This window comes from Bos grunniens, chromosome 29 (genome assembly GCF_055505025.1).
Source record: "Bos grunniens cultivar Pamir isolate PY7600 chromosome 29, Bosgru_T2T1.0, whole genome shotgun sequence".
In the NCBI taxonomy this organism is placed as follows: Eukaryota; Metazoa; Chordata; class Mammalia; order Artiodactyla; family Bovidae; genus Bos; species Bos grunniens.
The window spans coordinates 11,884,240-11,956,328 of record NC_141193.1 but is presented as its reverse complement, the minus strand read 5'-3'; the positions used below and the strand labels follow the sequence as shown (position 1 = coordinate 11,956,328).

General features: G+C 42.6%; 2 protein-coding genes across 2 annotated transcripts; both read right to left on the bottom strand.

Moving 5' to 3' along the window:
* Positions 1-19,429: 19,429 nt before the first annotated feature.
* On the bottom strand, positions 19,430-32,115 carry LOC147342101 (pregnancy-associated glycoprotein 1-like). The gene is made up of 8 exons (XM_086384106.1): positions 32,003-32,115; positions 27,133-27,248; positions 26,912-27,030; positions 25,552-25,745; positions 24,559-24,630; positions 22,722-22,840; positions 22,527-22,624; positions 19,430-19,537 (listed from the first exon to the last, which is right to left on the bottom strand). The coding sequence occupies exons 1-8, from the start codon at positions 32,113-32,115 to the stop codon at positions 19,430-19,432; spliced, it is 939 nt and encodes a 312-aa protein (XP_086240232.1).
* A 16,991-nt stretch (positions 32,116-49,106) lies between these two features.
* LOC147342100 (pregnancy-associated glycoprotein 1-like) lies at positions 49,107-54,235 on the bottom strand. Its single transcript, XM_086384105.1, has 6 exons — positions 54,221-54,235; positions 53,974-54,167; positions 52,935-53,051; positions 51,134-51,275; positions 50,948-51,046; positions 49,107-49,256 (listed from the first exon to the last, which is right to left on the bottom strand). The coding sequence occupies exons 1-6, from the start codon at positions 54,233-54,235 to the stop codon at positions 49,107-49,109; spliced, it is 717 nt and encodes a 238-aa protein (XP_086240231.1).
* Between the last annotated feature and the right edge of the window lie 17,854 nt (positions 54,236-72,089).

The following is a 72,089-nucleotide window of genomic DNA, read 5'->3' as shown; positions in this document are numbered from 1 at the left end:
TTGTAATAAGAAGTTTATAGAAAGTCCATTTTGAAATTTCTGTCTTAGAGAAACTCTGAGGAACCCACGATAGCAGATTCACACAGGTCCCCAATGAATGAGTGGTTGGAGGACAACATGCTCCTTATTCCAACTCATCTCTTGTCATCTTAAAACTGCCCCCCACACCTGACAACCTTACCTCCCCCAACCATCTGCATCTCCATTACCCTGCTAAGCTGAGTCATCTAGCTGGAGATGTTAAGGATTCAGGACAGGGTCTGGAAGCAGAATAAATGTGGACATTTTTAGAAAGAATGAACTGTACAGATCCCTCCTTGGTTTTCCCTTCTTTAGTGCCATCTGCATGTGAGGGATTGGGCCTGGGTAGAGAGGAAGCCACAAGTGGGACTGCATGGATATTTGCAAGAGAAGGGAGGAGGAATTCAGAACCCAGGAACCAGGAGGTGAGCAGCTTGCACAGGACCCAGGAGGGAAGGAAGAAGCATTGAAAAAAGAATAGCACCTACCTGAGGGCCAGACCTACCTGAGTCTTCCAGTTAAATTTGGAGATCACGTTCTTTGTGTTGGAATTCCTGCTCCAGATGTGGAGGGGAGAGAGCTGTACTCACTCCTACTGAGTCACAGGGAGAGGTACAGCCTCCCCCAGAGCCCTTTGATTCCACTCTAACTGTGGGTATTATCCCAAGCCAGAGAGCAAATGGCAGGTCATCCAAAAGATGACCTATTTTAATGGTATTTAAAATACTACAAAATTTGTCTAAGAGTCCTGGCATATCTAGTTCTCTGAGTTTTTTAGCAGAGATGATTCATCAGCCTAATTTGGATTTTGCTTAGGAATCTACAAATTTCTTCATGGGTAACATCTGACTTTTAAGTACCTGATCTCATCCCACAGACCCAAATGATAGTAAGTTCCAGCGGGCGAGGCTTCTAAGGTCCTCGGTGTCCCAACAGCTGTGTGCCAAGTGGTCTACCACTCACAGTTCTGATCCCAGGACCCATGAACATCACCAGACAGTTACAGCCTCCTGCCCACCAGAGCATCCTCAGCAACACCCACCTCTGAGCCACTTGTCCACTGATTGGCACTGAGCTTCAGTCTGGAACAAGTGTTCTGGAGCAAGTCCAGTATCCGTCATCCAAGAGGTGGGAAACTGAACCATGGGGTGTATTACTCACTCTAAAGCTGCAGGTAAGTTAGTGAATACTTGGGACCCAGGAACTCTGGTTCTCAGACTAGGAGACTTCCAGGAAGAGAAAGATGAGAGAAAGCTCAATTGCATCCACTGCTGGGCAGCTCTCAGATATCTGCAGGCACCAGAGTGTAAATTCCTCTCCCATTGCCCCTCAAGTCTGGTTCTGATTTTATCAGCAAACCTGCCTTCTTGTAGCAGCAGGAAAGCAATACTGCAGGCTCTTTCTTTGGGTTCCAGCACAGTGGGAGAGCCCCAGCTGTAGTGACCCCAGGAAGTAGTCCTGTAGGTGGTGACTGACTCACTCCCAACTCAGAATCCAAAGAGGTCCCACTCCTCATTCAGACAACACAGACCTTTGGGTGACTGGATAACATAAACCTGCATTAGGAATGAGAAACATTCTCTTCTCAGCCTTCAGGCAGCTTAGATAAGGGTCTTATGTTTCCTCAGGGAACCCCTGGCTGAGGGAGACTGAGGTCTGAGACTAGCCTGGATGCAGGGGAATGTGTTCCCTCTTTGATGCTCCAAATAGACCTTGGAGATTCAAAAGCCTTGAGAGAATTACAATCACCCTTATATTTTGTAGGGACTTTGGTTTGTGAATCTGGCTGGAGAAAAAGGACAGAACTCAGGACAAGGCTGGACATCTCTGGGTCCCAGCTGATTGTGAGTTGAGTTCCAGACACCAGGCTTCACAGTCAGGTGCTGATGTAATTCACAAGCTACCTTTGAGGAAGCAAAAGAGGAAAGAGTTTTTGGACAGAGAGTAGTGTGCTCAAAGGGCCATGTGATTCACATGGGGCAAGATGAAACAAGAGTCATGACTTGTTTCTTTGCTCTATCAGTTCCTTGGCGTTTCTACTCCTGAGAACAAGTACATGGAGATAGTCAGAGGCAGTGGTGGTGCCCTGGTACCTGATGCTCCTGGTGATAACCAGTTTGTGGACACGTCCCTGAGGCCAAAGCATATTCAGCCTCGTGATAGCCCCAGATTCTCCCTTCTTTGGAAGGCTGAAATGCCTCATTGCCACTAACTCACAACTGAAGCATGGAATGAGATCATGGTGGTTGACCTGTAGGCCAAGTTCCAAGCATGGAAGAAAGGTTGGCAGTGGAAGGGTAGCAATTCATTAAACTTAGTTACCTTGGTCCTTAGCATGGGCTACTTCCCACTTCTAGAATGTTTTTCTCCCAGATTTTTGCATGGCCAGGTCCTTCACAATATTTAGCATTATCTCAAATGAATCTCTCTCAGACTTGCTTTCCCTGGCCACTGCACTCTCACAAAAACAGACCCTGATCCAACAAGTGCCTAGACACCCCCTCCATTAAAACAGTAATTATAGTTACCAATGTGGAAAGGTGGAAGAGGGATAAATTGAGAGTTTGAGATTAATATATGTATACTACTCTATTTAACAGATAATCAACAAAGACATACTGTACAGCACAGGAATTCTGCTCAATAGTCTGTAATATCCTGTATGGGAAAAGAATCTAGGAAAGAATGGACACATGTCTATGTATAAGTGAATTAATTTCTCATACAATTAACATTAATACAATGCTGTAAATCAACTACACTCCTCTATAGATTAGAAGTTGATTGTTTTTAAATGCTTACATGTAGAGACCCATGGAGTTTTTTAGACTCGCAGGATTTCAGATATGATGCTGGATATGGCAGAACGGGTGGAGAAATCTAGACATTTTCTGAGGTTACATTTTCCTGAGCTTTGGTGTCTTTTGCTTTTAGTGTCACCTTAGATTTATCTTTGGAGGATCTAATACGAGGACTTGGAGACACCAGCTGGGTGTTAGTTGAAATATGAGAGGGAGGAGCTAGTGGGAGAGTGAAATCCCAGCTCCCTAGCCTTGGGTTGGGGCACGTTTGAGGCACAGCTTACATCCCAAGTTCCCTGTGAAAACAGGCTGTAGCTTCCCTCTCCATGACTTGCATGATATCAAACTCAGACTGGGTTCATCCTTTTTCATGTCCTGCTTCCCCTGAGACTTCACTGGTTTCTCTGGGATAATTATTTTTTAATATAAATTTATTTATCTTAATTGGAAGAATTTTTTAAAAAATATTTCGCTGCACTAGGTCTTCATTGCTGCTCAGGACTTCTCTATTATCAGCGAGGAGGGGATACTCTGTAATTGCAGTGCACTGGCTTTTCAGTCCTGTGCTTCTCTTGATGGAAATCACAGGCTCTAGGCACTTGGGCTCAGTAGCTGTGGCCCACCAGCTGAGTTGCCCTGGGGCATTTACAATCTTACCAAACCAGGACTCAACGCATATCTTAAGCACTGGATCAAAAGGGAAAACACTCTGGAAGGAATTTGAAATAAATCACTTTTACATGAAACTTGGCACCATGGCCTGTTTATGAGGAGAAACATAGAGGATTGTCCCTACTTCAAGAAACCTCCTGAGATCAGGACTGATTGAGGTTCCTCTCCCAAGGGTTCCTATGGGATCTTGAAACTGTCCTGAAATGTGGCTTTGTTCTTGCATGAGTTTCTGAATCCCACACTAGACCACAGCTTCCAGAGGGCAGGGCTGTCACCTGACTCACTTCTAAGTATACGTTAGTATATATTGTCTCATTCAGACCCTAATGTCAAGAAAATGCTAACACAAAGATCAGCTATTCTGAGTGTTAGGTTACAGGTTCAACAACGATTGTAATCAAACCCTAAATAACATTGTCTTAAATACAACACAATTTCAATTCTCTTTCATATAATCTTAGTGCAGGTCTCTCCACAGAGATGAGGGCCCACTTCTTTCTTGTCACATCTTCCACCTGTGCTACTTAGCTCTGGTCTAACATGGCTGTTCCAGGTTCCTGTCATTACATGTGCATTCCAGCTAGCGGGACAGAAAATAATACTTCCATTTGGAAGTGACATATCACCTGTACTCAAATTCCACTGGCTGAAGAATCTTCCACGGTCATGCAAACCTGGGGGTGGTGGGCACACAGAAGGGCAGGGGAAAGTGATCCTACTGAAGAACATTCATGATGAGTAGCAAGGGCCACCAACCTTCGTTCATGTCCCTGTAATTTATTCTTCTTTTGTTCTCCCTACACAGCTCTCTGTCTGTTTTGGCCTGCAGATATGGATATAGATGAGGTTATAAGAGAGGAGATGGCCCAGGCTGTACAAATATGGAGAAAACAAGAAAGGAAAGAATGTAAGAAAGTACAAAAATGAGATCTAATCTTACTACATTATGGTCAGAAAAGATGCTTGGAATGATTTCAATTTTTTTGAATTTACCAAGGCTAGATTTATGGCCCAGGATGTGATCTATCCTGGAGAAGGTTCCATGTGCACTTGAGAAAAAGGTGAAATTCATTGTTTTGGGGTTAAACATCCTATAGATATCAATTCGGTCTTACTGGTCTATTGTATCATTTAAAGTTTGTGTTTGTTTGTTAATTTTCTGTTTAGTTGATCTATTCATAGGTGTGAGTCAGGTATTAAAGTCTCCCACTATTATTGTGTTATTGTTATTTTCTCCTTTCATACTTGTTAGCGTTTGTCTTACATATTGCGGTGCTCCTATGTTGGGTGCAAATATAATTATAATTGTTATATCTTCTTCTTGGATTGATCCTTTGACCATTATGTAGTGACCTTCTTTGTCTCTTTTCACAGCCTTTGTTTTAAAGTCTATTTTATCTGATATGAGTATTGCTACTCCTGCTTTCTTTTGGTCTCTATTTGCATGGAATATCTTTTTCCAGCCCTTCAGTTTCAGTCTGTATGTGTCCCTTGTTTTGAGGTGGGTCTCTTGTAGACAATATATATAGGGGTCTTGTTTTTGTAGCCATTCAGCCAGCCTTTGTCTTTTGGTTGGGGCATTCAACCCATTTATGTTTAAAGTAATTAATGATAAGTATGATCCCATTGCCGTTTACTTTATTGTTTTGGGTTTGGGTTTATACACCCTTTTTGTGTTTCCTGTCTAGAAAAGATCCTTTAGCATTTGTTGGAGAGCTGGTTTGGTGTTGCTGAATTCTCTCAGCTTTTGCTTGTCTGTAAAGCTTTTGATTTCTCCTTCATATTTGAATGAGATCCTTGCTGGGTACAGTAATCTGGGCTGTAGGTTATTTTCTTTCATCACTTTAAGTATGTCCTGCCATTCCCTCCTGGCCTGAAGAGTTTCCATTGAAAGATAAGCTGTTTTCCTTATGGGAATCAATCCCCTTTTGTGCTGTTTGATGTTTTTCCCTTGCTGCTTTTAATACTTGTTCTTTGTGTTTGATCTTTGTTAATCTGATTAATATGTGTCTTGGGGTGTTTCACCCTGGGTATATCCTGTTTGGGACTCTCTGGGTTTCTTGGACTTGGGTGATTATTTCCTTCCCCATTTTAGGGAAGTTTTCAACTATTATCTCCTCAAGTATTTTCTCATGGTCTTTCTTTTTGTCTTCTTCTTCTGGGACTCTTATGATTCGAATGTTGGGGCATTTCATACTGTCCTGGATGTCTCTGAGATTGTCCTCATTTCTTTTAATTCGTTTTTCTTTTTTCCCCTCTGATTAATTTATTTCTAGCATTCTTTCTTCTACTTCACTAGTCCTATCTTCTGCCTGCCTCCGTTATTCTATTTGTTGCCTCCAGGGTGTTTTTTTAATCTCATTTATTGCATTATTCATTATATATAGACTCTTTTTTATTTCTTCTAGGTCCTTGTTAAACCTTTCTTTCATCTTCTCAATCCTTGTCTCCAGGTTATTTATCTGTGATTCCATTTTGATTTCAAGATTTTGGATCATTTTCACTATCATTATTTGGAATTCTTTATCAGGTAGATTCTCTATATCTTCCTCTTTTGTTTGGTTTGGTGGGCATTTATCCTGTTCCTTTACCTGCTGCATATTCCTCTGGCTCTTCATCAGGTTTATATTGCTGAGTTTAGGGTGCCCACTTTCACCACTACTATTCAAATAGTTCTGGAAGTTTTGGCCACAGCAATCAGAGCAGAAAAAGAAATAAAAGGAATCCAAATTGGAAAAGAAGAAGTAAAACTCTCACTGTTTGCATATGACATGATCCTCTATATAGAAAGCCCTAAAGACCCCACCAGAAAATGACTAGAGCTAATCAATGAATATAGTAAAGTTGCAGGATATAAAATCAACACACATAAATTCCTTGCATTCTTATACACTAATAATGAGAAAGTAGAAAAATAAATCAAGGAAACAATTCCATTCACCATTGCAACGAAAAGAATAAAATACTTAGGAATATATCTACCTAAAGAAAGTAAACACACACACACACACACACACACACACACATATATATATATATATATATATATATATATATAAAACACTGGTGAAAGAAATCAAAGGGGACACTAATAGATGGAGAAACATACCATGTTCATAGATTGGAAGAATCAATATAGTGAAAATGAGTATACTACCCAAAGCAATCTACAGATTCAATACAATCCCTATCAAGCTACCAGTGGTATTTTTCACAGAGCTAGAACAAATAATTTCACAATTTGTATGCAAATACAAAAAACCTCGAATAGCCAAAGCAATCTTGAGGAAGAAGAATGGAACTAGAGGAATCAACCTGCCTGACTTCAGGCTCTACTACAAAGCCACAGTCAACAAGACAATATGGTACTGGCACAAAAATAGAAATATAGATCAATGGAACAAAATAGAAAGCCCAGAGATAAATCCACACACCTATGGACACCTTATCTTCGACAAAGGAGGGAAGAATATACAATGGAGAAAAGATAACATCTTATGCTGGGAAAACTGGTCAACCACTTGTAAAAGAATTAAACTAGAACACTTTCTAACACCATACACAAAAATAAACTCAAAATGGATTAAAGATCTAAATGTAAGACCAGAAACTATAAAACTCCTAGAGGAGAACATAGGCAAAACACTCTCCGACATAAATCACAGCAGGATCCTCTATGACCCACCTCCCAGAATACTGGAAATAAAAGCAAAAATAAACAAATGGGATCTAATTAAAATAAAAATCTTCTGCACAACAAAGGAAACTACAAGCAAGGTGAAAAGACAGCCTTTGGAATGGGAGAAAATAATAGCAAATTAAGCAACTGACAAAGAACTAATCTCAAAAATATACAAGCAACTCCTGCAGCTCAATTCCAGAAAAATAAACGACCCAATCAAAAAATGGGCTAAAGAACTAAATAGACATTTCTCCAAAGAAGCCATACAGATGGCTAACAAACACATGAAAAGATGCTCAACATCACTCATTATCAGAGAAATGCAAATCAAAACCACAATGAGGTACCATTTCACGCCAGTCAGAATGGCTGTGATCCAAAAGTCTACAAGCAATAAATGCTACAGAGGATGTAGAGAAAAAGGAACCCTCTTACACTGTTGGTGGGAATGCAAACTACTACGGTCACTATGGAGAACAGTGTGGAGGTTCCTTAAAAAAAACTGGAAATAGAACTGCCTTATGACCCAGCAATCCCACTGCTGGGCATACACACTGAGGAAACCAGAATTGAAAGAGACACATGTACCCCAATGTTCATCGCAGCACTGTTTATAATAGCCAGGACATGGAAGCAACCTCGATGTCCATCAACAGATGAATGGATAAGAAAGCTGGGGTACATATACACAATGCAGTATTACTCAGCCATTAAAAAGAATACATTTGAATCAGTTCTAATGAGGTGGATGAAACTGGAGCCGATTATACAGAGTGAAGTAAGCCAGAAAGAAAAACAGCAATACAGTATACTAACACATATATATGGAATTTAGAAAGATGGTAATGATAACCCTGTGTACGAGACAGCAAAAGAGACACAGATGTATAGAACAGTCTTTTGGACTCTGTGGGAGAAGGAGATGGTGGGATGATTTCGGAGAATGGCATTGAAACATGTATAATATCATATAAGAAATGAATCGCCAGTCTAGGTTCGATGCAGGATACAGGATACTTGTGGCTGATGCATTGGGATGACCCAGAGAGATGGTATTGGGAGGGAGAGGGGAGGGTGGTTCAAGATTGGGAACACATGTACATCCGTGGAGGATTCATGTTGATGTATGGCAAAACCAATACAGTATTGTAAAGTAAAACAAAAAATAATAATAATAATTAATAAATAAATAATAAAAAAGAAAGTATAAAAATGCAAAATCTAAAGGAAAACATGGTTAAAATAATAATTTTACATTTATACAATTTAGGTATAATGGTTGATGAATCAATTTATAAAATAAAAATTAGAGATATGTAAAATATAAATATATTCCGTAAACCCAACAAAATAATAAGGCTGTATCTTATTAAACACATAGTAGTGTCAGGATTAAGTTTGGATGCACGTTGCGAAAAACTAAAACAACTATATCTTTATCAAGATAAACTTGATTTTTCTCTCCCACTGGAACAAAGCTGTAGGTGGGCCAGCCAGAGCTTGGGTGCTATCTATCTCCAAGGTTACATGATTGTCCAATACAACTGCAGAAGTTCCAGCCATCAAAACTAAAATCCAGACAACAGTTAGGAAGTAGGTGGGGGAGGGAAGAGTCCCATCTCTCATCTAAATCAGCTCCTTGGAAGCAGTTTTCCAAGATATTCCTCTTACTGATCTGCTTGCATCTCTAAGTCACCTCTTATGACTAAGAGAACGGGTGAGCAGGAAATGCAGTCCTGTAGCTACTGGGCTCATGGCTATATAACAAGCTATTTTCAGTTTTGAAAGATAAGCAGAGAATAGATCATTTTGTAGGTAGCCTGCAGCACCTGCCTTAAAGAACAAACCTTTTCTGAATGGATTAGGCTGAACGGCTGGGCACAGTGTCAGAGCCAGGGGGAAGGAACAGCAATGAGAAACAGCTAGATGGACCTGAACTGTGCTCAAGAAAAAGAGGCAGACTGGTCAGTAGAGATCTTCTAAAGATTGAAGTGAGGATTATACACACCACATGACCCAATTTGGTTTGAAAACTGATTTTCCAACCCAGGTCCCAAATCTCTCTCAATTCTTCAGCTTCTAAATACCTTGTCTTTGTTACCTCACATTCTGACCTACCTGTCTCATCTTCCTTATTTCTGTTCATATCACTTCTCCATCTAGTCCACCAACATTGCAAGATCCAGTACTGAGGAGTTAGCAACACTTTCTAGAAGTGGGTAGAAACACAATGACTATTTCTACTTTAGTATTTGTTTGTCTTTTATCAAGGTCTTCTGAAGGACTGAGATGGCTAGAATTATGGAGAGCTCACGTTTGAGGCCTTTTAAAAAACATAACTTGTTACATTTGTCTCTTGGTTGTGATGCAGTCTCATAGTTGCTCTAAGTCTGAGAGAGCATTTTATCTTGTTTTTTACATGTATTTTTCTTGGGTATAGATTTCTGAGTCAATTATATTTCTCTCAGCATTTTAAGATGTGGTGCCAGTGTCCTCTGGCTAACATTGTTTCATATGCCTAATCTGCTATCTTTCCCATTTTTTGTTCTACTGTGTCTCTTTTTCCTTCTGGTTACATTTCCTTGGTTGGTTGTTTTAAACAATGAATTATCATGCACCTTTGAATAGTTGTCATATTTCTTGTCCTTGAATTAATTGAGCTTCTGTGTTAATGCGTTTAAAGCTTTCATCATATCCGATAATTTTTCAGCCAATAATTATGAAGTTCTGTTCTCTAGTCTCTTTCTTTCACTTCCTGTAGGATCCCATTTACATATATTTTAGTATTCTTAACATTGTTTCAAATCTCTGTGATCCACAATTAATTTTTTCCCAGTCTTTCCATTCCTATTTTCCATGTCTGTATTTAACATACTCAGTATTCTTCAGCTTCATGAATATAAGGATTATTGAGGTAGTAAGCATTTTAATGTTCTTCCCTGCTAATGATGTAATGTATATTTTAACTGTATTTTTACTAACTGATTTTTCCTTCATTATGGATATTTTCTTGTTTCTTTATACATCGGAAATGTTTTTCTTTTTAAATTTATGTATGTATCTTAATTAGAGGATAATTTCTTTACAATATTATGATTGACCTAGGACAAATATTTTCGCTATTCATATGGAAATTTTAAATCAGATATTGGATATAGTAAATTTTACCCTTTGGATACTGGATAGTTTTTTAATTTGTATAAATTACTCCTGGCACTGTTTGCAAACACTGTTAATATCTTGGAAACAGTTTTATTTTTTGAAGGCTTGCTGTTCAGTTGTTTTGTTTTGTTTTGTTTTGTTTAGCTGATATGAGACCAGCAATTAGACCAGGTTTACTATCCCCCACTAGTAAGGCAATATTGTCTTCAGGCCCACACTGATGTCATGGGAATTATGAGTAATTTCCATGCTGGTGGGTGGGGAAACCATTAGACTTGGCTAAATTTGAGACTCAAGGATTGTTCTCTATAATGCTGACCAGTACTATCAACTCTCTGCTGAAAATTGAAGGGGTATCACCTGCACACTCCCAGAGTTCTCTGTGTGTAGCTCTCTCCTGTGAACCCTAACTATCTAGAGTCTCAAATCTCTCTTCTTGAGGAGACTGTTTGTCTCTGCCTAGATACCCCTTTCATGTATGTGTTGGAAACTGTTTCTAGAGTTGGGGCAATTGCAGAACTCATCTTGCTTGTTCCCCACCTCAGGAATCCATACTCAGCTGCCTGATTTTTGATGTAAAACTGATCTTTCTTTTATATCTTCTACTTTCAAGTTGTTTGGGACAGGAGGATAAATGTGTCCTTTGCTCCTCTATGGATACCAAAATGGATGTCCCCCTGCAATCAGAATTCACTGAATGCCTTGTGGATTCTAGGCACTGTGCATGGGTGCAAACTTGACCAGGGATATGTGTTGAGGCCTTGGGGAGCCTTGGTTTGCAGGAGAAACATGACAATTACCACTAGCATTTGCTATGGGGTATGTTCAGTTCAGTCGCTCAGTCATGTCCGACTGTTTGCAACCGCATGGACTGCAGCACACCAGGCTTCCCTGTCCTTTACCAACTCCTGGAGCTTGCTCAAACTCATGTTCATCGAGTCGGTGATGCCATCCAGCCTTCTCATCCTCTATCGTCCTCTTCTCCTCCTGCCTTCAATCTTTCTCAGTAATAAGGTCTTTTCTAATGAGTAAGTTCTTCACATCAGTTGGCCAAAGTATTGGAGCTTCAGCTTCAGCATCGGTCTGTCCAATGAATAGTCAAGATTGATTTCCTTTAGCACTGACTTGTTGGATCTCCTTGTAGTCCAAGGGACTCTCAAGAGTCTTGACCAACACCACAGTTCAAAACCATCAGTTCTTCATCGCTCACCATTCTTTATGGTCCAACTCTCACATCAATGCATGACAATTGGAAACATCATAGCTTTGATTACACTGAACTTTTTCTGCAAAGTAGTACCTCTGCTTTTAAAAATGCTGCTAGGTTTGTCATAGCTTTTCTTCAAACAAGCAAGCAAGTTTTAATTTCATGGCTGCAGTCATCATCTGCAGTGATTTTGGAGCCCCCCAAAGTAAAGTCTCTCACTGTTTCCATTGTTCCCCCATCTATTTGCCGTCAAGTGATGGTATGAAATGCCATGATCTTCATTTTCTGAATGTGGAGTTTAAGCCAAATGTTTCACTCTCCTCTTTCACTTTCATCAAGAGGCTCTTTAGTTTCACTTCACGTTCTGCCACGTGTCTTCTGTATATCTGTGGTTATTGATATTTCTCCCAGCAACTGTGATTCCAGCTTGTGCTTCAGCCAGTTGGGCATTTCGCATGACTTACTCAGCATATAATTTAAATAAGCAGAGTGTCAATACACAGCCTTTACCTACTCCTATCCCGATTTGGAACCAATATGCTGTTCCAAGTTCAGTTCTAACTGTTGCTTCTTGACCTGCATACAGATTTCTCAGAAGGCAGGTAAGATGGTCTGGTATTCCCATCTCTGTAAGTTTTCCACAGTTTGGTGTGATCCACACAGTCAAAGGCTTTTGCATGGTCAATAAAGCAGAAGTAGGTATATTTCTGGAATTCCCTTGCTTTTTCAAAGATCCAACAGATGATGGCAATTTGATCTGTGGTTCCTCTGCCTTTTCTAAATCCAGCTTGAGCATATGGAATTTCACAGTTCATGTACTGTTGAAGACTTGCTTGGAGAAATTACTTTGGTACCATGTGAGATGAGTGCAACTGTGCGGTAGTTGAACATTCTTTGAAATTGCCTCTCTTTGGGATTGCAATGAAAATGACCTTTCCATTTTTTTTTTTTTAAAGAAAATGACCTTTCCAGTCCTGTGGCTACTGCTGAGTTTTCCAAATTTGCTAGCATATTGAGTGCAGCACTTTAACAGCTTCATCTTTTAGGATTTGAAATAGCTCAACGGCAATTCCATCACCCCCACTAGATTTGCACGTAGTTATGCTTCTTAAGGCTGTCTGGACTTCACATTTCAGGATGTCTAGCTCTAAGTGTGGAGAAGCCAATGGCACCCCACTCCAGTACTCTTGTCTAGAAAATTCCACTGATGGAGGAGCCTGGAAGGTTGCAGTCCATGGGGTCGCTGAGGGTTGGACATGAGTGAGTGACTTCACTATCACTTTTCATTTTCATGCATTGGAGAAGGAAATGGCAACCCACTCCAGTGTTCTTGCCTGGAGAATCCCAGGGTTCGGGGAGCCTGCTGGGCGGCCGTCTATGGGGTCGCACAGAGTCGGACACGACTGAAGTGACTTAGCAGCAGCAGCAGCTGTAAGTGAAACACCATCATGGTTATCTGGGTCATTAATATCTTTTTTGTATAGTTCTTCTATATATTCTTTCAACCTCTTCTTAATATATTCTGCTTCTTTTAGGTCCACACCATTTCTGTCTTTTATTTGGCCCATCTTTGCATGAAATGATCTTTCTCTACCTCTAATTTTCTTGAGTAGATCTCTGGTCTTTCCCATTCTATTGCTTTCCTCTATTTCTTTGCACTGATCAGGTAGGAAGGCTTTTTAAAAATCTCTTCTTGCTATTCTTTGGAACTCTGCATTCAGATGTGTATGTCTTTCTTTTCTCATTTGCCTTTGCTTCTCTTCTTTTCTAAGTTAGTTCTAAGGTATCCTCAGACAACCATTTTGCATTTTTGCATTTCTTTTTCTTGGGGAAGATCTTGATGAGGTATGTACAGATCAAAAAATGAAGATCACTGCATCCAGTCTCATTATTTCATGACAAGTACATGGAGAAACAATGAAAACAGTGACAGACTTTACTTTCCTGGGCTCCAAAATCACTGCAGATAGTGACGGCAGCTGGGGAAAAAAAGACACTTGCTCCTTGGAAGAAAAGCTATGAAAAATCTTGACAGCATACTAAAAAGCAGACATTACTTTACCAGCAAAAGTCTGTATAGTCAAAGCCATGTTTTTTCCAGAAGTTGTGAGAGGATGTGAGAGTTAGACCATAAAGAAAGCTGAGCACCAAAGAACTGATGCTTTTGAACTGTGGTGATGGACAAGATTCTTGAGAATCCATTGGACTGCAATGGAGATCCAACCAGTCCATCCTAAAGGAAATCAGTCCTGAATATTCATTGGAAGGACCAATGCTGAGGCTGAACCTCCAGTACTTTGGCCATTTGATGGGTAGAACTGACTCATTATAAAAGACCCAGATGCTGGTAAAGATTAAAGGCAGGAGGCAAAGGGGAAGACAGAAGACCAAATTGTTTGATGGCATCACCAACTTGATGAGCATGAGTTTGAGCAAGCTCTGGGAGTTGGTGATGGACAGGGAAGCTTGGCGTGCTGCATCCCATGATATAGCAAAGAGTTGGACATGACTGAGAGACTGGACTGAACTGATGTACAGAGGACAATCAGGGAGCAAGCAGAAGTCTTTAAGAAAGAAGGAAGGAAGGAAGCTGACAATGATGGGTCAGCAAGCGGTTTCAAGCTGGAGAAACTGTAAGGAACCAATTCTATGCCAGATGGAGAGAATGGTAAGAGAAAGGCAGGGCGGCAGTGCTGGGATTTCCCAGAGGACTAGATCCCTGTTCTACTAAACTTTATCAATGCTCAATATTATTAGGTGTTTGGAAACATGAGTTTTGTTTTGGAAGTGGTAGAGCAATATTCAATGGAAGGACTGATGCTGAAGATGAAGCTCCAACATTTAGGCCATCTGATGTGAAGACCCAGCCCACTGGAAAAGACCCTGATGCTGGGAAAGATTGTGGGCAGAAGGAGAGAGATGAGAATATCAGATGGCATCACCGACTCAAAGACATGAGTTTGAGGAAACTCTGCAAAATAGTGAAAGACAGGGAAGCCTGCTTTGTTGCCGAACATGTAATCACAAAGAGTCAGACATGACTTAGCAACTGAAAAATACCAATGAGGACACAGAGCCCACTGAAGGCTCTGGTCCTGGTTGGAGTGGAGAAAGACTTGGGTGGAAGGGGAGGCTTCCCATCCTCTGGTGCAGGTCCTTGAATCCAAGGCAAGGAGCACGAGATTTTGAATGTGTTACCAAACTTGTTTTCTAAAAACACAAAAACTGTTTTATGCAGGAGAGAGAGTTTTGACTGAGCTTGTTCTCTAGATTTTACTGAGGGATTTGAAAGGGATTGGGGGCAGGCTGAGTCTGCAAAAACCAGGAGATCAACTGCTGGAGGGCAAGGCTTGTGGTAGACATTCTGCACTAGGTGGAAAACGAATCCAGAAAAAGTGCCCCTTCTGGTGTGTACATGCCAATGTATCACATTATTTCAGCAGATCACTTCAATGTTGTTTTGGGGCAAGCTAGAAATGGATGACGGGTGGTGTGTTTTGTCAATTCCTGTGGGTAGTTAGATGACTAAATGTCTGGTTACTTCACTGCATGGTTGAAATCATGCTTGGGAAAGAAAACTAGATCAAGTCCACACATATTTGGTCATTAAACAGCAAGCATAGGAAGGTTTCTAAGGCAACTGTAGGTAATTTAAACATGAGGGGCCAAATAGGGACAGTTTCATTTAACAGGCTGAGATTGGACTGTACAGGTTGCCATAGTTGTTGCTATGACAAGAAGCCATCACAGCTACTTGTTGCTATGCTGGAGATGTGGGAAATGGAAAAGAGACCAAAAGCCTTACAACTCTCCTTGCAGTGTGATTTCAGGCTAAAAGTAGTTGACAAGGAAAGGCTGGCTAGTAAGGATGAGGAAGGGAGTAATCTGAGCCAGTAATCATTAGCTCTGTGGGAGCCCAGAAAACAGAAGCATCGTCTTGGTCAGAGTTCTGTGTCATGGTTCAGAGACAGATGTCATTTGGCTTGAATCAATATTTAGCATTGGGAATGACAGCCATAACCTCTAAACAGAAGATTTCCTTCTCCCCAGGTGACAGAATAATTCATATTTGTTCCAGACTCAGGAACCCAGAAAGCCGTCTCAGGGCCACTTGTTCTCACCAGGCACACATGCAATCTAGAAGATGGAACTATCATCATGGTGCCCATTTTCTAGATGAGAAAACTGAGGTTAAGGGTCTTGATCAAAGTCACACAGCTAAGCACATGAAAAGCCAAGCACAAACCCAGGGTAACAGTCCTCAAATTGTGTGTTTTTGCTCCACACCCACTGGGAGTGGTGGGTGGTGATCTGGCACCAAACTTAGGCAAAAGCAAGCAGTATTCAGGCTTAAATTGAAGTAGTGAGGAAAACCACTAGACCAGTAAGCTATGACCTAAAGCAAATCCTTTATGAATTTATAGTGGAGATGAAAAATAGATTCAAGGGATTACGTCTGGTAGCCTGAAGAACTATGGATGAAGGTTTGAAACATTGTACGGGAGGTGATCACAAAACCATTTCCAAGAAAAACAAATGTGAGGAAAAAAAGGGGGTTGCCTGAGGAGGCCTTAAAACAGCTGGAGCCTATTATACAGAATGAAGTAAGCCAGAAAGAAAAACACCAATACAGTATACTAATGCATATATATGGAATTTAGAAAGATGGTAACAATAACCCTGTGTACGAGACAGCAAAAGAGACACTGATGTATAGAACAGTCTTTTGGACTCTGTGGGAGAGGGAGAGGGTGGGATGATTTGGGAGAATGGCATTGAAACATGTATAATATCATATATGAAACGAGTCGCCAGTCCAGGTTCGATGCACGATACTGGATGCTTGGGGCTAGTGCACTGGGACGACCCAGAGGGATGGTATGGGGAGGGAGGAGGGAGGAGGGTTCTGGATGGGGATCACATGTATACCTGTGGCGGATTCATTTTGATATATGGCAAACCCAATACAATATTGTAAAGTTAAAAGATAAAATAAAATTTTAAAAAAAGAAAAAAAATAAATAAAGCTCAACATTCAGGAGAAAAAAAAAAAACAGCTGAGAAAATAATAGAAGTGAAAGGCAAGGGAGAAAAGGAAAGATATACCCAAAGGAATGCAGAGTTCTGGAGAATAGCAAGGAAAGATAAGAAAGTCTTCATAAGTGAATACTGCAAGAATTAGAGGAAAATAATAGAATTGTAAAAAGTATAGGTTGCTTAGGAAAATTGGAGTTACCAGAGGAACAATAAAGGACACAAAAGTCAAAGACCTAACAGAAGCAGATGAGATTAAGAAGAGGTAGCAAGAATGCACAGAAGAACTGTATGAAAACCGTCCTAATAACTGGGATAGTGATGATGCTTGGGTAAAGCACTCATCACTCATGTAAAGCCAGATATACTGGAGTATGAAGTCAAGTGGCCTTAGGAAGCATCGCTACAAACAATGTTAGGAGAGGTGATGGAATTCCAGCTGAGCTGTTTAAAACAACCTAAAGAATGAGGCTGTAAAAGTGTTGCATTCAATATGTCAGCAAATTTGGAATACTCAGCAGTGGCCACAGTGCTGGAAAAGGTCAGTTTTCATTCCAATTCAAAAGAAATGCAATTCCAAAGAATGTTCAAACTATCATGCAATTGCTCTCATCTCACTTGCTAGCAAGGTAATGTTCAAAATCCTTCAATCTAAGCTTCAACAATACATGAACTAAAAACTTCCAGATGTACATACTGGTTTGAGGAACAAGAGATCAAATTGCCAACATCCATTGGATCATAGAGAAAGGGAATCCCAGAAAATATTTCCGTATGCTTCACTGATTACGGTAAAGCCTGTCACTGTGTGGACCACAACAAACTGCGGAAAATTCTTAAGGAAATGGGAGTACCAGATCACCTTTCCTGTCTCCTGAAAAGCCTGTATGTAGCTCAAAAAGCAGCAGTTAGAATAAGAGACAGAACTGAAAGATTTAAAAGTGGGACAGTACCATGACAACATGTACATTCTGACTCTGGCTATTTAACTTCTATATAGAATACATCATTCGATATGCTGGACTGCATAATTCCCAAGATGGAATAAAGATTGCTGGGAGAAATATCAACATCCACAGATATGAAGATGACACTGCCCTAATAGCAGAAAGCAAGAAAGAACTTAAGAGCCTCTTGATGAAGAGAGGAGATGCAAAAACTGGCTTAAAACACAACATTAAAAAACTATTCACAAAAATATACTCAACATTCAGGGCATCCTGTCACACCACTTCATGGCTTACGGATGAGGGAAAAGTGAAAACAGTGGTAGATCTTATTTTCTTGGGCCCCAAAAGCACTATGGACCTTGACTGCAGCCAAAGGCTATGAGAAACCTGCAGAGTGTATTAAAAAACAGACAGTCACTTTGCTACAGAGGTCTGTAGTGTCAAAACTATGGTTTTTCCGGTAACCAGGTAAAGATGTGCAATCTGGACCATAAGAAAGGGGGAATGGCGAAAAATTGAGCTTTTGAACTGTGGTGCTTCAGAAGATTCTTGAGAGTCCCTTATACAACAAGGAGATCAAACCAGTCAATCTGAAAGGATGTCGCCTTCTAACCCCTGCTGTCTTAGCTGAGGCATCTACTGAGGGCCTCAAGGTGGAAAGAACAGATGCTTCCACTGCAAAAGTGCCTAACCATGGCAGCTCCAAGCAAACAGTTTGTAGCTCCACACCTGGAGGAAGCTCAGAAAGGCTTCTGAGAAAGGTCAATGTGTACCCAGGGTCCCCTGATACATGTGTTGCATTCTCCCCAGCATTGGAGGCCAAGGAAGGGGTATTCTGGGCCCTGGAGGTGGGGGATGGCCTAGGGATCCACTGGGGCCACCACTTACCAAGTAGGACTGGAAAGGACAGAGCAGGCATATGTGGCAGAGAGCTGGTGACTGGGGTGTGGGAACAAGAGGGAACCAGCTCTGCATGAAGTACCTCACCCAAAATCCCCTGGAGGAGAAGCCCAGTGATAAGATCATCTGAGATGGGACGAAGAGAGTCTATTTCATTACCCCTTATAATTCCTCTGAATGAGGAGGTGGTGGAGTAGGTGGGTCATCACAAACTCTTCCATGGCCTAGACCATCTGCCAGTCCCAGTCCTTGGGGCTGCCTCTCCTCAGCTTCAGGCATGTAGTTCCAGAGGAAACTGACAATCATGTGTGCTGCTGGGTCAGGGCCAAAAACCATGTAAAGCCTATCATAAGGCCCCATGTCCCTGCCAGGATGGCTGATCTGGAGCTACATGTGATCTGAGGTGGGTCATTCAGGGAACACCCTTGAACTCTGATGTCTGCAATCTTCTTTCCTTACTAGGTGATGCCTTTGGGATTTAAAACCCTAGGACAGGTAGCTTGGACTCCCTCACTAGGTGTAGAAGCCTTAAGGAAGAAAGTTGCCAGGCTAAGACCATCAAAGAAGTGTGAAGGGAAAGAGTGAGAGAGAGAATTGATGACTCCTGATTCCTTGGGTCCAGTCACTGAAATCTTTGTATTTGCTCTGATTCTTGTGTCCTGGATTCCCAGAATCATTTCAGTGAGTCTCCCTTTTCCTTGAAGCTGGCTAGAGTTGGGTTCCTCTCAATTTTGATTCAGACTGGGTTCTCGATCATCACGATCATTGTATACCTCCCGGACACAAACAGATGCACCCATTTGTTTCAGCACTATTATGAGTTAAACCCTTTATTCTTTACTGAGAATAGGGTGTGCAGACCACCAAATACAGTTCACCCGCATCCTGGGAGGAGTGCTCAAAGGGTGAGTGAATGTATGTTAGGAGCGGCCTTACTGATTCCTGAACCACTCTAAGCATTTACACTGCCCGTGCCAGGCCAGTCCTGTAATTTCCTCGATCAAAGACAGAAATACAGCCTCAGGAAGATGTCACCCAGGATCCAGGTCTCTCTAGATGTCCTTATTGTGTTCTCTTTAAAGGTTGTATAGCAGTGGCCTCTAGAATCCTGGGGGAGTCAGAGACACACACCATTGAGCATGAGCCCTTACCGATGCCTCCCCCCAATAGCCAGAACCAGAACAATTTGTTTTATTTCCCTCTTTTGGTAAGTATCAAGGGGTTTTCTCAGCAGCAGGGGATAAGAGAGTTCAACCAAAACCAAAGAGGGCCAAGACATGAGGTTGCCATGAGGAAGGGTGTGGTGAGTGGAGGACTGGGAGTTGGGGAAACAGAGGAATGAAAAACAACAAAGGAAACCAGAAGGGAAAGAGACACGTGTACCCCAATGTTCATCACAGCACTGTTTATAATAGCCAGGACATGGAAGCAACCTAGATGTCCATCAGCAGATGAATGGATAAGAAAGCTATGGTACATATACACAATGGAGTATTACTCAGCCATTAAAAAGAATACATTTGAATCAGTTCTAATGAGGTGGATGAAACTGGAGCCTATTATACAGAGTGAAGTAAGCCAGAAGGAAAAACATCAATACAGTATACTAACGCATATATATGGAATTTAGAAAGATGGTAACAATAACCCGGTGTACAAGACAGCAAAAGAGACACTGATGTATAGAACAGTCTTATGGACTCTGTGGGAGAGGGAGAGGGTGGGAAGATTTGGGAGAATGACATTGAAACATGTAAAATATCATGTAAGAAATGAGTTGCCAGTCCAGTTTCGATGCACGATACTGGATGCTTGGGGCTAGTGCACTGGGACGACCCAGAGGGATGGTATGGGGAGGGAGGAGGGAGGAGGGAGGAGGGTTCAGGATGGGGAACACATGTATACCTGTGGTGTATTCATTTTGATATTTGGCAAAACTAATACAATTATGTAAAGTTTAAAAATAAAATAAAATAAAAAGAAAAACAACAAAGTCCTACTGTAGAGCGTAAGGAACTATATTCAATATTCAGTGATAAACCACATGAAAAAGAATAAGAAAAAATATTTTTATGTGTATAGCATAATTTTAATGTGTATCACATTGCAATGCAGCAAAACTTAATGCAACACTGATGATCACCCACACTTCAATATAATATTTTATTTTTTTAATTTTATTTAATTTGTAAACTTTACAATATTGTATTAGTTTTGCCAAATATCGAAATGAATCCGCCACAAGTATACCTGTGTTCCCCATCCTGAACCCTCCTCCCTCCTCCCTCCCCTACCCTCCCTCTGGGTCATCCCAGTGCACAAGCCCCAAGCATCCAGTATCGTGCATCGAACCTGGACTGGCGACTCGTTTCATACATGATATTATACATGTTTCAATGCCATTCTCCCACATCTCCCCACTCTCTCCCTCTCCCACAGAGTCCATAAGACTGATCTATACATCAGTGTCTCTTTTGCTGTCTCGTACACAGGGTTATTGTTACCATCTTTCTAAATTCCATATATATGCGTTAGTATACTGTATTGATGTTTTTCTTTCTGGCTTACTTCACTCTGTATAATAGGTTCCAGTTTCATCCATCTCATTAGAACTGATTCAAATGTATTCTTTTTAATGGCTGAGTAATACTCCATTGTGTATATGTACCACAGCTTTCTTATCCATTCATCTGCTGATGGGCATCTAGGTTGCTTCCATGTCCTGGCTATTATAAACAGTGCTGTGATGAACATTGGGGTACACGTGTCTCTTTCCTTTCTGGTTTCCTCAGTGTGTATGCCCAGCAGTGAGACTGCAAGAACAAGTGTGTCCATAGTTCTCCTCATTCCCTGTTTCCTTCCTTCTGACTCCTGCTCCTTGTTTTCTCTGTAGAGAATGCTGGTTTTCCTCCTGTATCCCCACAATCCATACTTTATTTTTAAATTTTATTTTGTATTGGAGTATAGCTAATTAACAATATTCTGAGTTTCAGGTGGACCGTAAAGGAACTTAACCATATGTATCCGTGTATCCTGGTCCCAAAGATACCCCTTCCATCCAGGCTGTCATATAAATGAGCAGAGTTCCCTGTGCTACACAGCAAATTGCTGTTGGTTATCCATCTTAAATAGAGCAGTGCGAACAACACGTTCTTGAAGGCTTAACTCACAAACTCTGTGAAACCTCCTTTGGCCCACACTCACCCTCCTTGGCCACTCCAGGCTTGGTTGGGTAACATAATCTGGTTCCCCATCCCCACTGGTCAGTCCCTAGCCCTCATCACCCCTCGTAAGTCCCCAGTGCCCCAGTGCAGATCACCTTGAGATGCCATTTGCATGGAATGCAGTGCAGTTCTGCCTAGAACCAAGCAACCCTCCATATGGCTCAATGAGCTTGTGGTTTTGGAATTCCTGAAATTCCCTCTCTTCCTCAAAGCCTTCTTTGAGCCCATCAGCCTGCTCTGAACTCTCTCAGGGAGCTGACATGAAGCCTCCACCCTGGACCGGGGCAGAGGAGTCACTGTGCACCCTTTATTCACCTTAGTATCCAACCTCCCCACAGAGGGGACATGTACCCCAACTCACAAAGGAGGCACTGGCCAGAGCAAGGGGAAGATGCAGCTGAGTACTAAGCTGACCATGTAATTTATCATCCAAACCAGAAAAAAACTTGAGAAGGGAAGGCAGACTGTTAACTAATGCCGGGACATCACACTGGGAATGCCCCCAACCATTCTCCTTGTAAGATGGCCTATTTCAGGGACCGCTAGAGCTGACTTCCATGTTCATACAGCTAAAGCTTCAGATTGAATTGAAGCTCTTTGAGGACTGAGGACCTTAGTGTTCCCCTCTCCTTGTGACTCCCACCATGCCAGCATGGTGTGGCGTCTCCATATTTATTTCAGGAAGATCAGTGTCCCAGACGGCACTTTAATCTCAAATGGTTGGTTTTCTGGCAGTCATTGACCCAGCCACAGGTCTCATCAGCATCTGCAATGGTGTGAGATGGCCAGTATAGGGCACCCTCCTCCCAACAGCAGCCCATGGGTTGCTGCAAGCCCCAGTTTGAGAACCACCCCTCAGTGTTGTCCCCTCACCTTGAGGATGTAGGCTCGTGCTGGCATCGGGTAGTTGATGCCATTGATGGTGAAGATAATAGAGGGCAGGATATTACCGCAGAACATGAAATGTAGTGCTGTTAGAGAGAGAGGGAGAGAGGTTCATCCTGGAGATCCATGTTGTGTGTGGAGACTGGGCATGACCCTTCACCTTCGAACCCCGTGACGTGGCACCAATGAGCTTCTGTATGTTATTGACCAGTCTTCTTTGGCCTTTGATCAGTGCTGTTCCGGTGTCCACAAAGGCCTCACAGCCTCCAGAACAAGAAATAACCTTTCTTTTCATGGAGATGCTGAGAAATAGTGGAAGAAAGAGGGCATCAAGGTCACTCTGAGTCTCACCAGAGCTGCCCCCTTCCTGACTGTCTCCTAAACAGCCCTTTTTCTCTTGCCTTCTTTTTCTTTGCTCTGGACACAGCACCTTTCTTGACATCCTTGAATGCAGTACTTGAATACACCAGGATCTTTTGCACCTTGACAGAGGCTGGTCTTCCTTCCTAGAAGACTCCACTCCACTTTGACTAGCAAATTTCTTCTCATCTTCCAGATTCCACCTTAATTATATGGTTATTGAGAAGTCTTTTCCCCCGTGTATATCAGTCTCCTGTCTTGGTCACTCTCTGTAGACCCTTCCTCATGTCTGCTACTGCTGCTGCTGCTGCTGCTGCTAACTCACTTCAGTCGTGTCTGACTCTGTGCAACCCCATAGACAGCAGCCCACCAGGCTCTGCCATCCCTGGGATTTTTCGGGCAAGAGTACTGGAGTGGGTTGCCATTGCCTTCTCCTCCTCATGTCTAGCATGTATCAAAGTCACAATTCACTATGTGGGTGAGTCACTTCATGTACATCTGCCTTCCTAGATGTGAGGGCAAGTTTTATTCTTATTGTCTCCCTGGCACAAGTGCCTGGCACACAGTGGATGCCCAATGCTTGTCTGTTCAATGACTGAATGAAGACTGAGAAAACAATAAGAAACTTCCAGAGAGCTGTATCTGGTGGGGAACAAATAACGGATAGCACACAGAGTGAAGAAGGAGATTCACAGGGGCAGCAGATCTCATAGTAGGGGGAGAAAGGGGCTCCTCTGGGAGAGGGTGTCTCCCAGAACTGCTCCTAGAACCAGCTCAGACCCTGAGACCCTGACCAGGAAATATATAACTAGCCCACAGAAACTCCAAAGGACAGGTCAGCTTTTGTCTGACAGTCTCACACAGAAACCTATCAATTGTGCCTCTTGTCCTCAGGTCACTCCTGGATCCCACCTTCCTGATTCTCTTATAGACCCCCCCACTGTGTGCCCAGGTATGTGGGGTGTCTTTTTTATTAGTTGCTTTCACGTCTTAAGACTGCAGCCAACCTCTCTCCACTGCTGGGTAGCTGCTCCCTAAGGAGACCAGTTTTCCCCATTTGCTCAGAACTTTCCCTGTTCTTAAACAGACGTTTATCTGTACTGAGAACTTCCTATGTCTTTGGTAGCCCTGGATTGTTGGTCATCTTATCATAACTCTGTCCAGGCTGCTGAAATTCTCCCTGATCGTCTGTTCACCACACTGTAGAGTCCTCTAACCATGCTCCCCATCTCAAAGGGCAGTGGACGCTGCTCTCTCCCAGCTGCACAGACCTCTCTGGACCCTTTTAGGACCCTGGTCAGAGCCATGCTCAGAAGGCCTGGGGATTATGAACCCATGGGTTTTTTGTGTATCTGTGTGCTTGTGTGTTTGTTTGTATGTGTCTCTGAGTGTGGTTGTGTGTCTCTGACTACCTATGCATGTTTATATGTGCCTCTGTGTATGTTTATATGTCTGCTTGTGTGTTTCCATGTGTCTGTGTGTCTGTCTGTGTCATTGTGGGTGGTGTATATGTCTGTGTGACTATGTGTCTGAGATTGCATTTGTGTGTGTCTGCCTGTGTCCATGTACAGTAGTGGGGGGATCATTTGGACTGACCCTCAGAGGGAGAGGCTTACCGGTCCATGTGTACACTCCAGTCGCCTACTTGAATCAATGGTACCAGTTGAGCTCTGCCTTGTAGTAGTGGTGGTCCACCCAACCAAACATCACCGCATTGCCCTCCCGCTTGTCTCTGTAGAGAGAAGAGAGGGGGGACCCTTGGACGACAGTAAAAACAACACTGTCTGAGAGCTGTGCTTGTCCACCCATCAAGGCCCTAATAAGGTCCCCACGTACAGATGCAGAAATAGAGTCTAGGAGCGATTGAGATCTGGACTGAGGTCTGTTACTGGCTAGTGAGTGGTACAGAGGAGGTTAGAAGCTGAATCACTTGGCTAGGATCCACCCACTAATGTCTTCTGAAGACACTCTGGGCCTCCAGGCACCTGAATGCTCAGACACACTCGGAGGACAGGGTGCTGAAGTGTTTTGCTTTCCCCTTATCCACCTTGTCATTTTTCAGGAAAATCAAGGCCTGGGAGTTCTAAGGGTGTGGGTTCAGGTCACCAAGAGTTGGCTCCACTGGCCTGTGACCTCTACTGTCCAAAGGGCCCCACACTCAGAAGGGACCCCCAACTCTGCTCTCCCTGTCTTGAAATGCATAATATTTCTTGAACAAGAGTTCCAGAGTTTTGTGTCCCACACTCTCGTTTTTCACTGGAACTTACAAATTTGGTAGCTGGTCCTGGGCTCCCAGTGAAATGCTAATGAGGAAGGAAAGATATCCACCATCCTTCTCCTTAGTTCTTTATCAAATACACAAGCAAATCCTAATGCCTTTTATTCAACATGCTTCCTGTTGCCTTCCATTAGCCTTCCTCCTCACACACCCATGGAGAACAATTTACTGATCTTGAGCCCAGGAGTAGGGTGTGTTCCAATAAAATGTTATTTATAAAAGCCAGTGGTGAACCCAGATAGGGCCCTGGGCCATAGTTATCCTGGGTTAGATTCTCTCTCAGGATACTTCTTTATCAAGTGTTCTATAATATTCGTGCAACTGAAAGCATCTTACAGCTAATTTGGATAAAGTGATTGTCCATCTCAGACTTACTTGCTCAAGTAGAAGGCAAAAACAGGCTCAGAAATGGCACCTTCATTCTTCAGGTTGTCAAAGATGGGGATGGCTCCAGAGAAGGACATGTTTGGGTAGTTCAAGCCCAAGATGCCATCAAAAGGTATACCCTCAAACCCAGATTCTGCCAGGCTTATACAGAATGGCTGGTCAGTACTTACAAGGTCCCCAATCTGTGGGAGAGAAGAGTGTTCCCGCTTACAGATACATGAAGTGGGCTAGAACTGGGCTGGGGTGCATTGCCACTAGAACCTCAGAGAAGAATTGAGGCTTGGCTCTGTCTTCAGTGGCCCACAGATGGTTAGACCAAGCTGGGAGGGGAATTTGGGTTCCACTTGAGAGAGGCTGTGAATTTTAAAACATCTGCCCCTCTGAAAAACACCACCTGAGTGAGTCAAATTGGCCTCGTGGCTTCTGTACAGGTGTGGCAACCAAGTCAGGCCAGGACCCATTGGCGCTACCTTATGGGCAAACTGAGTAGAGAAAAACATAGCCTTCTCTTTGGCATCACTGTGACCTGATGACAAGAATGGACTGCATTCTCTGTAATGTACTGTGGATTCTGCATCTGTCCAGGAAGACAGAAGCCGAAAACACAATCTTGCTGGCAGGGTTCTATGAAAATTACTGCCTGGGGAATTCACCTTTGGGGATATGTGTATTTTTCTGTGAGTGTGTATGAGAGAGAAAAAGAGAGGGGAAACTACTCAAGTATTTTGGGGGAGGCAGGCCATAGGTTAATTAGACTCTCAAGGGTCCTCTAGAGTGAGAACTCATTTATCAGGCCCCTTGACTTCTCAGGCCTCCAGTTTCCCACTCTGGATACCTGAAGCCCTTGACTACCCCCTGGGTCCCCAGATCAGTTTTATCCTGTCCCCAAACACCCCACAGCAACTTCAGTCCTGAAAAGCCAGCCTAACTCCACCTTTTACCACATGTGTGCACTCAGTAAGGCCCTTGCTGTCTGCACCTCAGTTTCTTCATATGTCTCATGAGCTAATCAAAGTAACTGCTGTGTGGAGCTGTTGCAGGACTAAACTGAAAGCGCCTGGAACACTCTGTGAATATGTAAGTGGGTGCTTTTTTCCCCCTCTTCTCACTCCAAGCAAAATGACCCTTGAACTGCTCATGGGCAGTGGAGCTGCAAGTCCACACCTCAAGCCACTCTCTGGGTTAGCTAATCTGTTTGCTCATGTGTCACCACGGGCACTGTCTCCCCAGATGCAGGATCCTGTGGGTAAGATGGCCAATATCTATGGGAGTTAGGCTAAGAAGGGTCCTGCATCTCTTTTGCAAGCAGGGATCACTCCCTAGCCAGTCCTGACTCAGCATTTGTTACCCGAACTGTGTCATAAACAAGAAGTCCTTTCATCCTTCCAGTATGGTACTTGATGTTGAAGACCTTTTGGGTATGCTGGAAGGTGGAAGACCAAAGATGTATGAACATAACCTTTGTAGCTGCAGACACAAGAGATGAGTGTCAGTCATCAGGTGCCAAGGGTGGAAACAGGGCAACAGGGCAAGTGAAGGATGGTTCTGGTAGGGGGTGTCTGTACTCACCACAGGCTAGACTTAGGCAAAAGATGGAGGGCACCCACAAATCAGATGAGCCTATGTCAAAGACAACATGGAATTCCTGAAGGGGTTCCAATGGTGATGTTACCCACATAGAGCATCTACAGTGAAAAGGAGGGAGTAGGTTAGTACAGAAGTGGCTACCCTCTATTCCCACACTGATGCCTCCCTCTGGGTGTCACATATCTCTTGAGATCACTTTCTAACCACCGTGCAGCTCACAGACTTTGGTCACAGAGATGTCTGCATTTGATATATTTTTCCTGTGTTATGTTGTATGCAGTATATTGATTCTATGACCAGGCATTGAAGTGGTACCTCCTGCATTGGAAGCGCAGAGGCATAATCACTGGGTCTCCAGGACCACTAGACACCCAGGGAAGTCCTGGTGACTTCATTTGAGAAGGTCTGTAGTCTCTTCAATCCCAGCCTCAGCGCCCCCTTCTCCAGGAGGTCCTTCTGGATCAACCCCAGCCACTCCCTCTATCAGACCACATCCAATCAACTCCACACAGGTGACCCTTTCACTTGACATGTATATACCCTTTGCCTATCTCTCAGGCTGGCATGGGCATTCTTGAAGACAATTAAGCCCTTTGTCTAATCTAAAAACAGTAACCACAGTGTTAGATTCTTATGGCCTTACATGGAATATGGGCTCAGTAACTTACTGCTGTGGTTCTTGCATCTGTGGAAACTGAATTCCTTTGCCAGGGGAGTCACAGTTGCTTTGCAGTTGGTTCTACCTTTTAATCATTGATGGCTCACTCTTCATCTGTAACTGAGTGGTTCACATAGCTTGTAAGGAACAATCACCCTCAAACTAATGACACATCTTTGACACAGAAATGGATGTTTACCTGCCACCTGATAATTGCTGGGCTCAGTCACCAAGACCAACAGTTGAGGATGAGAGTGCCTTCTCCTCTGGGTGGGGTCCCAGTTTTCCAGTGTCTCTGCCTCCTGCATGAACCCCAACCCCAGCATCCCACCAGGCACCTCCAGATGCGCCTCAGTGCTAAGCTAGAGTACCAGGGGGCGCTGTGGAGCACCATCCTCCCAAAATACTCACATCCATGATGTTTCTCAGTGGGTGAATAGTTAGATTTGAGCCACAAGAAGAAATCTGGAACAGCCGGTAAGCATGTACCTTCACAAAATTGTTCAGCGTGTTTTTTCCACTGCGGGTTTTTCTTATGGTCTTCACTCGCCTTAGAGGTATTCTTTCACGGAGCATTTGACAAAGAAAACAAAGAAGATGCTAGAATTAGCTGTCAGTGTTAAGGTATAACTGTCATTGTAATGGCCCTGTGTATTTTCTAATCATTTTTATGAGGCACATTATTATCAGAATTTAATTCATATGCCATGGCAAAGACATCCCTTTGAATACAGGTTCTGTTCTGCAACCTTGGGTAAGCCATATGACCATGTGGTGTCTCAGTATCCCCTTCAGTAAAATGGTGGAATGTAACAATATAAACCCTCCAAATAGAATATCTTGGGGATAACTGAAGTGATGGATATAAGGTACCCGATAAATAGGAAGTCTCAACATGACAGCCATTAGCATTGCTGTTGCCATCCCACACTATCCTTCTCATAGAACCTCAGGGAAGGAGGTAGAAGGGGGACTCTTATCCTCTTTTACAAGGGAGCAATTTGAAATGCAAGAAGTTTCTGAGTTGGCTGTGGTCACACTGCTTGTCAGATATAAAACAGTGTATATAAAACAGTGTATCTTTCTCCAAGTTGAAAGGCTTAGTTTCATTTCCCTTTCATTTCCCTTTCACATCTATACATGGCCACTGGAAAAACCATAACCTTGACTACATGGATATTTGTTGACATAGTAACGTCTCTGCTTTTCAATATGCTTTCTAGGTTGGTTACAACTTTCCTTCCAAGGTGTAAGTGTGCTTTAATTTCATGGCTGCAATCAACATCTGCAGTGATATTTGAGCCCAGAAAAATGAAGTCAACCACTGTCTCCACTGTTTTCCCATCTATTGGCCATAAAGTGATGGGATTGGATGCCATGATCTTAGTTTTCTAAATGTTGAGCTTTAAGCCAACTTTTTCACTCTCCTCTTTCACCTTTATCAAAAGGTTCTTTAGTTCTTCTTCACTTTCTGACATAAGGATGGTGTCATCTGCATATTTGAGGCTATTGAAATTTCTCCCGGCAATCTTGATTCCAGCCTGTGCTTCCTAAAGCACAGTGTTTTCATGATGTTCTCTGCATATAAGTTAAATAAGCAGGGTGACAATATACAGCCATGACATACTCCTTTCCTATTTGGAACCAGTCTGTTGTTCCATGTCCAGTTCTAACTGTTGATTCCTGATCTGTATATAGGTTTCTCAAGAGGGAGGTCCGTTGGTCTGGTATTCCCATCTCCTTCAGAATTTTCCTCATTTTATTGTGATCTACACAGTCAAAGGCTTTGGCATGGTCAGTAAAGCAGAAGAAGGTGATTTTCTGGAATTCTCTTGCTGTTTTGATAATCCATCGGATGTTGTCAATATGATCTCTGGTTCCTCTGACTTTTCTAAAACCAGCTTGATCATCTGGAAGTTCATGGTTCATGTACTGCTGAAGCCTGGCTTGGAGAATTTTAAGCATTACTTTACTAGCGTGTGAGATGAGTGCAATTGTGCTGTAGTTTGAGCATTCTTTGGCACTGCCTTTCTTTGGGATTGCAATGAAAACTGACTTTTCCAATCCTGTGGCCACTGCTTAGTTTTCCAAATTTGCTGGCATAGTGAGTACAGGACTTTCACAGCATCATCTTTCAGGATTTGAAATAGCTCAATTGGAATTCCATCACCTCCACTAGCTTTGTTCATAGTGATGCTTCCTACGGCCCATTTGACTTCACATTCCAGGATGTCTGGGTCTAGGTGGGTGATCACACCATCATGATTATCTGGGTCATGAAGATCTTTTTTGTACAGTACTTCTGTGTATTCTTGCCACCTCTTCTTAATATCTTCTGCTTCTGTTAGGTCCATACCACTTTTGCCCTTTATTGAGCTCATCTTTGCATGGAATATTCCCTTGGTATCTCTAATTTTCCTGAAGAGATCTCTAGTCTTTCCCATTCTATTGTTTTCATCTATTTCTTTGCATTGATCACTGAGGAAGGCTTTCTTATCTGTCCTTGCTATTCATTGGAACTCTGCATTCAAATGGGTATATCTTTGCTTTTCTCCTTTGCTTTTTGCTTCCCTTCTTTTCACAGCTATCTGTAAGGCCTCCTCAGACAGCTGTTTTGCTTTTTTGCATTTCTTTTTCTGAGGATGGTCTTGATTCCTGTCTCCTGTACAATGTCATGAACCTCTATCCATAGTTCATCAGGCACTCTGTCTATTAGATCTAGTCCCTTAAATCTATTTCTCACTTCCTCTGTATAGTCATAAGGGATTTGATTTAGGTCATACCTGAATGGTCTAGTGCTTTTCTCCACTTTCTTCACCTTCAGTCTGAATTTGGCAATAAGATGTTCATGTTCTGAGCCACCCTCAGCTCCCAGTCTTGTTTTTGCTGACTGTATAGAGCTTCTCCATCTTTGGCTGCAAAGAATATAATCAATCTTATTTTGGTGTTGACCATCTGGTGATGTCCATGTGTAGAGTCTTCTATTGTGTTGTTGGAAGAGGGTGTTTGCTATGACCAGTGCATTCTCTTGGCAGAACTCTATTAGCCTTTTTTATATATATATATAAACAGATAAGAACAGATTTATTTTAAGACCATATAAACATCCTAAACAGTTTCGCAAAGTCCAATAAAATTGCATGTAAACAAATCAAACACAATTTCACTCAATAGCTCTATTAGCCTTTGCCCTGCTTCATTCTGTACTCCAAGGCCAAATTTGCGTGTTACTCCTGGTTTTTCTTGACTCATACTTTTGCATTCAAGTCCCCTAAAATGGAAATGACATCTTTTTAGAGTGTTAGTTCTAGAAGGTCTTTAAGGTCTTCATAGAACTGTTCAACTTCAGCTTCTTCAGCATTACTGATCTGGGCATAGACTTGGATTACAGTGGTATTGAATGGATTGCCTTGGAAATGAAGAGGTATCATACTGTCATTTTTGAGATTGCATCCAAGTACTGCATTTCAGAATCTTTTGCTGACTATGATGTCTACTCAATTTCTTCTAAGGGATTCCTGCCCACAGTAGTAGATATAATGGTCATCTGAGTTAAATTCACTGATTCCAGTCCATCTTAGTTCTTGAATTCCTCGAATGTCTATGTTCACTCTTGTCATCTCCTGTTTGACTACTTCTAATTTGCCTTGATTCATGGACCTTACAATCCAGGTTCCTATGCAATATTGCTCTCTACAGTATCTTATTTTGCTTCAATCACCAGTCCCACCCTCAACTGGGTGTTGTCTTTGCTTTGGCTGCATCCCTTCATTCTTTCTGGAGTTATTTCTCCACTGATCTCCAGTAGCATATTGGGCACCTACCGACCTGGGGAGTTCATCTTTCAGTGTCCTATCTTTTTGCCTTATCATACTGTTCATGGGTTCTCAAGGCAAGAATACTGAAGTGATTTGCCATTCCCGTCTCCACTGGACCACATACTGTCAGACTTCTCCACCATGACCTGTCCATCTTGGGTGGCCCCACAGGGCATGGCTCAGTTTCATTGAGTTAGACAAAGCTATGATCCATGTGACAGATTGGCTGGTTGTCTGTGACTGTGGTTTCAGTCTGTCTGCCCTCTGATTCCCTCTCTCACTCTCATTGCCTACCCTCTTATTTGGTTTTCTCTTACCTTGGACGTGGGGTATCTCTTCATGGCTGCTCCTGCAAAGTGCAGCCGCTGCTGCATACCTTGGAAGTAAGGTAGCTCCTCTCAGCTGCTGCCCCTGATTTGGACGTGGAGTAGTTCCTCTCTGCCGGGCTTCTGCACTGCCGTTGCAGATGCCATGCATCTGCACCGCCATCGCAGCTGAGGCGAGCAATAATTCAACAACTTATTGTTCCTCATATTGTTTCTGTTATTGTGACTTAGTCATATGTATGTTAACAAGTAAAAGCAAGACAATAATTTAAACTAATGTTTTGAACTAAGACTTTCAGTGGCTAGAAAAAACAATTCACACATAACATAAAAAAGTTTAATTCAAACTGTGCTGTCTTAAATCTTGAACTGAAAGCATAAGTTTGTACCAACTAATTATATTCCTTTTTATTTTAATTTTTAAGGAAAATGGGTACTTCCTACACTGACCACTGTAAAGCCTAGGAGCAATGACAACTTGATAACAGTGACTATTCTGAGGTCTAACATCTAGTTTCTAAATACATTTCCCATCAGACAATGCATGGTTTCTTAAAGAGATGGCTGATTTCAGGACTGGATAAAGAAATGCACAGAATAATCTTGGGAATCTTGAAGGACCAGAAAGCTGAGGGACTTCAAAGACCAATGGGGACTGGACAGAAAGTTAAGGAATCCAAATGAAAAGGCCAAACACCTACCAGTTTTTGGGCAGAATGATGTTTCTGCTTCTCAACACACTGTTTAGGTTTGTCATAGTTTTCCTGCCAAGAAACAATCACCTGATTTCATGGCTGCAGGCACCCTCCACAGTGGTTTTAGAGGCTAAGATGAAGAAATCTGTCACTGCTTCCACCTTTTCTCCTTCTATTTGCCATGAAAGATGGGGCTGGATGCCATGATCTTAGTTTTTTAATATTTAATTTTAAGCTGTCCGAATGTGTTTAAATGTTAATAGGCAACATCTAATTTGTCAGTGTGATGGATTCCTAGGTCACCAACTCACCATTCTGAGCACTGAGAAAGGAAAATAATCATCAATATTTACTCTATTTTTGTTTCTGTTAAACTTAGGTTATGTAACTGCAAACAGTTCCAGGAAAACAAGCTAGACTGCCCCTTCTGGGGGTGATGAGAGAGTGATGGAGAGCAGCTATAATACAGATGGAACCTCACTCACTGGCCTGCAGCTAATCTCCTGCTGTGGAGGTCTGGTTCCTAATAGACCCAGGACTGGTACTGGTCCTGACCCACCGTGCTGGTATTGTGGACTCCTGCTCTAAACCCAATAGTGGGACATTCTGTAAGACAAACCACCCTGCTTCTGCCCAGTTTCTGAACAAATAAATGGCATTAAACGTGGGAGAGAAACAGTTATTTCATCTTAAAAGAGAACAACCAAGTGCATCATATGAGTACATTCTTTCAATAAACTGTGAAAAGACACCTCCTTTTTTAGAACCAGGGAAATTTGCACATGGACTGGACACAAAATATTCATTTTATTGGGGAAAAAAAGAGCATTTTTTTCATATCCTATCATTCTACCAAAAATACTCATTATACACATTTTGTGAAATGTTCATCTTTTCCCAAAATACTTCAGGAAAAATAAATAAGGGGTAAAAGACAGAATGAAATGATGGTCTCTCTTGAATTAAAAGAGATACCTGCTACATGATTCATAGCTGCTATGGATGAATTGTGTCCATCCTTGACTCCCAATGTGATGGTATTAAGAAGCAGGGTATTTGGGAGGTACCCAGGTTAACATGGGGTTTTGATGGTGGTCCCTCATGATGGGATTATCCTCTCCCTCTTTTTCTCTCTTATTCTCCCTCTTCTTCCTTCCCTTCAACCACCACATGTGAGAACATAGCAAGAAGAGAAAGACTGATGCAACTCAAGAATGTCTTCACCGGTAATTCAATTGGCCATCACTTCATGTTGCAAAGTCTCCAGTCTATGACAACCTGTGAGACTAAAGAGGTTAGTTTTGTAGTTATTTATGCCAAATATGAAATATAGGGTTCATGACACTCTTCTTTCTTATATTTGTTATGTTTGAAATTGTTTTGCAGTAATAAGTTTATAAAGAGTCCATTTTGCAGTTTCTGTCTTAGCAATACACATAGGAGCCCAAGATAACAGATTCAGGCAGGTCCCCAATGAATGAGTGGTTGGAGGACTACATGGTCCTTACCCCAACTCATCTCTTGTCATCTGGAAATTGTCCCCCACACCTGATACCCTTAATGTCCCCCACCATCTGCATCTCCATTACCCTGCAAAGCTGAGTCATCTAGTTGGAGATGTTGATGATTCAGGGCAGGGTCTGTAAATAGACGGAACGCAGATATTTTTAGAAAGAATGAACTGGGCAGACCCGTCTTGGTTTTCCATTCTTTAGTGCAATCTGCAGGTGAGGGATTGGGCCTGGGTAAGGAAGGAGCCACAAGTGGGACTGCATAGATATCTACAAGTAAAGGGAGTAGGAATTCAGAACCCAGTAACCAGGAGGTGGGCAGCTTGTACAGGACCCAGGAGGGAAAGAAGAAGCACTGGGGAAAGAATAGTGCCTACTTGAGGGCCAGACCTTATTGAGTCTTTTGTTTAAACTTGAAGGTCACATCCTTCCTGCTGGAATTCCTGCTCCAGAGGTGGAGGGGAGAGAGCTGTACTCACTCCTAATGACTCACGAGGAGAGGGCCTCCCCCAGAGGCCCTTTGATTCCACTCTAACTGTGAGTATCATCCCAAGCCAGAGAGCAAAGGGCAGGTCATCCAAAAAATGACCTACTTTAAATAATATTTAAAATATTACAAAATCTGTTTAAGAGTCCTGGCATATCTAGTTCCCATAGTTTTTTAGGACAGATGATTCATTAGCCTAACTTGGGTTTCTGCTGAGGAATCTACAAGCTTCCCCACTGGTAGCTTCTGACTTATAAATACCTGATCTCATCCCACAGAACCCAAATGATCGTATATTCCAATGAGCAAGGCTTCTAAGGTCCTCAGTGTCACAGCAGCTGTGTGCCAAGTGGTCTACCACTCCCAGTCCTGAGCCCAGGACCCGTGAACATCACCAGACAGTTACAGCCCCCTGCCCACCAGAGGCAACCTCAGCATCCTCAGCAACACCCACCCCTGAGCCACTTGTCCACTGATTGGCACTGAGCTTCAGTCTGGAATAAGTGCTCTGTAGCAAGTCCAGCCTCCCTCATCCAAGAGATGGGAAACTGAACTCTGGGGTGTATGACTCACCTTAAGGCTGCAGGTAAGTTAGTGAAGACTTGGGACCCAGGAACTCTGGTTCCCAGGCTAGGAGACTTCCAGGAAGGGAAAGATGAAGAAAGCTCAATTGCATCCACCGCTGGGTAGCTCTCAGATGTCTGCAAGCACCAGAGTGGAAGTTTCTTTCCCGTTGCCCCTCAAGTCTGGTTCTGATTTTATTAGCAGACTTACCTCCATGTAGAAGCAGGAAAGCAATATTCAGGGCTGTTTCTTCTTGGTTCCAGGAACAGTGGGAGAGCGCCAGCTGTAGTGACCCTAGGAGGTAGTCGTGAAGGTGGTGACTGACTCACTATCAATTCCGAATCCAAAGAGCTTCCACTCCTCCTTCACACAAGACAGACCCTTGGCTGACTGGGTAACATGAACCTGCATTCAGAGCAAGAAGCATTCTCTTCTTAGCCTTCTGGAAAGGATAAGTGCCTTATGTTTCCTCTGGGAACCCCTGCCTGAGCGAGGTTGGGGTCTGAGACTAGCCTGAATGCAGGGGATGTGTTCCCTATTTTACGCTCCAAATAGACCTTGGAGATTCAATGGCCTTGAGAGAATTGCAATCACCCTTATATTTTATAGGGACTTTGCTTTATGAATCTGGTTGGAGAAAAAGGACAGAAACACAGGACAAGGCTATACATCTCTGGGTCCCAGCTGACTGTGAGTTGAGTTCCAGCCACCAGCCTTCACAGTCAGGTGCTTATGTAATTCACAAGCCATATTTGAAGACAGAGTAGAGGAAAGAGTTTTTGGGCAGAGAGCAGTGTGGTCAAAGAGCCATGGGAATCACACGGGGCAAGATGAAACAAGAGTCATTACTTATTTCTTTGCTCTATCTGTTCCTTGGTGTTTCTACTCCTGAGAACAAGTACATGGAGATAGTCAGAGGCACTTGTGCTGCCCCTGGCACCTGATGCCCCTGGTAATAATCAGTTTGTGTAAATGTCCCTGAACCAGAGCATATTCAGCCTCGTGATAGCCCCAGGTTCTCCCTTGTTGGGAAGGCTGACATGCCTCATTGTTTCTAACTCACAACTGAAGCATGGGATGAGGTATGGTTGTTGTCCTGTAGCCAAGTTCCAAACATGACAGGAAGGTTGGCAATGGAAAGGTAGCCATTTATTAAGCTTGGTTACCTTGGTTCTTAGCAGGGGTAATTCCCACATCTAGAATGTTTTTCTCTCAGCTTTCTGCATGGCTGTGTCTTTCTCAACATTTACCATCATCTCAAATGAGTCTCTCTCAGGTGTTTTTTCCCTGGCCACTGCACTCTCACAAGCACAAAAAGTGCCTAGACACATCCCTCCATCAAAATAATAATTATAGTTACCAAAGTGGAAAGGTGGGAGAGGGATAAGTTGAGAGTTTGAGATTAATATATGTATACTACTTTATTTAATAGCTAACCAACCTACTGTACAGCACAGGAATTCTGATCAGTAGTCTATAATATCCTGAATGGGAAAAGAAGCTAAGAAACAATGGGTACATGTGTATATATAAGGGAATTAATTTCACATACAACTAATATTAATACAATGCTGTAAATCAACTACACTCCTATATAACTTAAAACCTGAATTTTTTTTTAATGCTTACATGTAGAGAACCATGGAGTTTTTTAGACTCACAGGATTTCAGATATGATGCTGGAGATGGGAGACTCGGTACAGAAATCTAGACATTATCTGGGGTTGCATTTTCCTGAGCTTTGGTGTCTTTTGCTTCTAGTGTCACCTTTAATTTGTCTTTGAAGGATCTAATACAAGGGCTTGGAGACACCAGCTGGGTGTTAGTTGAAGGATGAGAGGGAGTCGCTAGTGGGAGAGTGAAATCCCAGATCCCTAGCCTTGGGTTGAGGAATGTTTCAGGCACAACTTATATCCCAAGTTCCCTGTGAAAACAGGCTGTAGCTTCCCTCTCCATGCCTTGCATGATATCAGACCCAGACTGGTTTCATCCTTTTTCATGTCCTGCTTCCACTTAGCCCTCACTGGTTTCTTTGGGAGAATTTTTTTTTTTTTTTCAGCAAGCAGGGGCTACTCTGTAATTGCAGTGCACTGGCTTTTCAATATTGTGCTTCTCTTGATGTAGATCACAGACTCTACGGCACTCAAGCTCAGTAGCTGTGGCCCACCAGCTTAGTTACCCTGGGGCATTTGCAATCTTCCCAAACCAGGTCTCAAATGCATATCTTAAGCACTGGATCAAAATGGAAAGCACTTTGGAAGGAATTTGAAATAAATCACTTTTACATGAAACTTGGCACCATGGCCTATTTATCAGGAGACTGATAGAGGATTGTCCCTGCTTCAAGCAACCTGCTGAGATCAGGACTGATTGAGGTTCCCCTCCCAAGGGTTCCTATAGGATCTTGAAGCTGTCCTGCCATGTGGCTTTGTTCTTGCTTCAGTTTCTGAATCCCACACTAGAGAACAGCTTCCAGAGGGCAGGGCTGTCAGTTGACTCACTTATAAGTATACCTCAGTAGATATTGTCTCATGCAGACCCTAATGTCAAGACAAGGCTAAAACAAAGATCAGTTATTCTATTATGAGTGTTAGGTTACAGGTTCAACAACTGTAATCAAACCCTAAATAATATTATCTTAAATACAATACAATTTCAATTCTCTGTCATATAATGTTAGTGCAGGTCTCTCCACAGAGATGAGGGCCCACTTCTTTCTTGTCACATCACATCTTCTGCCTGTGCTACTTACCTCTGGTCTAACATGGCTGCTCCAGCTCCTGTCATTACATCTGCATTCCAGCTAGTGGGACAGAAAATAATTCTTCCATTTGGAAGTGACATATCACCTCTACTCAAATTCCATGGGCTGAAGTATCTTCCATGTTCATGGCAAACCTGGGGGGGTGGGCACACAGAAGGGCAGGGGAATGTGATCCTACTTCAAAACATTCATAATATGTAACAAGGGCCACCACCCTTCACTCATATCTCTGTATTCTTTCTTCTTTGGTTCTCCCCACCCAGCTCCCAGTCTGTTTTGGCCTGCAGATATGGACATAGATGAGGTTATAAGAGAGGGCATTGTCCAGGCTGTAAAATATGGAGAAAACAAGAAAGAAAAGAAGATAAGAAAGTATAAAAATTCAAAATCTAATGGAAAGCATGCTTATAATCATGATTTTGCATTTATACAATTTAGGTATAAAGGTTGATGAATCAATTTATAAAATAAAAAAATTAAAGAAATGTAAAACATAAATATATTCACTAAACCCAACAAAATAATAAGGCTATATCATGTTAAACACATAGCAGTATCAAGATTAAGTTTGGATGCACATTGCAAAAATCTAAAACAACTATAACTTTAGCAAGACAAACTTTATTTTTCTCTCCCACTGGAACAAAGCTGGAGGTGGGCCAGCCAGAGCTTGGGTGGTATCCATCTCCAAAGTTACAAAGTCCAATACAACTGCAGGAGTTCCAGCCATCGCAACTAAAATCCAGACAACAGTTAGGAAGAAAGTAGGGAAGGTAAGAGTCCCATCTCTCAGCTAAATCAGCTCCTTGAATGCAGTCTTCCAAGAAATCCTTCTCACAGATCTGCTTGCATCTCAGTCACCAGTCATGACTAAGAGCACAGGTGTGCAGGAAATGCAGTCCTGTGGCAATGGAACCCTATTCCAGCACTCTTGCCTGGAAAATCCAATGGATGGAGGACCCTGGTGGGCTGTAGTCCATGGGTTCGCTAAAAGTCGGACATGACTGAGTGACTTCACTTTCACGCACTGGAAAAGGAAATGGCAACCCATTCCAGTGTTCTTGCCTGGAGAATCCCAGGGATGGGGGAGCCTGGTGGGCTGCCTTCTATGGAGTTGCACAGAGTCGGACATGAATGAAGTGACTTAGCAGCAGCAGCAACAGCTACTGGGCTCATGGTTATATAACAAACTATTTTCAGTTTTGAAAGAAAAGCAGAGAATAGATCATTTTGTAGGTAGCATGCAGCGCCTGCTTAAAGAACAAAACTTTTCTGAATGGATTAGGCTGAACAGCTGGGCAGTGTGTGGAGGGAACAGCAATGAGAAACAGCTAGATGGACCTGAACTGTGCTCCAGAAAAAGGAGGCAGACTGGTCAGTAGAGATCTTCTAAGGACTGAAGTGAGGATTATACATACCACATGACCCAATTTGCTTTGAAAACTGCTTTTCCAACTCAGGTCCCAAATCTCTCTCAATTCTTCAGCTTCTAAATACCTTGTCTTTATTACCTCACATTCTGACCTACCTGTCTCACCTTCCTTATTTCTGTTCACAGCACTTCTCCATCTAGTCCACCAGCATTGCAAGATCCAGTACTGAGGAGTTAGCAATACTTTCTAGAAGTGGGTACAAACACAATGACTATTTCTATTTTAATATTTGTTTGTCCTTCTCAAGGTCTTTTGAAGGACTGAGATGGCTAGAATCATGGAGATCTCACTTTTCAGTCCTGGTTAAAATCATTTCTTGTTACATTGGTTGTTGGTGGTGATGCAGTCTCATAGTTGTTGTACGTCTGAGAAAGTATTTTATCTTGTTTTTGGTATGTATTTTTCTTGGGTATAGAATTCTAAGTCAATTATATTTCTCTCAGCATTTTAAGATGTGGTGCCAGTGTCCTCTGGCTATCATTGTTTCATATGCCTAATCTGCTGTCTTTCCCATTTTTTCTTCTACTCTGTTTTTCCTTCTGGTTACATTTCTTTTGTTGATTGTTTTAAACAATGAATTGTCATGCACCTTTGAATAGTTGTCCTATTTCTTGTCCTTGAATTAATTGAGCTTCTGTGTTAATGGGTTTAAAGCTTTCATCATATCTGGAAAATTTTCAGCCAGTAATTATGAAGTTCTTTTCTCTATTCTCCTTCTTTCACTTCCTGTGGGATTCCATTTACATATATTTCAGTATTCTTAAAATTGTTTCAAATCTCTGTGATGCACAATTAATTTTTTCCCACAGTCTTTTCATTCCTATTTTCCATGTCTCTATTTAATCTATCAATATTCTTCAGCTTCATGAATATAAAGATTATTATTCTAGGAAACATTTTAATGTCCTTCCCTGTTAAGTATGTAATTTGTATTTTAACTGTGTTTTTACTAATTGATTTTTCCCTCATTATGGATATTTTCTTGCTTCTTTACACATTGGAAAATTTTTTTCTTTTGAAATTTATGTGCTTACCTTAATTAGAGGATAATTACTTTATAATATTTTGAATGACCTAGGACAAATATTTTCACAATTCATATGAAAATTTTAAATTGGATATTAGATATGGCAATTTTTTCCCTTTGGATGCTGGATATTCTTAATTTTTATAAACTATTCCTGGCTCTGTTTGCAAACACTGTTAATTTCTTGGAAACAACTGTATTTTTTGAAGGCTTGCTTTTCAGGTTTTTTAGCTGATATAAGAACTTTTAGACCAGCTTTACTATTCCCCACTAGTAAGGCAATATTGTCTTCAGGGCCATACTGATATAATTCCCATGATGGTGGGAATTTCCATTAGACTTGGCGCAATTTGAGACTCAAGGATTTTCCCTATAAACCTGACCAGTACTATCAACTCTCTGCTGAAAACTGGAAGGGTATCACCTGTATACTCACACAGTTCTCTGTGTGTAGCTCTCTCCTGTTAACTCTAACTATCTAGAGCCTGAAATCTCTCTTCTTGAGGAGACTGTCTCTGCCTAGATAGCCCTTCTGTGTATGTGTTGGAAACTATTTCTAGAGTTTGGGCAATTGTAGAACTCACCTTGCTTGCTCCCTGTCTGAGGAATCCATTCTCTGCTTCCTGACATTTGATGTAAAAAACTGATCTTTCGTTTATCTCTTCTACTTTCAAGTTGTTTGAGACAGGAGGATAAATGTGTCCTTTGCTCCTCTATGTCTACAAAAATGGAGGTCCCCCTGCAATCAGGACTCTCTGAATGCCTTGTGAATGGTAGGCAGTGACTTATGTGCATGGGTGCAGACTAACTAGGGATATGTGTTGGGGCTTTGGGGAGCCCTGTCTTGCTGGAGAAACATGACAATTACAAATAGCATTTGCCATAGGGTATTTTCAGTTCAGTAGCTCATCATGTCTGACTCTTTGCAACCCCATGGACTGCAGCACTCCAGGCTTCTCTGTCCTTAACCAACTACTGGATCTTGCTCAAACTCATGTCACTGAGTCGGTGATGCCAACCAACCATCTCATCCTCTGTCATCCTCTTCTCCTGCCTTCAATCTTTCCCAGTAATAGGGTCTTTTCTAATGAGTAAGTTCTTCACATCAGTTGGCCAAAGTATTGGAGATTCAGCTTCAGCATCGGTCTGTCCAATTAGTATTCAGGATTGATTTCTTTTAGCATGACTGGGTGGATCTCCTTGTGGTCCAAGGGACTCTCAAGAGTCTTGTCCAACACCACAGTTCAAAACCTTCAATTCTTTATTACTCACCATTCTTTATGCTCCAACTGTCACATCCATACATGACAACTGGAAAAAATCATAACTTTGAATATATTGAACTTTTTCAGCAAAGTAATGTCTCTGCTTTTAAAAATGCTGCTAGGCTTGTCATAGCTTTTCTTCAAACAAGCAAGCATCTTTTAATTTCATGGCTGCAGTCATCATCTGCCGTGATTTTGGAGCCCCCAAAAATAAAGTCTCTCACTGTTTCCATTGTTTCCCCATCTATTTGCCATGAAGCGGTGGGATGAAATGCCATGATCTTCATTATCTGAATGTGGAGTTTAAGCCAAATGTTTCACTCTCCTCTTTCACTTTCATCAGGAGGTTTTTTAGTTTCTCTTCACATTCTGCCATGAGGGTGGTGTCATCTGCATATCTGAGGTTATTGATATTTTTCCCAGCAACCATGATTCCAGCTTGTGCTTCATCCAGTTGGGCATTTTGCATGATATACTCTGCATATAATTTAAATAAGCAGGATGACAATATACAGCCTTTAATTACTCCTTTCCTGAATTGGAACCAGTCTGCTGTTCTATGTTCAGTTCTAACTGTTGTTTCTTGACCTGCATACAGATTTCTCAGAAGGCAGATAAGATGGTCTGGTATTCCAATATCCGTAAGTTTTCCACAGTTTGTTGTGATCCACACAGTCAAAGGCTTTTGCATGGTCAATAAATCAGAAGTAAGTGTTTTTCTAGAATCCTCTTGCTTTTTCTATCATCCAACGAATGTTGGCAAATTGATCTCTGGTTCCTCTGCCTTTTCTAAATCCAGCTTGAACATATGGAATTTCACAGTTCATGCACTGTTGAAGACTTGCTTGAAGAAGTTACTTTGGTAGTAAGTGAGATGAGTGCAACTGTGTGGTTGTTGAACATTCTTTGAAACCGCCTTTCTTTGGAATTGCAATGAAAATGACCTTTCCAGTCCTATGGCCACTGCTGAGATTTCCACATTTGCTGGCATATTGAGTGCAGCACTTTAACAGCATCATCTTTTAGGATTTGCTATAGCTCAACTGCAATTACATCTCCTCCACTAGCTTTACTCATAGTGATGCTTCTTAAGGCCCTCTTGACTTAAGGGGGCCTTCACATTTCAGGAAGTCTAGCTCTAGGTGAGTAATCACACCATTATGGTTATCTGGGTCATTAATATCCTTTTGTATAGTTCTTCTATATATTCTTTCAACCTCTTCTTAATATATTCTGCTTCTTTTAGGTCCATGCCGTTTCTGTCTATTATTTGGTCCATATTTGCATGAAATGATCCTTCCCTACCTCTAATTTTCTTGAGCACATCTCTGGTCTTTCCCATTCTATTGTTTTCCTCTTTATCTTTGCACTGATCACTTAGGAAGGCTTTTTTTAAATCTCTTCTTGCTATAGTTGGAACTCTGCATTCAGATTGGTATGTTTCTTTTCCTTTTTGCCTTTTACTTCTCTTCTTTTCTAAGTTATTTATAAGGTATCCTCAGAAAACCATTATGCTTTTTTGTATTTAATTTTCTTGGGGATGGTCTTGATGAGGTATGTACAGATCAAAAAATGAAGATCACTGCATCCAGTTCCATTATTTCATGGCAAATACATAGAGAAACAATGAAAATAGTGACAGACTTTATTTCCCTGGACTCCAAAATAACTGCAGATACTGACTGCAGCTGTGGGGGGAAAAAAAAAGACACTTGGTCCTTGGGAGAAAAGCTATGAAAAACCTTGACAGCATACTAAAAAGCAGAGACATTACTTTACCAGCAAAAGTCTGTATAGTCAAACCTATGGTTTTTCCAGAAGTTGTGACTAGATGTGAGAGTTGGACTATAAAGAAAGTTGAGCACAAAGAACTGATGCTTTTAAACTGTGGTGTTGAACAAGACTCTTGAGAGTCCCTTGGACTGCAAGGAGATCCAACCAGCCCATCCTAAAAGAAATCAATCCTGAATATTCATTGGAAGGACTGATGCTGCAGCTGAACCTCCATTACTTTGGCCAGTTGATGGGTAGCACTGATTCATTATAAAAGACCCTGACGCTAGGAAAGACTAAAATCAGGAGGCAAAGGGAAAGACAGAAGATGAAATTGTTGGGTGGCATCATCAACTTGATGAACATGAGTTTGAGCTAGCTCTGGGAGTTGGTGATGGACAGAGAAGCCTGGCATGCTGTACCCCATGATATAGGAAAGAGTTGGACATGACTGAGAGATTGAACTGAACTGATGTACAGAGGACAATCAGGAAGTAGGCATAAATGTTTAAGGAAGGAGGAAGGAACAATTCCTGGATAGCTGACAGTTTTGGGTCAGCAGGCCATTTCAAGCTGGAGAAGCTGTAGGGAAGCAATTCTATGCCAGGAGGAGAGAATGGTACGAGAAAGGCAGGGCGGCAGTGCTGGGCTTTCCCAGAGGACTAGATCCCACTTCTATTAAACTTTATCAATGTTCAATATTGTTAGGTGATTAGAAACATGAGTTTTGTTTTATAAGTGGTAGAGCAATACTCGATGGAAGGACTGATGATGAAGATGAAGCTCCAACACTTAGGCCAATGATGTCAAGACCCAGCTCTTTGGAAGAGACCCAGATGCTGGGAAAGATTGTGGACAGAAAAAGAGGGAATAAAAGGATGAGACTGTAAGATGGCATCACCTACCCAAAGGACATGAGTTTGAGGAAACTACATGAAATAGTGAAAGACAGGGAAGCCTGTTTGTTGCCAAACATGTAATCACAAAGAGTCAGACATGACTTAGCAACTAAATGATAACAATGAGGACACAGGATCCAGTGAAGGCTCTGGTCCTGGTTGGAGTGGAGAAAGATTTAGGTGGAAGGGGAGGCTTTGCATCCTCTGGTGCAGGTCCTTGAATCCAAGGCAAGGAGCACAAGATTTTGAACGTGTTACCAAACATTGTTTTCTAAAAAACAAAAATCTCTTTTATTCAGGAGAGAGAGGTTTGACAGAGTTTCTTCTCTAGATATTACTGTGGGGTGTCAAACAGATCTGGAGTGGGCTGAGTCTGCAAAAAACCAGGTGACCAGCTTCTGCAGGGCGAGGCATGTGCTGGATATTCTGCCCTAGGTGGAAAATGAATTCAGAAAAAGTGTCCCTTCTGGTGTGTACATGCTAATGTATCACATTGTTTCAGAAGATCACTTCAATGGTGTTTTGGGGCAAGCAAGAAATGGATGGGTGGTTTGTTTTTGTCAATTCCTGTGGGTAGTTAGATGACTAACAGTCTGTTTACTTTATTGCATGGTTGGAATCATGCTTGGGAAAGAAAACTAGATCAAGTCCACACATATTTGGTCATTAAACAGCAAGCATAGGAATGATTCTAAGGCAACTGTAGGTAATTTAAACATGAGGGGCCAAATGGGGACAGATTCATTTAACAGGCTGAGATTGGACTGTACAAGTTGCCATAGTTGTTGCTATGACAAGTAGCCATAACAGCTACTTCTTGCTACACTGGAGATGTGGGAAACTGAAAAGAGACCAAAAGCCTTACAACTCTCCTTGCACTGTGATTTCAGGCCAGAAATAGTTGACAAAGAAAGGCTGACTGGTAAGGCGGGGAAGAGAGCAATCTGAGCCAGTAATCATTAGCTCTTGTTGGGGCCCAGAAAACAGAAGCATTGGCTCAGTCAGAGTTCTGGGTCAGGGTTCAGAGATAGGTGTAATTTGGTTTGAATCAATATTTAGCCTTGGGGATGGCAGCCATAACCTCTAAACAGATTTCCTTCCCCCTAGGTGGCAGAATAATTCATATTTGTTCCAGACTCAGGAACCCATAAAGCTCTCTCAGGGCCACTTGTTCTTAGCAGGCACACATGCATCTAGAGGTGGAATTATCATCATGGTGCCCATTGTCCAGATGAGAAAACTGAGGTTAAGGGACTTGATCAAGGTCACACAGCTAAGCATGTGAAAAGCCAAGCATAAACCCAGGGTGCTATTGCTATTGCTAAGTCACTTCAGTTGTGTCCGACTCTGTGTGACCCCAGAGACGGCAGCCCACCAGGCTCCCCCGTCCCTGGGATTCTCCAGGCAAGAACACTGGAGTGGGTTGCCATTTCCTTCTCCAATGCATGAAAGGGAAAAGTGAAAGTGAAGTCGCTCAGTCATGTTCGACCCTCAGCGACCCCATGGACTGCAGCCTTCCAGGCTCCTCCATCCATGGGATTTTCCAGGCAAGAGTACTGGAGTGGGGTGCCATTGCCTTCTCCTAAACCCAGGGTAAGAGTCCTCAAATTGTGTGTTTTTGCTCCAAACCTACTGGGAGTGGTGGGTGGTGATCTGGCAACAATGCTTAGGCAGAAGCAAGTAGTATTCAGGCTTAAACTGATGTAAGAAAGGAAAATCAGTCAAACATTCAGCTATGACCTAAATAAAATCCCTTATGATTTTATATCCCTTGAAAACTAGATTCAAGGGATTAGGTCTGGAAGCCTGAAGAACTATGAATGGAGGTTTGTAACAATGTACAGGAGGTGGTCACCAAAACCATCCCCAAGAAAAACAAATGTGATAAGGAAAAGGACTTGCCTGAGGAGGCCTTAAAAACAGCTGAGAAAATACGAGAAGTGAAAGACAAAGGAGGAAGGGAAAGATACTCAATGGAATGCAGACTTCCAGAGAATAGCAAGGGGATATAAGAAAGTCTTCATAAGTGAACACGGCAAGAATTAGAGGAAAATAATAGAATTGTAAAGAGTAAAGATTGCTTTAGGAAATTTGGAGCTACTAGAGGAACACTTCATGCAAGGATGGGCACAATAAAGGACAGAAAAGTCAAAGACCTAACAGAAGCAGGTGAGATTAAGAAGAGGTGGCAAGAATGCACAGAAGAACTGTACAAAAACGGTCAGAATGACCGGGATACGGATGATGCTTGGGTCACTCATGTAAAGCCAGATATATTTGAGTATGAAGTCAAGTGGGCTTTAGGAAGCATCACTACAAACAATGATAGGAAAGGTGATGGAATTCTAGCTGAGCTATTTAAAAATCCTAAAGAATGAGGCTGTTAAAGTGCTGCATTCAATATGTCATCAAATTTGGAAAACTCATCAGTGGCCACAGTTCTGGAAAAGGTCAGTTTTCATTCCAATACAAAAGAAAGGCAAATCTAAAGAATGTTCAACCTCTCAAGCAATTGCACTCATCTCACTTGCTAGCAAGATAATGCTCAAAATCCTTCAAGCTAAGCTTCAGTGCTACATGAACTGAAAACTTCCAGATGTACAAACTGGTTTGAGGAACCAGAGATCCAATTGCCAACATCCATTGGATCATAGAGAGAGCAGGGGAATCCCAGAAAACATTTCCATCTGCCTGACTATGCTAAAGCCTTTCACTGTGTGGACCACAACAAACTGTGGAAAATTCTTAAGGAAATGGGAGTACCAGATCACCTTACCTGTCTCTTGAAATGGCTGTATGTAGGTCAAAAAGTGGCAGTTAGAATCAGACACAGAACAACTGAAAGATTTAAAACTGGGAAAGAAGCGTGACAAGGTGTACATTCTCACTCTGATTATTTAAATTCTATATAGGATACATCATTCGATGTGCTGGACTGCATAAATCCCAAGCTGGAATAAAGATTGCTAGAAGAAATATTAACATCCACAAATATGAAGATGTCACTGCACTAATGGCAGAAAGCAAAGAAGAACCAAAGAGCCTCTTGGTGAGGAGAGGAGATGCAAAAACTGGCTTAAAACTCAACATTCAAAAACTATTCACAAAAATATACTCAACATTCATGGCATCCGATCCCACCACATCATGGCATATAGATGAAGGAAAAGTGGAAACAGTGGCAGATTTTATTTTCTTGGGCTCCAAAACCACTGTGGACCTTGACTGCAGCCACAAAATTAAAAGACACTTGCTCCTTGGAAGGAAGAAAGGCTATGAAAAACCTGTATTAAAAAGTAGAGACTCACTTTGCTACAGAGGTCTGTAGCATCAAAGCTATGATTTTTCCAGTAATCATGTACAGATGTGAGAGCTGTAACAGAAGAAAGGGTGAATGCCAAACAATTGAGCTTTTGAACTGTGGTGCTTGAAAAGATTCTTGAGAGTCCCTTATACAACAAAGATAATACCAGTCAATCTGAAAAGAAATCAACCTGTGACCCCTGCTGACTCAGCTGAGGCATCTATTGAGGCCCTCCAGGTGGAAAGAACAGATGCTTCCACTGCAAAATTACCTAACCATGGCAGCTCCAAGCAAATACTATGTAGCTCCACACCTGGAGGAAGCTCAGAATGGTTGAGGGCTATGTGTTCCCTGGGTCTCCTGATACATGCATTGCATTCTCCCCAGCAGCATTGGAGGCCAAGGAAGGGGCATTCTGGGCCCTGGAGGAGGGGGATGGCTCAGGGATCCACTGGGGCCACCACTTACCAAGTGGGACTAAAAAGGACAGAGCAGGCATATGTGGCAGAGAGCTGGTGACTGGGACGTGGGAACAAAAGGGAACCAGCTCTATATGAAGTACCCTACCCAAATCCCCTAGAGGACATGCCCAGTGATAAGATCATCTGAGATGGGACAAAGAGAGTCTATTTCATTATCCTTTATAATTCCTCTGAATGAGGAGGTGGTGGAGTTGGTGGTTCATCACAAACCATTCCATGGCCTAGACCATCTGGCAGTCCCTATCCTTGGGGCTGCCTCTCCCCAACTTTAGTCATGTAGTTCTGGAGGAAATTGACCATCTGTGTGCTACTGGGTCAGGGCCAAACACCATATAAAGCCAGTCATAAGACCCCATTTCCCTAACAGGATGGCTGAGCAGGGGCTGTACATGTGATCTGAGGTGGGTCATTCAGGGAACACCCTTGAACTCTGATGTCTGCAATCTTCTTTCCTTACTGGGTGATGCCTTCGGGATTTAAAACCCTAGGTCAGGTAGCCTGAACTCCCTCACTAGGTGTAGAAGCCTTAAGGAAGAAAGTTGCCAGGCTAAGATCATCAAAGAAGACCAAACGGAAAGAACGAGGGTGAGAGTGAATTGATGACTTCTAGTTTCTTGGGTCCATTCACTGAGATCTTTGTATTTGCTCTGATTCTTGTGTCCTGGATTCCCAGAATCATTTCAATAAGTCTCCCTTTTCCTTGAAGCCAGTTAGAGTAAGGCTCCTCTCAATTTTGATTCAGAATTGGTTCTAGATCCTTCACTCCCAGACACAAACAGAATCAACCATTTGTTTCAGCACCATTAAGAGTGAAACCCTTTATTCTTTACTGAGAATAGGGTGTACAGACCACCAAATACAGTTCACCAGCATCCTAGGCAAGAGTACCCAAAGTGTGAGTTAGTGTGTGTTAGGAACGGCCTTACTGATTCCTGAACCACTCTAAGCATTTACACTGCCCGTGCCAGGCCAATCCTGTCATTTCCTCGATCAAAGACTGAGAAATACCGCCTCAGGAAGGCGTCACCGAGGATCCAGGTCTCTCTAGATGTTCTCACTGTGTTCTCTTTAAAAGCAGAATAGCAGCGGCCTCTAGAATCCTGGGGGAGTCAGAGATACATGTTAGTCAGCATGAGCCCTTACCAGTGACTCCCCCCAATATCCAGACCCAGCACAATTCTTTGTTTTATCTCCCTCTTTTGGTAAGTATCAAGGGGTTTTCTCAGCAGCAGGGGATATGAGATTTCATCCAAAACCAAAGAGGGCCAAGACATGAGGTTGCCATGAGGAAGGGTGTGGTGAGTGGAGGACTGGCAGTTGGGGAAACATAGGAATGAAAAACAACAAAGTCCTACTGTAGAGCGTAAGGAACTATATTCAATATTCAGTGATAAACCACATGAAAAAGAATAAGAAATACATATATATTTTATGTGTATAACTGAGTCACATTGTTGTGAGCAGAATTTAATGCAACACTGAAGATTAGCCACACTTCATTATAATTATTTAGAAAAGAACAAGTGTGTCCATAGTTCACCTCATTCCCTGTTTCTTTCCTTCTGACTCCTGCTCCTTGTTTTCTCTGCAGAGAATGCTGGTTCTCCTCCTGCATCCCCACAGTCCATACTTTATTATAAAACTGTATTTTGTATTGGAGTATAGTTGATTAACAATATTCTGAGTTTCAGGTAGACAGTAAAGGGGCTCAACCATATGTATCCGGGTATCCTGGTCCCAAAGACACCTCTCCCATCCAGGCTGTCATATAACTGAGTGGAGTTCCCTCTGCTACAAATTAACTCATTTTTGGTTATCCATCTTAAATAGAGCAGTGCCCACAACACGTTCTTGAAGACTTAACTCAGGAACTCTGAGAAGCCTCCTTCAGCCCACACTCACCCTCTTTGGCCACTCCAGGCTTGGGTGGGTAAGGTACTCTTGTTCCCCAGCCCCAAAGGTCAGTCCGTAGCCCTCATCACCCCTCGTAAGTCCCCACTGCCCCAGTGCAGACCACCTTGAGATGTCATTTGCATGGAATCCAGTGTAGTTCTGCCTAGAACCAAGCAACCCTCCATATGGCTCTATGAGTTTGTGGTTTTGGAATTCCTGAAATTCCCTCTCTTCCTCAAAGCCTTCTTTGAGTCCATCAGCCTGCTCTGAACTCTCGCAGGGAGCTGACATTAAGCTTCCACCCTGTGCTGGGGCTGAGCAGTCACTGGCCACCTTTTATTCACATTAGCATCCAACCTCCCCACAGAGGGGTTTGGTACCCCAACTCACAAAGGGGGCACCTGGCCAGAGCAAAGGGAAGATGCAGCTGAGAACTAGGCTGACCATGTAATTTATCATACAAACCAGGAAAACTTTGAGAAGGGAAGGGAGACTGTTAACTTATGCTGGGACATCACACTGGGACTGCCCCCAGCCATTCTCCTTGTAATGTGGCCTATTTCAGGGACTCCTAGTGCTGAATTTCATGTTCATGCACTTAAGGTTCAGATTGAATTGAAGTTCTTTGAGGACTGAAGACCTTAGTTTTCCCCTCTGCCTGACTCCCACCATGCCATATGGTGTGGTATCTCCACACTTATTTCAGGAAGATCAGTGTCCCACACTGCCCTTTACTTTCAAGTGATTGGTTTTGTGGGAGGCACTGGCCCAGCCACAGGGCTCAGCAGCATCTGCAATGGTGTGACATGGCCTCCAGAGGGCACCCTCCTCCCAGCAGCAGCTCAAGGGTTCCTGCAAGCTCCAGTTTGAGAACCAACCCTCAATATTGTCCCCTCACCTTAAAGATGTAGGCTCGAGCTGTCATTGGGTACTTGATGCCGTTGATGATGAAAGTAATAGAGGGCAGGTATTTGGTGGCAAAACATGAAACGTAGTGCTGTTACAGAGAGAGGGAGAGAGGTTGGCCCTGGAGATCCTTGTTGTGTGTGGAGACTGGGAGTGACCTTGGGGCATGACCCTTCACCTTGGAATCAAATGGCCTGGTGCGGATGAGCCTGTGTATGTTATTCACCAGTCTTCCTGGGCCTTCGATATGTGATGTCCCAGTGTGCACAAGGGCCTCACAGCCATCAGAACAAGCAATAACCGTTCTTTTCATGGAGATGCTGAGAGACAATGAAAGAAAGAGGGTATCAAGGTCACTCTGATTCTCCCCAGAGTTGCCCCCTTCTTGACTGTCTCCTAAACAGCCCTTCATCTCTTGCCCTCTTCCTTTGCTCTCGACACAGCACCTTTCTTGACATCCTTGAATGCAGTACTTGAATACACTACGATATTTTGTACCTTGACACAAGATGGTCTTCCTTCCTGGGGAGTGGAAGACTCCACTCCCCTTTGACTAGCAAATTTCTTCTCATCTTCCAGATTCCACCATAATTGTATTGTTTTCAGGAAGTCTTTCCCCTGGTGTTTTTCAGTCTCCTGTCTTGATCACTCTCTGTAGACCCTTCCTCATGTCTGCTGCTGCTAACTCACTTCAGTCATGTCTGACTGTGTGACCTCATAGAGGACAACCCAACAGGCTCCACCATCCCTGGGATTTTCCAGGCAAAGTACTGGAGTGGGTTGCCATTGCCTTCTCCTCTTCATGTCTAGCATGTACCAAAGTCACAATTCACTATGTGGGTGAGTCACTTCATGTATATCTGCCTTCTTAGATGTGAGGGTGAGTATTATTCTCCTTGCCTCCCTAAAGTGCCTGGCACACAGCGGATGCTCAATGCTTGTCTGTTCAGTGAGTGAATAAAGACTTGGAAAACAATAAGAAACCTCCAGAGAGCTGTATCTGGTGGGGTACAAATAACGGGTCGCACACAGAGTGAAGATGGAGATTTGCAGGGGCAGCAGATTCTCATAATAGGGGGAGAGAGGGGCTCCTATGGGAGAGGGTGTCTCCAAGCACTGCTCCTACAACAAGCTCAGACCCTGAGACCCTGGCCATGAAATAAATGACTAGCCCACAGAAACTCCAAAGGACAGGTTAGCTTTTGTCTGAGGGTATCACACAGAATCCTATCAATTATGCCTCTTATCCTCAGGTCACTCCTGGATCCCACCTTCCTGATTCTCTGTAATAGCCCCTATCCCACTGTGTGCTGAAGAACTTGACTTTTCTTTTTTATTAGTTGCTTTCACATCTTAAGACTGCAGCCAACCTCTCTCCACTGCTACGTAGCTGCTCCCTAAGAAGACCAATTTTCCCCAATTTCTCAGGACTGTCCCTGTTTTTAAAATGACATTTATCTGTACTGAGAACTTCCTATGTCTTAGGTAGCCCTGGAAAGCCAGTCATCTTATCATAACTCTGTTTAGGCTGGTGAAATTCTCCCTGATCGTCTGTCCACCACATTTTAGAGTCCTCTAACTCTGTTCCACACCTCAAAGGGCAATGGGTGCAGCCCTCTCTCAGCTGCACAGACTTCTCCGGACCCTTTTAGGGCCCTGGTCAGAGTATTTCTCAGAAGGCCTGGGGATTATGACCCAATGGGTTGTTTGTGTATCTATGTGCTTGTGTGTTTGTTTGTATGTGTCTCTGTGTGGCTTTGTGTGTCTCTGACTAGCTATGCATGTTTTTATGTGTCTCTGTGTATGTTTATATGTCTACTTGTGTGTTTCCACGTGTCTGTGTGTCTGTCTGTGTCATTGTGACTGGTATATATGTCTGTGTGACTGTGTGTCTGAGAATGTATTTGTGTGTGTCTGCCTGTGTCCATGTACAGTAGCAGGAGCATCACTTGGGCTGACCCTCAGAGGGAGAGGCTTACCGGTCCATGTGTACTCTCCATTCGCCTGCTTCAATCAGTGGTATCCAGTTGAGCTCTCCCTTGTAGTAGTGGTGGTCCACCCCACCAAACATCACCACACTGCCCTCCTGCTTGTTTCTGTAGAGAAGAGAGGGGGTGGAATCTTGGAGGACAGTAATAATAGCACTGTCTGACAGCTGTGATTGTACACCCGTCAAGGCACTAGTAAGGTCCCCATGTACGGATGCAGAAATTGGGTCTAGGAGAGATTGAGATCCAGACTGAGGTCTGTTACTGTCTCATGAGTGGCACAGAGGAGGTTAGAAGCTGAATCACTTGGCTGGGCTCCACCCACTACGTCTTCTGAAGACGCCCTGGGCCTCCAGGGACGTGAGTGATCAGACACCCTCAGAGGACAGAGTGCTGAAGTGTTTTGGCTTTCCCCTTGTCCATCTTGTCATTTTTCAGGAAAATCAAGGCCTGAGAGTTCTAAGGGTATGGGTTCAGGTCACACAGAGTTGGCTTCACTGGCCTATGACCTCTACTGTCCAAAGGGCCCCACACTCAGAAGGGACCTCACCTCTGCTCTCCCTGACTTGAAATGCCTAATATTTCTTGAACAAGGGGGTCCCACATTTTCGTGTCCCACACTTTCATTTCTTACTGGCTCCACAAATTTGGTAGCTGGTCCTGGGCTCCCAGTGAAATGCTAATGAGAAAGGAAAGATATCCAGCATCCTTCTCCTTCCTTCCTTATCAAATTCATAAGCAAATCCTAATGCCTTTCCTTCAACATGCTTCCTGTTGCCTTCCATTAGCATCCTCCTCACTCACCCCCCTAGACCAAGTTACTGGTCTTGAGCCCATGAGTAGGGTTCTGTTCCAATTAACTTTTATTTGTAAAAGCCTGTGGTGAAGCAAGGTAGGGCCCTGGGGCCATAGTTATCCTGGGTTAGATTATCTCTCAGGATACTTCTATATAAAGTGTTCTATAATTTTTGTGTAACTGAAAGCATCTTAAAGCTTATTTGGAGAAAGTGATTGTCCATCTCAGACTTACTTGCTCAAGTAGAAGGCAAAAACAGGCTCAGAAATGGCACCTTGATTCTTCAGGTTGTCAAAGATGGGGATGGCTCCAGAGAAGGATATGTTGGGGTAGTTCAAGCCCAAGACACCATCATAATTTCTGCCCTCCAACCCGTATTCCACCACGCTTAGACCGAACGGCTGATCAGTACTTACAAGGTCCCCAATCTGTGGGAAAGAAGAGTGTTCTCACTTACAGATACATAAAGTGGGCCTAGGACTTGGCTGGGGTGCATTGCCATTAGATCCTCAGAGAATAATTTAGGCTGGGCTCTGTCTTTGGTGGCCCACAGACAGTTAGACCTAGCTGGGAGGGGAATTTGGGTTCCATTTGTGAAAGGCTGTGAATTTTAAAACCTCTGCACCTCTGAAAAACACCACCTGAGTGGTGTTTGCCAAATTTGCCTCTTGGCTTCTGTCCAGGTGGGGCAACCAAGAGTCAGGCCAGGTCCCATTGGTGCCACCTTATGGACAAAGCAATCAAGAGCAAGACAGCCTTCTCTTTAGCATCACTGTGACCTAATGAAAGGAATGGACTGCATTCTCTGTAAGGTACTGTGGATTCTGCATCTGTCCAGGAAGACAGAAGCTGAAAACACAATCTTGCTTGCAGGGTTCTATGAAATTACTGCCTGGGGAACTCACTTTGGGGGATATGTGTATTTTTCTGTGAGTGTGTATGAGAGAGAAAGAGAGAGAGGGGAACTACTCAGGTATTTTGGGGGAGGCAAGCCATAGATTTATTAGACTCTCAAGGGTCCTCTAGAATGAGAACTCATTTATCAGGCCCCATCACTTCTCAGGCCTCCAGTTTCCCACTCTGGATACCTGAAGGCCTTGACTGCCCCCAGGGTCTGCAGATCAGTTTTATCCTGTCCCCAGACACCCCACAGCAACTTCAGTCCTGAAAAGCCAGCCTAACTCCACCTTTTACCACATGTGTGCCCTCAGCAAGGCCCTTGCTGTCTGCACCTCAGTTTTCTCATATGTCTCATGAGCTAATCAGAGTAACTGCTGTGTGGGATTGTTGCAGGATTAAACCAGTTATCACCTGAAAGTGCCTAGAACAATCTGAATATAAAAGTGGGTGCTTTTGTCCCTTCGTCTCGCTCCCAGCAAAATGAACTGCTCATGGGCAGAGGAGCTGCAAGTCCACACCTCAAGTCACTCTCTGGGTTAGCTAATCTGTCTGCTCGTGTGTCACCATAGGCACTGCCTCCCCAGAGACACGATCCTGTGGATAAGATGGCCAATATCTATGGGAGTTAGGCTAGGAAGGGTCCTGCCAGATGGTCCTGCATCTGTTTTCCAAGCAGAGGTCACTCCATAGCCAGTCCTGTCTCAGCATTTGTTACACTGTTACCCGAACTGTGTCATAAGCAAGAAATCCCTTCATGCTCCCAGATCCATAGGTGATGGTGAAGGTCTTATTGGTAGGCTGGAAGGTGGAAGACTGAAGTTGTCTGAACCAAACTGGTGCAGCTGCAGACACAAGAGATGAGTGCCATCAGGTACCAAGGGTGGAAACAGGGTGGCAGGGCAAGTGAAGGATGGTCCGGGTACGGGGTGTCTGTACTCACAGCATGCTGGCATGGTACAAAAGGAGGGCACCCACAAGTCAGATGAGCCTGTGTCAAAGACAACCTGGAATTCCTGAGGGGGTGTTCCAATGGTGATGTTACCCACGTAGACCAACTAAAGGGAGGAGGGAGTGGGTTAGTGCAGAACTGGCTACCCTCTATTCCCACACTGATGCCTCCCTCTGGGTGTCACATATCTCTTGAGACCACTTCTAGCCACCGTGAAGCTCACAAACTTTGGTCACAGAGGTATCTGCATTAGATATATTTATCCTGTGCTACATTGTATGCAGGGTATTGATTCTATGACCAAGCGTTGAAGTGGTACCTCCTGCATGGGAAGCCCAGAGGCATAACCACTGGACCTCCAGGACTGCTGGACACCCAGGGAAGTCCTGGTGCCTTCATTTGAGAAGCTCTATAGTCTCTTCAATCCCAGCCTTAGCAGCCCCTTCTCCATGAGATCCTTCTTGATCAACCCCAGCCACTCCCTCTAAACTCAGACCACAATCAATCAACACCACACAGGTGATCCTTTCATTTGACATGTATTTACCCTTTGCCTATCTCTCAGGCTGGCATGGGCATCTTGAAGTCATCTTGAAGACAAAATAATCCCTTTTTCTAATCTAAAAACAGTAACCACACTGATTCTTATGGCCATACACAAAATACAGGTTCAGTAACTTTTTACTGCCATCGTTCTTGCATCTGTGGAAACTGAATTCCTCTGCCTGGGGATTCACAATTGCTTTACAGGTGGTTCTACCTTTTGATCAGTGATGGTTCACTCTTCATCTGTAACTGAGTGGCTCACACAGTTCCTAAGGAACAATCGCCCTCAAACAAATGACACATGTATGACACAGAAATGGATATTTACCTGCCACCTGGTAATTGCCCAGACCAGTCACAAAGACCAACAGTTGAGGATAAGAGTGCCTTCTCCTCTGGTTGGGGTCCCTGTTTTCCAGTATCTTTGCCTCCTGCAGGAAAACCAACCCCACCATCCCACCTGGCATCTCCAGATGAGCCCCAGTGTTAGGCTAGAGCACCAGGGGGTGCTATGGAGCACCATCCTCCCAAAATACTCACATTCATGATGTTCCTCAGCGGGTGAATAGTTAGATTTGAGCCACGAAAAGAAATCTGGGACAGTCTGTAAGGATGCTCCTTCAAGAAATTCTTCAGCATGTTTTTTCCACTGAGGGTTTTTCTCATGGTCTTCACTTGCCTTAGAGGTATTCTTTCACAGAACATTTGAAAAAGAAAACAAAGAAGATGCTACAACAAGCTGTCAGTGTTAGGGTATAACTGTCATTGTAATGGCCCTGTGTATATTCTAATCATTTTTATGAGGCACATTATTATCAGAATTTTATGCATATACCATGGCAAAGACACCAATTTGAATACAGGTTCTTTTCTGCAATCTTGGGTAAGCCATATGACCATGTGGGGTCTCAGTATCCCCTTCAGTAAAATGGTGGAATGTGACAATACAAACCCTCCAAATAGAATATCTTGGGGATGAGTGAAGTGATGGATATAAGGTACCTGATAAATAGGAAGTCTCAACAATGACAGCCATTAACATCACTGTTGCCATCGAACTCATTCCTTCTCATAGAACCTCAAGGAAGAAGGTAGAAGGGGGACTCTTATTTTCTTTTACAAGGGAGCAATTTGAAATGCAAGAGTTTTGAGTTGACTGTGGTCACACTGCTTGTCTGACATAAAACAGTGTATATAAAACAGTGTATCTTTCTCCAAGTTGAAAGAGAAGAAAGAGTTGAAAGAAGAATCCAAGATATAGGGAACAAGTAAGGGAAATTCAGAGGCTTGAGAAGGAAGAATGAGTGAAATGAAAAATTAAAAGAAAACAGCACAAAGAGAAATACACTCCTAGTGACTTCCAAAGAGATGGAGAGATAAATGACATTGTCACAGAGATGCAGACATAGGCATATACACACTGAAGTAGAGAGTGAACAAAGAGGAGATGTTGAATAAAATGTAGAAAAGTGCTATTCCACAGGACCACATTGACATCTGCATAGACTGTGCACTGAACAGTTGCAAGGAGTTGCATTTTCAATAGGTCATGATATGACTGGACCCCAAGAATTGTGCAACCATGCAAATTTACATAAGACCTTGGCATCTACAATTCCTAGAGCAAGTTACTTATCAGTAATAAAGATTTGAACTTTAAGACTCTTAGGGAAAGATTCCATTCCCTTCTAAACCTGATGGGTGGAATAATCAGATGAAAAGAAAAATCCGAGAAAGGAACATAATGTGGCTTACATCCCCATACTTACTTGACTATGCACTCTGAGAAGGCCACCAGCCCGAGGAGCACAATCCACTTCATGCTTCTTTACTGGCTCCAGGTACTCAGGGAAGTTTGGGTTCTTAGCATGTAGTGGTGACCAAGAGCCCGTAGTTATATATGCTCTGACCTACCCAAGTTTTTCCCTTTAGGCCACTAAAAGATCTGAAAAAAAAAAAAAAACACAAAGGTCTTGATAAAATCTTTACCTTCATCAGTGTCCTTGGTGAGTGGTCTTTGAAGCTTTTCAGAATACAGAGAATTGAACCATAATCTCTTCCTTGAAGCTTGGCTGGAAAATCAAACTGATCTTCATGGACATCTAAGAAGACGGAGAACCTTCACTACTTGGAGAAAAAACAGCTAAGAACATCATGAAAATGCATACTAGGCACCATGCTCGAAATTCATGGTTTCATATCATCTTCCTAGCCACTTCATGAGATATGCATTGCTGTCTTCGTTGGAGAGATTGCTGGGATGATAAGTTGTCAAATGGCAAAGTGAAGACTTCAGGTACAGCCCAGGGACATACAACTGGCTTTAGGTAGTGGGTCTAATGGCAGACATCAGAGGCACCTATGATGCCAGGCTGCATCAAAGATTTAGGGCAGAGAAGTACTTCAATTGCATGGTTTCAGTATTGGAGGAAATGTCATATGCATCCACAAGATATTTTATATCATACAACAACTGTATAAGGAAGAACTGTATGCTAAGTTCTGGGCTAAAGGCTTCAAAGTCAAAGTTGATCAAGACAAAAGTACTCTTTATCTTAAGAGACCTAGCAGTCTAGTTCTCACAAACTCATGGCCCCGGGAGGCAGGAGATATGATACTAGGACTAGGTGGCCATGTTGGAATCTGGGCAGCACAGGCCTTACCACTGGGAGCAGCCTTCCCTCCATTTCACCCATGCTGGAAAGCAGGCCAGTTGGCCATGTTTTCAAGTGAATCAGAAATTTGGATATTTATGTACAATCTACTGATTTTAATGTTAACAATTTTTTTTCCCCTAAAAAACAGTGGGAATGAAATCTCCACAGCGATGTGCTGGAATCAGCCTTCAGTCTCTGCAGTTTTGTGCTTCTGGCCTAGAGTTGGGAGTGCAGTGGGGACTGAGAGGACTTTAATACATGTTGGTTGATTTTAAAAGACACTGACTGCATACTAACATGTTGACTCATTGGAAAAGACCCTTATATTAGGAAAGACTGAAGGCAAGAGGAGAAGCGGAAGACAGAGGATGACATGGTTGGATAGCATCACCAAGTCGATGGACATGAGCCTGAGCAAGCTCTGGGAGTTGGGGATGGATAGGGAAGCCTGGAATGCTGCAGTCTATGGCATTGCAAAGAGACGGACACAACTGAAGGATTGAACTGAAGTGAACAAATTGAGAACAAAGACTAATAAATCTAACTGCATCAAGTTGTTGACTAGCTACCTACAACAACACATTACTTAAGTGGCTTTAAAATTCAGACTTATGACTCTACATTCAGAGTGGAATATCTTCTAAGTAAAAACAAAAATACTGCCCATCAAAAACCAAACCAAAGAAAACTAAAAGAAAAAAAGGAAAGAAATCTGACACTATATTCAACAACTTCAGTTCAGTTCAGTTGTTCAGTCGTGTTCAACTCTCTGTGAGCCCATGAACGGCAGCATGCAAGGCCTCCCTGTCCATCGCCAACTCCCAGACTCCACACATACTCATGTCCATTGAGTTGGTGATGCCATCCAACCATCTCATCCTCTCTCATCCCCTTCTCCTCCTGCCCTCAATCTTTCCTAACTTCAGGGTCTTTTCAAATGAGTCAGCTCTTTGCATCAGGTGGCCAAAATAATGGAGTTTCAGCTTCAGCATCAGTCCTTCCAGTGAACATTCAGGACTGATTTCCTTTAGGATGGACTGGTTTTATCTCCTTGCAGCCCAAGGGATGCTCAAGAGTCTTCTCCAACACCACAGTTCAAAAGCATCAATTCTTCGGGGCTCAGCTTTCTTTATAGTCCAACTCTCTCATCCGTACATGACCACTGGAAAAATGATAGCCTTGACTACACGGACCTTTGTTGACATAGTAATGTCTCTGCTTTTCAATATACTGTCTAGATTAGTCTCAACTTTCCTTCCAAGGTGTAAGCGTATTTTAATTTCATGGCTGCAGTCACCATCTGCAGTGATTTTGGGGCCCAGAAAAATGAAGTCAACCACTGTCTCCACTGTCTCCCCATCTATTGATGGGACAGGGGCCATGATCTTAGTTTTCTAAATGTTGAGCTTTAAGCCAACTTTTTCACTCTCCTCTTTCACCTTCATCAAGAGGTTCTTTATTCTTCTTCACTTTCTGCAATAGGGTGGTGTCATCTGCATATCTGAGGCTATTGATATTTCTCCCAGCAATCTTGATTCCAGCCTGTTCTTACTCCAGCCCAGCGTTTTCATGATGTATTCTGCATATAAGTTAAATAAGCAGGGTGACAATATACAGCTTTGACGTAGTCTTTTCCTGTTAGGAACCAGTCTACTGTTCCGAGTCCAGTTCTAACTGTTGCTTCCTGACCTGCATACATGTTTCTCAAGATGCAGGTCAGGTGGTCTGGTATTCCCATCTCTTTAAGATTTTTCCATATTTTGTTATGATCCCTACAGTCAAAGGCTTTGGTATAGTCAGTAAAACAGAAGTAAGTGTTTTTCTGGAATTTCTTGCTTTTTTGATAATCCATCAGTTGTTGGCAATACGTTTTCTAGTTCCTCTGCCTTTTCTAAAATCAACTTGATCATCTGGAAGTTAATGGTTCACATATTGCTGAAGCTTGGCTTGAAGAATTTTAAGCATTACTTTACTAGCATCTGAGATGAGTGCAGTTGTGCTGTAGCTTGAGGATTTTTTGGCACTGCTTTTCTTTGGGATTGGAATGAAAACTGAACTTTTCCAGTCCTGTGGCCACTGCTGAGTTTTCCAAATTTGCTGGCGTATTGAGTGCAGTACTTTCACAGCATCATCTTTCAGGATTGGAAATAGCTCAACTGGAATTCCATCACCTCCACTAGCTTTGTTCATAGTGATGCTTCCTAAGGCCCATTTGACTTCACATTCCAAGATGTCTGGCTCTAGGTGAGTGATCACTCCATTGTGATTATCTGGGTCGGGAAGATCTTTTTTGTACAGTACTTCTGTGTATTCTTGCCACCTCTTCTTCATATCTTCTGCTTCTATTAGGTCCATAGTATTTCTGTCCTTTATTGAGCTCATGTTTGCATGAAATGTTCCCTTGGTATCTCTAATTTTCTTGAAGAGATCTCTAGTCTTTCCCATTCTATTGTTTTCATCTATTTCTTTGCATTGATCGCTGAGGAAGGCTTTCTTATCTCTCCTTCCTATTCTTTGGAACTCTGCATTCAAATGGGTATATCTTTGCTTTTGTCCTTTGCTTTTTGCTTCCTTTCTTTTCACAGCTATCTATAAGGCCTCCTCAGACAACCATTTGGCTTTTTTGCATTTCTTTTTCTTGGGGGTGGTCTTGATTCCTGTCTCCTGTACAATGTCATGAATCTCTGTCCATAGTTCCTCAGGCACTCCATCTATTAGATCTAGTCCCTTAAATCTATTTCTCACTTCCACAGTATAGTCCTAAGGGATTTGATTTAGGTCATACCTGAATGGTCTAGTGCTTTTCTCCACTTTCTTCAATTTCAGTCTGAATTTGGCAATAATGAGTTCATGATCTGAACCACCGTCAGCTCCAGTTTTTGCTAACTGTATAGAGTTTCTCCATCTTTCGCTGCAAAGAATATAATCAATCTGATTTTGGTTCCAACCATCTGGCGATGTCCATGTGTAGAGTCTTCTCTTGTGTTGTTGGAAGAGGGTGTTTGCTATGACCAGTGCATTCTCTTGGCAGAACTCTATTAGCCTTTGCCCTGCTTCATTCTGTACTCCAAGCCTATTTTGTGTGTTACTCCTGGTGTTTCTTCACTCCTACATTTACATTCCAGCCCCCTATAAAATGACATCTTTTTTGTGTGTTAGTTCTAAAATGTCTTTAAGGTCTTCATAGAACTGTTCGACTTCAGCTTCTTTAGCGTTACTGATCCGGGCATAGACTTGGATTACAGTGGTATTGAATGGTTTGCCTTGGAAATGAAGAGGTATCATACTGTCATTTTTGAGATTGCATCCAAGTACTGCATTTCAGAATCTTTTGCTGACTATGTCTATTTAATTTCTTCTAAGGGATTCCTGCCCACATATGTAGATATAATGGTCATCTGAGTTAAATTCACCCATTCCAGTCCATCTTAGTTTGCTGATTCCTAGACTGTCTATATTCATTCTTGTCATCTCCTGTTTGACCACTTCCAATTTGCCTTGATTCATAGACCTAACAATCCAGGTTCCTGTGCAATATTGCTCTCTACAGCATTGAATCTTGGTTATATCACCAGTCCCACCCTCAACTGGGTGTTATCTTTGCTTTGGCTGCATCCCTTCATTCTTTCTGGAGTTATTTCTCCACTGATCTCCAGTAGCATATTGGGCACCTACCGACCTGGGGAGTTCATCTTCCAGTATCCTATCTTTTTGCCTTATCATACTGTTCATGGAGTTCTCAAGGCAAGAATACTGAAGTGGCTTTCCATTCCCTTCTCCAGTGGACCACATTCTGTCAGACCTCTCCAGCATGACTCGTCTGTCTTGCATGGCCCCACATGGCATGGCTTAGTTTTACTGAGTTAGACAAGACTGTATTCTGTGTGACAGATTGGCTAGTTGTCTTTGAATATGGTTTCATTCTGTCTGCCCTCTGATGCCCTCTCTCAGCCCTTACCATCTTACTTGGGTTTCTCTTACCTTGGACGTGGGGTATGTCTTCACGGCTCCTCTGGCAAAGCACAGCTGCTGTTCCTTACCTTGGAAGTAGGGCAGCTCCTCTCAGCTGCTGCCCCTGATTTGGATATGGGGTAGTTTCTCTCCGCCATGCTTCTGCACTGCCATTGCAGCCGTCATGCATCTGCACTGGCATCGCAGCTGCGGTGAGCAATAATTCAACAACTTATTGTTCCTCATATTGTTTCTGTTATTGTGACAGAATCGTATGTATGTTAACAGGTAAAAGCAAGACAATAATTACAAATAATATTTTGAAGTAAACTTTTCAGTGGCTAGAAAAAGAGGTTCACACATAACATATAGAAGATTAATTCAAACCCTGCTGTCTTAAACCTTGAACTGAAAGCATAAGTTTGTACCAACTATTTTTATTCCTTTTTGTTTTCATTTTTAAGCAAAATGTGTACTTCCTCCTCTGACCACTGTAAAGCCTAGAAGCAGAGACAACTTGATAACAGTGACTATTCTGAGGTCTAACATGTAGCTTCTAAATACATTTCCCATCTGACAATCTTAAAGAGATGGCTGATTTCAAGACTGGGTAAAGAAATGCAGAAAATAATCTTGGGAATCATCAAGGGCCAGAAAACTGAGGAACTTCAAAGACCAATGGGTACTGGACAGAAAGTTTAGGAATCCAAATGAAAAGGCCAAACATCTACCAGTTTGTTGGGCAGAATAATGTTTCTGCTTCTCAACACACTTGTTTATGTTTCTCATAGCTTTCCTGCCAAGAAGGAAATATCTTCTCATTTCATGGCTGCAGGCACCATCCACAGTTGTTTTAGAGGCTAAGATGAAGAAATCTGTCACTGCTTCCACCTTTTCTCCCTCTATTTGCCATGAAGGATGGGGTTGGATCCCATGATTTTAGTTTTTTAGTATTCAATTTTAAGCTGGTCAAATGTGCCAAATGTTAATAGGCAACATCTAATTTGTCACTGTGATAGACTGCTAGGGCACCAACTCACCATTCTGAGCACTGAGAAAGGAAAATAATCAATATTTATGCTATTTTTGTTTCTATTAAGCATAGGTTATGCAACTACCAACAGTTCCAGGAAAACAAGCTAGACTGTCCCTTCTGGGGATGATGAGAGAGTGATGAGGAGCAGCTATAATACAGATGAAGCCTCACTCGCTGGCCTGCAGTTCACCTCCTGCTGTGGAGGTCTGGTTCCTAATAGACCAAGGATTGGTACTGGTCCTGACCCACTGTGCTGGTATTGTGGACTCCTGCTCTAAACCCAATAGTGGGACATTCTGTAAGACAAACCACCCTGCTTCCTCCCTGTTTCTGAACAAATAAATGGCCTTAAAATTGGAAGAGACACAGTTATTTTGTCTTAAAGGAGAACAACCATGTGCAACATATGACTATATTCTTTCAATAAGCTGTGAAAATACATCTGCTTTTTGAGAATCAGGGAAATTTGCACATGGACTGGATATAAAATGTTCATTTTGGGGGGAACAAAAGAGCATTTTTTTTTTCATATCCTACCATTCTACCACAATTACTCATTATGTACATTTGGTGAAATCTTCATCTTGTCCCTAAAATACTTCAGGAAAAATGAATAAGGAGTAAAAGAGAGAATGAAATGACGGTCTGTCTTGATTTAAAAACAGATAGCTGCTATGCTATCCATAGCTGCTATGTATTGAATTGTGTCCACCCTTCACTCCCAATATGATGGTATTAGGAAGTAGGGCATTTGGGAGGTACCCAGGTTGACATGGGTTTTTAATGGTGGTCCCTCATGATGGGACTAGCCTCTCCCTCTTTTTCTCTCTTATTCTCCCTCTTCTTTATTCCCTTAAACCACCACATATGAGAACATAGCAAAAAGAGAAAGACTGTTGCAAGTCAAGAATGTCTTCTCTGGGAAATCAATTGGCCACCACCTTGATGTTGCAGAGTCTCCAGTCGATGACAACCTATAGGACTAAGAGGTTAGTTTTGTAGTTATTGATGCTGAATGATGAACATTCATCATTCAGTTCATGAACATAGGGTTCATGACACTCTTCTGTCTTATATTTGTTATGTTTGAAATTGTTTTGCAGTAAGAAGTTTATAGAAAGTCCATTTTGAAGTTTCTGTCTTAGTGATACCCTGAGGAGCCCAAGATAGCAGATTCAGGCAGGTCCCCAATGAATGACTGGTTGGAGGGCCACATACTCTTTACTCCAACTCATCTCTTGTCATCTGAAAACTGTGCCCCACACCTGACAACCTTACCGCCCCACTCCCCCATCTGCATCTCTATTCCTCTGCTAAGCTGAGTCATCTAGTTGTAGTTGTTGATGATTCCGGACAGAGTCTGGAAGATGAAGGAATGCAGACATTTTTAGAAAGAATGAACTGGGCAGACCCATCTTGGTTTTCCCTTCTTTAGTGCCATCTGCAGGTGAGGGGTTGGGCCTGCATAGGGAGGGAACCACAAGTGGGAATGGCTAGATATCTACAAGCAAGGGGAGGAGGAATTCAGAACCCAGTAACCAGGAGGTGGGCAGCTTGTACAGGACCCAGGAGGGAAGGCAGAAGCACTGGGAAAAGAATAGCGCCTACTTGAGGCCCAGACCTACCTGAGTCTTCCAGTTAAACTTGGAGATAACATTCTTCCTGCCGAAATTCCTGCTCCACATGTGGAGGGGAGACAGCCGTACTCACTGCTAATGAGTCACGGGGAGAGGGACAACCTCCCCAGAGGCCCTTTGATTCCACTCTAACTGTGGGTATCATCCCAAGCCAGAGAGCAAATGGCAGGTCATCCAAAAGATAACCAACTTTAAATGGTATTTAAAATATGACAAAATTTGTCTAAGAGCCCTGGCACATCTAGTTCCCAGAGTATTTTTGGAGAGATGATTCATCAACCTAATTTGGGTTTCTGCTGAGGAATCTACAAGCTTCCCCATTGGTAACTTCTGACTTATAACTACCTGATCTCATCCTACAGAACCCAAATCATGGTAAGTTCTAGTGGGCAAGGTCTCTAAGGTCCTCAGTGTCACAGCAGCTGTGTGCCAAGTGCTCTACCGCTTTCAGTCCTGAGACCAGGACACATGAACATCACCAGACAGTTACAGCCCCCTGCCCACCAGAGGCAACCTCATCATCCTCATCAACACCCACCTTTGAGCCAGTTGTCAACTGATTGGCATTGAGCTTCAGTCTGGAACAAGTGTTCTGGAGCAAGTCCAGTCTCCCTCATCCAAGAGATGGGAAACTGAACTCTGGGGTGTATGGCTCGCATTAGCTGCAGGTAAGTTATTGAAGAGCTGGGACCCAGGAACTCTGGTTCCGAGGCCAGGAGACTTCCAGGAAGGGAAAGATGAGAGAAAGCTCAATTGCATCCACTGCTGGGTAGCTCTCAGATGTCTGCAAACACCAGAGTGGAAGTTTCTTTCCTGTTGCCGCTCAAGTCTGGTTCTGATTTTATCAGCAGGCCTGCCTCCATGTAGCAGCAGGAAAGCAATATTCAGGGCTGTTTCTTCTTGGTTCCAGGAACAGTGGGAGAGCCCCAGCTGTAATAACCCTAGGAGGCAGTTGTGACGGTGGTGACTGACTCACTCCCAACTCAGATCCCCAGAGCTCCCGCTCCTCATTCACACAAGACAGACCCTTGGCTGACTGAGTAACATGAACCTGCATTCACAGTGAGAACATTTCTCTTCTCAACCTTCTGGAAACTTAGATATGTGCCTTATGTTTCCTCAGGGAACCACTGGCTGAGTGAGGTCAGGGTCTTAGACTAGCCTGGATGCAGGGAATGTGTTCCCTCTTTGATGCTCCAAATAGTACTTGGAGATTCAAACACTTTGAGAGAATTACAATCACCCTTATATTTTGTAGGGACTTTGCTTTATGAATCTGTTTGGAGAAAAAGGACAGAAACACAGGAAAAGGCAGACATCTCTGGGTCCCAGCTGACTGTGAGTTCAGTTCCAGCCACCAGGCTTCACAGTCAGGTGCTGATGTTATTCACAAGCCACCTTTGAAGAAGGAATAGAGGAAAGAGTTTTTGTGCAGAGAGCAGTGTGGTCAAAGGGCCATGGGAATCACACGGGGCAAGATGAAAAAGAGTCACTACTTGTTCCTTGCTCTATCAGTTCCTTGGCATTTCTACTCCTGAGAACAAGTACATGGAGATAGTCAGAGGCATTGATGGTGCCCCTGGCACCTGATACTCCTGGGCATAACCAGTTTGTGGACACATCCCTGAGTCCAGAGCATATTCAGCTTTGTGATAGCCCCAGGTTCTCCCTTGTTGGGAAGGCTGACATGCCTCATTGCTGCTAACTCACAACTTAAGCATGGGATGAGATCATGGTGGTTGACCTATAGGCCAAGTTCCAAGTATGGAAGGAAGGTTGGCAGTGGAAGGGTAGCCATTTATTAAACTTGATTACATTGGTCATTACAGGGGCTACTTCCCACATCTAGAATGTTTTTCTCCCAGCTTTTTGCATGGCTGGGTCCTTCTCAACATTTACCATCAACTCAAATGAGTCTCTCTCAGGCTTGCTTTCCTGACCACTGCACTCTCACAAGCACAGACCCTCATCCAAAAAGTGCCTAGACCCTTCCCTCCATCAAAACAATAATTATAGTTACCAAAGTGCAAAGGTAGGAGAGGGATAAATTGAGAGTTTGAGATTAATATCTGTATACTACTTTATTTAATAGATAATCAACAAAGACCTACTGTACAGCACAGGAATTCTGCTCAATAGTCTGTAATATCCTGTATGGGAAAAGAATCTAAGAAACAATGGATACATGTGTATGTATATGGAAATTAATTTCCCATACAACTAATATTAATACAATGCTGTAAATCAACTACACTCCTATATAAATTAAAACCTGAATTTTACCCCAAAAAAATTCTTACATGTAGAGATCCATGGAGTTCTTTAGACTCAGAGGATTTCAGATATGATGCTGGAGATGGCAGACTGGGTGCAGAAATCTAGACATTATCTGAGATTGCATTTCCCTGAGCTTTGGTGTCTTTTGCTTCTAGTGTCACCTTTGATTTGTCTTTGGAGGATCTAATACAAGGGCTTGGAGACGCCAGCTTTGTGTTAGTTGAAGGATGAGATGGAGGCGCTAGTGGGAGAGTGAAATTCCAGCTCCCTAGCTTTGGGTTCAGGCACGTTTGAGGCACAACTTATATCCCAAGTTCCCTGTGAAAACAGGCTGTGGCTTCCCCCTCCATAACTTGAATAATATTAGAACCAGACTGGTTTCTTCCTTATTCATGTCCTGCTTCCCCTGAGACCTGACTGGTTTCTTTGGAGAATTTTTTTTTTTTTTTTTTTTTTTGGCAGCATTGTGTCTTCATTGTAGAGAAGACAATTGTACGCCACTCCAGTACTCTTGTCTGGAAAATCCCAAGAATGGAGGATCCTGGAAGGCTGCAGTGCATGGGGTCACTGAGGGTCAGAAACGACTGAGCAACTTCACTTTCATTTTTCACTTTCATGCATTGGAGAAGGAAATGGCAACCCTCTTCAGTGTTCTTTTTTTAATATAAATTTATTTATTTTAATTGGGGGTTAATTACTTTACAATATTGTATTGATTTTGCCATAAATAAACATGAATCCGCCACAGGTATACACGTGTTCCCCATCCTGAACTCCCTTCCATCCTCCCTCCCCGTACCATCCCTCTGAGTTGTCTCAGTGCACCAGCCCCAAGCATCCAGTATCATGCATCGAGCCTGGACTGGCTATTCATTTCATACATGATATTATACGTGTTTCAATGCCATTCTCCCAAATCATCCCACCCTCGCCCTCTTCCACAGAGTCCAAAACTGTTCTATACATCTGTGTTTCTTTTGCTGTCTCACATACAGGGTTATCATTACCACTTTTTTAAATTCCATATATATGCATTAGTATATTGTATTGGTGTTTTTCTTTCTGGCTTGCTTCACTCTGTATAATAGGCTCCTGTTTCATCCATCTCACTAGAACTGATTCAAATGCATTATTTTTAATGACTGAGTAATACTGCATTGTGTATATGTACCACAGCTTTCTTATCCATTCATCTGCTGGTGGACATCTAGGTTGCTTCCATGTCCTGGCTATGGTAAACAGTGCTGCGATGAACATTGGGGTACATGTGTCTCTTTCAATTCTGGTTTCCTTGGTGTGTATGCCCAGTAATGTGATTGCTGGGTCATAAGGCAGTTCTATTTCCAGTTTTTTAAGGAGACTTCACACTGTTCTCCATAGTGGCTGTGTTATTTTGCATTCCCACCAACAGTGTAGGAGGGTTCCCTTTTCTCCACACCCTCTTTAGCATTTATTGCTTGTAGGCTTTTGGATCGCAGCCATTCTAACTGGTGTGATATGGTACCTCATTGTGGTTTTGATTTTCATTTCTCTGATAATGAGTGATGTTCAGCATCTTTTCATGTGTTTGTTAGCCATCTGTATGTCTTCTTTGGAGAAATGTCTGTTTAGTTCTTTGGCCCATTTTTTGATTGGGTGGTTTATTTTTCTGGAACTGAGCTGCATGAGTTGCTTGTATATTTTTGAGATTAGTTCTTTGTCAGTTGCTTCATTTGCTATTATTTTCTCCCATTCTGGAGGCTGTCTTTTCACCTTGCTTATAGTTTCCTTTGTTGTGCAGAGTTTAAGTTTAATTAGGCCCCATTTGTTTATTTTTGCGTTTATTTCCAATATTCTGGGAGGTGGGTCACAGAGGATCCTGCTGTGATTTATGTCGGAGAGTGTTTTGCCTATGTTTTCCTCTGGGAGTTTTATAGTTTCTGGTCTTACATTTAGATCTTTAATCCATTTTGAGTTTATTTTTGTGTATGGTGTTAGAATGTATTCTAGTTTCATTCTTTTACAAGTGGTTGACCAGTTTTCCCAGCACCAGTTGATAAAGACGTTGTCTTTTCTCCATTGTATAGTCTTGCCTCCTTTGTCAAAGATAAGGTGTCCATAGGTGCATGGATTTATCTCTGGGCTTTCTATTTTGTTCCACTGATTTATATTTCTGTCTTTGGGTCAATACCATACTGTCTTATGACTGTGGCTTTGTAGTAGAGCCTGAAGTCAGGCAGGTTGATTCCTCCAGTTCCATTCTTCTTTCTCAAGATAGCTTTGGCTATTCAAGGTTTTTGTATTTCCATACAAATTCTGAAATTATTTGTTCTAGTTCTGTGAAATATAACATTGGTAGCTTGATAGGGATTGCATTGAATCTAAAAAACATATGAAAAGATGCTCAACATCACTCATTATCAGAGAAATGCAAATCAAAACCACAATGAGGTACCATTTCACATCAGTCAGAATGGCTGCTATCCAAAAGTCTACAAGCAGTAAATGCTGGAGAGGGTGTGGAAAAAAGGGAATGATCTTACACTGTTGGTGGGAATGCAAAGTAATACAGCCACTATGTAGAACAGTTTCAAGATTCCTTAAAAAACTGGAAATAGAACTGCCCTATGACCCAGAAATCGCACTACTGGGCATACACAATGAGGAAACCAGAATTGAAAGAGACACATGTACCCCAATGTTCATCGCAGCACTGTTTACCATAACCAGGACATGGAAGCAACCTAGATGTCCACCAGCAGATGAATGGATAAGAAAGCTGTGGTACATATACACAATGCAGTATTACTCAGCCATTAAAAAGAATACCTTTGAATCAGTCCTAGTGAGATGGATGAAACTGGAGCCTATTATACAGAGTGAAGCAAGCCAGAAAAGAAAACACCAAGACAGTATACTAATGCATATATATGGAACTTAGAAAGATGGTAATGATAACCCTGTATGCAAGACAGTAAAAGAGACACAGATGTATAGAACAGTCTTTTGGACTCTGTGGGAGAGGGCGAGGGTGGGGTGATTTGGGAGAATGGCACTGAAACATGTATAATATCATATGTGAAACAAATAGCCAGTCCAGGTTCGATGCATGACACAGGATGCTGGGGCTGGTGCACTGGGATGACCCAGAGGGATGGTGTAGGGAGGGAGGTGGGAGGGGGGTTCAGGATGAGAAACACGCGTACACCTGTGGTGGACTCATGTTGATGTATGGCAAAACCAATAAAATATTGTAAAGTAATTAGCCTCCAATTAAAATAAATAAATTTAAATTTTAAAAATGAGTAATATCCACGCTGGTGGGTGGGGACACAATTAGACTTGGTACAATTTGAGACTCAAGGATTGTTCCCTATAATTCAGACCAGTACTATCAACTCTCTGCAGAAAACTGGAAGGGTATCACCTGTACCTTCCCAGAGTTCTCTGTATGTAGCTCTCCCCTGTGACCTCTAACTATATAGAATCATAAATCTCTCTTCTTGGGGGGACTGTTTGTCTTTGCCTAGGTACACCTTCCATGTATGTGTTGGATTTGGGGCAATTGTAGAACTCTCCTTGCTTGCTCCCCGCCTCAGGAATCCATTCTCTCCTGCCAGATGTTTGATGTAAAACAACGCTCTTTCATTTGTCTTTTCTACTTTGGAGTTATTTGAGACAGGAGGATAAATATGTCCTTTACTCCTTTATGTCAACTAAAATGGAGGTCCCCCTGCAATCAGAACTCACTGAATGCTTGTGAATGCTAGGCACTGACTTCTGTGCATGGGTGTAAACTTGATTGGGGATATGTGTTGGGGCCTTAGGGAGCCCCAGTCTTGCTGGAGAAACATGCCCATTACAAATAGTATTTGCTATGTGGTATGTTCAGTTCAGTTCAGTTCAGTTGCTCAGTCATGTCCAACTCTGCAACTCCATGGACTGCAGCACGCCAGGGCTCGCTGTTCTTCACCAACTCCTGGAGCTTGGGCAAACTCATGTCCATCGAGTTGGTGATTCCATCCAACCATCTCATCCTCTGTCATCCTCTTCTCCTCCTGCCTTCAATCTTACCCAGTAACAGGGTCTTTTCTAATGAGTCAGTTCTTCACATCAGTTGGCCCTTTAAAGTATTGGAGGTTCAATTTCAGCATCAGTCCTTCCAATGAATATTCAGGATTGATTTCATTTAGGATGACTGGATGGGTCTCCTTGCAGTTCAAGGCACTCTCAACAGACTTGTCCAACACCAGAGTTCAAAACCATCAATTGTTCATCGCTCACCATTCTTTATGGTGCAACTGTCACATCCATACATGACAACTGGAAAAATCATAGCTTTGCTTATACTGAAATTTTCAGCACAGGAATGTCTCTACTTTTAAAAAATTTGTATAGGTTTGTCATAGTTTTTCTTC

Excerpts from the sequence above, each read along its gene's own strand:
- LOC147342101 (XM_086384106.1), bottom strand. The coding sequence starts at position 32,115 with ATGGCGGTGCAGATGCATGGCATCTGCAACGGCAGTGCAGAAGCCCGG. Across the intron at positions 22,841-24,558 it reads TACAAGGCAGAGCTCAACTG|CATCTCCATGAAAAGAAAGG; the intron begins GTACCATTGATT and ends ACTATTTCTCAG. Across the intron at positions 19,538-22,526 it reads CACGAGCCTACATCCTCAAG|GATTCTAGAGGCCACTGCTA; the intron begins GTGAGGGGACAA and ends TGACTCCCCCAG.
- LOC147342100 (XM_086384105.1), bottom strand. Across the intron at positions 51,276-52,934 it reads TGGAGAGTACACATGGACCG|CATCTCCATGAAAAGAACGG; the intron begins GTAAGCCTCTCC and ends ATTGTCTCTCAG. Across the intron at positions 51,047-51,133 it reads CCAGGCCATTTGATTCCAAG|CACTACGTTTCATGTTTTGC; the intron begins GTGAAGGGTCAT and ends TCTCTGTAACAG.